This window comes from Oryx dammah, unplaced genomic scaffold, assembly GCF_014754425.2.
Source record: "Oryx dammah isolate SB20612 unplaced genomic scaffold, SCBI_Odam_1.1 HiC_scaffold_2, whole genome shotgun sequence".
Classification (NCBI taxonomy): domain Eukaryota; kingdom Metazoa; phylum Chordata; class Mammalia; order Artiodactyla; family Bovidae; genus Oryx; species Oryx dammah.
The window spans coordinates 143,484,552-143,556,640 of NW_024070186.1; positions in this window are offsets into that span (position 1 = coordinate 143,484,552).

Here is a 72,089-nt window from a genome sequence, read left to right on the forward strand (position 1 = left end):
AGAGGGATATGAGAGAGAGTGAAATATATCAGAAAACAAAAAGACAGTAATTACTACAGAAAGAATAATCATTATTAAAATACTATTGTTAGAGAGTTAATGTTAAAGATTGAAAAGAATAATTTAAAATTACACAATACTGTGTAAACAACAATAAGAAAGAAACAAAGTTCACACTGACATCAACAACACTAGATACAAGAAAATGATAAAACAATATCAAAATCCTGACTGGGAATGATCTTGAAGCTAGAAACTCTTGTATATTAAAATTATGTTGAGGACTGCTGCTTTTGCTCATTAAAGAATAACTGACTCTGAACTTGCCCTCACACTTTACACTAGAAACCTGGGCGGGGGGTGGGGGGTGGGGGATGGGAAATGAGTCAGTTGTTTTGAGACAGTGTTGGAGAGTGATCAGCAAGAGAAAGGAAACAAATGAGCACTATGATTGCTGTGGCCTTCAACCGCAAAGTACTTTCCAGGATGAAGAACAAGGTGGGGAACCCCAAAAAGATCATAGCAGTCTCACTTATTTGAGGGAAAAGTTGGGAGTCAGGCTGACATAACTAGAAGCTGTGGAGCATGGTACCAACGAGAAGAGAAATCTGCAGATGTTAGAGACAAACGATTCTGTAAAAGGAAAGCCCTGAGTTTTTATGAAATGCTAAATTGCACATGCAAGTGGGAATCTCATAAGGCAATGAAGTAACCGCTGCTAAGGCACTGTAAGATGAATAAAGCCCAGTACTCACAAAGAGTGGGGAAACATCCTAGTCCCAAGTGGTGTGAGTGGAAAGACTTAACTACTTACCTCATGCATTCAGCAAGGTCTCCATACGTATTCTCTCTAAATCCAAGGGGCAATGTCACTCTGTCAAATAAAGCATAAAAAGGAGGTTCCAAAACGATCCACTTGATCTGCAAGTAACTGAACTTTACTTCCTTGCTCAGCCATGTCTGAGTCTTTGTGACCCCATGGACTGTAGCCCACCAGACTCCTCTGTCCATAGAATTTTCCAGGTTAGAATATTGGTGTGGGTTGCCATTTCCCCCTTCAGGGGATCGTCCCAGGGAGCAAACCTTTGTCTCTTGCATCTCGTTCATCTGGATGCAGATTCTTTCCCCCTGAGCCATCTGGGTCTAAATGACAAAATAATAACGTTATTTTAAAAGACAACAAAATTTAGACAGTCAAAAATACACAATCAAAATCAAAATACCCAGCATCAAATAAAATGTACCATAAGTGTGAAGAATCAGAAAAATGTGCAACAAAATGAGGAGGAAAATCATTCAGTAGAAACAAATCCAGAAATGACAAGTTAGTGTAATTAGAAAGCAAGAACTCTAAAATCACCATTGTAAGTATGATCGATAATTTAACGGAAAGTAGGAATATAATATAGTGAGAAAATTTAGATATGAAAAAAGAATCAAGTCACAGCTCTTGAATTGAAGAACACTAATTCTCAAGTAAAAATAGCATTGGAAAATTTTAACAGTAGTTTAGACAAAGCAGAAGAAAAATCAGTGAATTTGGAAACCTATTACAGACCTAAACTTTAAAGAATTATGATGAAGGAATAATTATTGTGAAAAATTTCCTGGGTTCATAAATATTAATACATAGGGAAAATGTTTTAACGATAATAGAGTGTTAAAAGGGGCTGGATTGTGAAACCATGGCTAAGAAGTTAGATTGTCTTTGTAGAAACTTGGAATTGACTGAGTGTCAATTTGAGCAAGAGAGTACTGTGATCGGAGGTGAGCTCTACATCTTATGACATCTTTCTTCCTTCAGGAATAGAAGTCACTGCAAAAGACCAGCTGGCTGACTCTTGAGGATGATACTGCTAAGCAAAACATAAACACATCTATTTAAGTAATCCACAGTATTTTGCCCAATTACTATTCAAGTATTCACTTTTCTAAGAAATACTAACTCACAGCCATGTGTCATACTAATAGCAATCTCCCACACACTATAATATACACATTGAGACAAAACTGAGACATTTTCAGAAAACAAATGTTAAGGAGATCTTGAAACCATGAATTTCAAAGCTCGAGATCATTATCTCATGTCATAGTGTGCTGTTCCATGGGTTTGCTTCTATTTTCCACTCAAAGATTGAATAACGAATATGATTATTCCAGTAAGGAGCCTGACAAGACAATCAGAAAAAAGCTCACATTTAGGCATATTAGTTGAACAGAGTGACAGTTACCTACATAAAATAAAAAAGATGTATTTTAAAAAATGAATTTCTTGATTCAGAAGAACCTGGAGGAATCATTTAAATTAGAATTTTCTGTTTGTTGCAACAAAATAATTCTGCTGAATTTGAATACTTAAAATTAGGATGGTGAAAAGTCCCAGTTTGTGAGGGGTAGGGGAGGTAATTCTGTTTTATTTTCTATTATCCTGGGTTAATTACTAATACTACACCTTTCCACTCTCAAAACTGCCCTTGATAGAGCCTGAATTCATTTGCTTAATTAACATATCTTAAAAGACAGTTGGGGGGTTCGTATCACATTAATTCCAATGAAAATATAAGGGGAAAGATGTTTAAAATTTGGTTTTCACACAATAGCTTTCAAAATTTACTTTATTATTTCTCATAATTCACATGAGACATAAATTCCTCATTATAGCTTTAGCTTGCCTGATTGAATGAGGAAATGTGGGATGCTTTAGAATTCCCTGCAGCATCATTTGAAGAAATACAGAACCACTGCTACAATAGTGTATTTAGGACTATCACTCTGCAGCCAGGTAACCTGGGTGTAAACTCTGGCTCTGCCAAGAAAAACCTGAGTCATCCTGGGGAGGTCACTTAAGCTTTATTGAGCTGTAGGCTTATTGTCTGCAGAATAAAGTCAGATGGCTTATGCAAGGATTAAATGAGTGAAATTAGCAGATAATACTTGGCACATTGTCAGAACTAAGTAATTGTTTACTGTTATAAGTTACTCTTCTCTGTAGAAGGTTGAGAAAATATATTTTTTAGAATTATATTTGTTATCAAACTCTCAACCAAGCATAAATTCTCCTAGGAGAAAGAGGTGGATGGAGCTGGGTTCTCATACACGCTGGGAGAAATGTGTGAAAAGTCTAAAACTATCCTTTACCAAATCTCTGTTAATTGATCTCTTACCTCTTCAGGACTAAAGACACAGAAAAATAAAAATGGAAATAATCTGTAAGAATGCAATATCAGGCACTACTGCATGAAGAAAATATTGAAAGATAGAACTGAATGCTGGAAAAATAATCATTTTTTCATTTTTGACAATAAGGCTTTAATTTTGGCTAATAAATGCCTTTTTATTAGCTTTGACAAGACAGACCTTGGTGAAAAAAGTAATGTCTCTGCTTTTTAATATGCTATCTAAGTTGGTCACAGTTTTGCTTCCAAAGAGCAAAGTAGGCAATTAAAAAATCTGTAAGACACCATAGCTAACAGACATCACAATTCCAAACAAACAGTGTCTGAATATATTTTATGCTTCAAACATGTCTACTAATTTTTGCCATTGCAATGTGAGAGTCTGTATGATCATAAGGCTTTAAATTTGTCTAATAAATACCTTTTTTTTTTTCCTTTCTTTTTTTCTTTTAGTATCCATGATATAAAAATTGCAAACAATGAAATTTACCCAGAAATTTACTGGGATGGAGGACAAATTTTTTAGAAAATATTCTATTTCTTTTCACTTTCTCCTGCTTTAAAGCAGAAATTGAAGTCCCAAGCTTCAATAGAAATTCTTCATCCATGCAAAGGATGGGCCAATTTACTAAGTATATACAATGGAGAAAAAAAAAAAAAAAAAAAAGAAGGGTATTATTGAACCATTGCACAAGTCCTAGCTGTTACCTCTTGATTTTTTGGTATGTGAGGAAAAAAAAAATCTACTCACTGAAGCTATTACCAGTTGGATTTTTTGAAATTTTTGGCCTTCAAATGCATTTCTAAATGATGCTAAGGTTTATGAGAGCTACAGCTCTACTCTAGACATCATAGTGAAATCTTGGTCTTTGTATTTAGAATGTTCCTTGATTTTATGGTAACTTCAGAGGGGAGTTTGGTTACTCCAAGTGCTACATAAAGGAAAAATATAAGAACTACAAAGAAGGGCCATCAATTACAACTGACTGGATATTGAACATTCAGTTCAATTCAGTAGCTCAGTCGTGACCAACTCTTTTTGACCCTATGGAATGCAGCATGCCAGGATTTCCTGTCCATCACCAACTCCAGGAGTTTGCTCAAATCCATGACCATCAAGTCAGTGATGATATCAAACCCTCTCATCCTCTATTGTCCGCTTCTCCTGCCTTCAATCTTTCCCAGCCTCAGGGTCTTTTCCAGTGAGTCAGTTCTTCGTACCAGGTGGCCAAAGTATTGGAGTTTCAGCTTTAGCACCAGTCCTTCCAATGAATATTCAGTACTGATCTCCTTTAGGATGGACTGGTTGGATCTCCTTGCAGTCCAAGGGACTCTCAAGAGTCATCACAGTTCAAGAGCATCGTTTCTTTGGCATTCTGCTTTCTTTATGGTGGAAGTTCTGACAAAACATGATCCACTGGGGAAGGGAATGGCAAATCAGTATTCTTGCCTTGAGAACCCCATGAACAGTAGGAAAATACATTATAATGGCATTTAAATGTTAACAATCATTTAAGAATGATCATTTCTCTTCGTGTAATGTAGAGGTTTTATAACATGTACTTTGCCTTAAATGATTTTCATACAAATATACAACATGTTCTCTTGTCAGAATATAAATAACAGAATGCTATCTAAATGCAGCTAACTGTTCATTTTTCAGAATCATTCTTACAGTTGTCTTTGATTCTAGCTTTCTTCATTTCTGAAATGAGTTTCAATAGACCCAAGAAGCACTTTCTCTTCCAAAAGTGCTATGTTTGATAATTCCTCTGTTGGATTTAATTAGCTGAGATGTCTACAAGTGGGTAATTAGTTCATTCAGCAGATACATTCAGAAATGTTTCTCAGAAGGCAGCTTTGTTATATTTTAACCTTGAGATACCAGAGAGAAATACTTTTTTAAACAAATAAATACTTCCGATGTTGGAAATGTTCCACTTTTAAAGACACAGCTCAGATAAAATGCATAATACTATATCAGAATTTATGTTTCCAAAAATTTCTGTATGTTACTGGAATTTTCTAAAAAGTTTTTTTTTCGTGGAAAATACCAAATTTAAGTAAAATTTACTTAGAAATAGTGTATTAATGCATGTATATAAATTTACCTTTAGGAAGACTGCTGAATGAAGGATATTAGACATATTTGGTAAGAGTTAATTTTGCTTGCTGTCCTTATATAATTAATGCTTTTTCCCTTGAGAGTGTTTTAAATAATTACATTCTCTGTGGAATTTGAATCTCAAAGTTTATTGACCAGATTACTGAGATAGGCCCATTTATTCCTATTGACATGTATATTGTTATCACTATATTCATTACCTCCACCATAGTTTGGCCCCAGGTAAACATGGCATGGAGAGAACACATCTCCACCCATCAACAGAAAATTGGATTAAAGATTTATTGACCATGCCCCCCTCCCCATCAGAACAAGATTCACCTTCCCCCTCAAGTCAGTCTCTCCCATAAGGAAGCTTCCATAAGCCTCTTATCCCTCTCTATCAGAGGGCCGAATGACTGAAAACCACAATCACAGTAAACTAATCAATCTGATCACATGGACCACAGCCTTGTCTAACTCAATGAAACTATGATCCATGCCATCTAGGGCCACCCAAGACAGATGGGTCATGATGCAGAGTTCTGACAAAATGTGGTCCACTGGAGAAGGGAACAGCAAACCACATCAGTATTCTTGCCTTGAGAAACCTGTGAACAGTATGAAAAGTCAAAAAGATAGGACACTGAAAGAGGAACACCCGGGTCAGTAGGTGCCCAATAGGCTACTGGAGATTAGTGGAGAAATAACTCCAGAAAGAATGAAGAGATGGAACCAAAGCAAAAACAGCATTCAGTTGCAGATGTAACTGGTGATAGAAGCAAAGTCCAATGCTGTAAGGGCAATAATGCATAGGACCTGAAATGTTAGGTCCATGGGTCAAGGCAAATTGAAAGTGGTCAAACAGGAGATGGCGAGAGTGAACATCAACATTTTAGGAATCAACAAACTAAAATGGACTGGAATGGGTGAATTTAATTCCTGACCATTATATCTACTATTGTTGGGAAGAATCCCTTAGAAGAAATGGAGTAGCCATCATAGTCAACAAAAGAATCCAAAACGCAGTACTTGGATGAAGTCTCAAAAATGACAGAATGATCTCTGTTCATTTCAAAGGCAAACTATTCACTATCATGGTAATCCAAGTCTATGTCCCAACAACTAAGGCTGAAGAAGCTGAGGTTGAATGGTTCTATGAAGACCTAAATACCTTCTAGAACTAGCACCCAAAACAGATGTCCTTTTTATTATAGGGGACTGGAATGCAAAAGTAGGAAGTCAGGAAACACCTGGAGTAACAGGCAAATTTGGCCTTGAAGTACAGAATGAAGCAGGGCAAAGGCTAATAGAGTTTTGCCAAGAGAACACACTGATCATAGCCAACACCCTCTTCCAACAACACAAGTGAAGACTTTACACATGGATCACCAGATGGTCAATAATAAAATCAGATTGAGCATATGCTTTGCAGCCAAAATGGAGATGTTCTATACAGTCAGCAAAAAAAAGACCAGGAGCTGACTACAGCTCAGATCATGAACTCCTTATTGCCAAATTCAGACTTAAATTGAAGAAAGTGGGGAAAACCACAAGACCATTCAGGTATGACTTAAATTAAATCCCTTATGATTATACAGTGGGAGTGAAAAATACATTCAAGGGATTAGATCTGATAGAGTGCATGATGAACTATGGTTCATGACATTGTTCAGGACAGAGAGATCAAGACCATCCACAAGAAAAGATACCAAAAAGGCAAAATGGCTGTCTGAGGAGGCCTTACAACTAAATGTGAAAAGAAGACAAGCAAAAAGGAAAGGAGAAAAGGAAATATATAACCATTTGAATGTGGAGTTTCAAAGAATAGCAAGGAGAGATAAGTAAGAAAGTATTCCTCATTGATCATGGCAAAGAAATAGAGGAAAACAATAGAATGGGAAAGACTAGAGATCTCGTCAAGAAAAGTAGAGATATCAAGGGAACACTTCATGAAAAGATGGGCTCAATAAAGGACAGAAATGTTATGGAGCTAACAAAAGCAGAAAATATTAAGAAGAGGTGGCAAGAATACACAGAACTATACAAAAAAAGATCTTTGGAACCCAGATAATCACAATGGTATGATCACTCACCTAGAGCCAGACATCCTAGAATGTGAAGTCAAGTGGGCCTTAGGAAGCATCACTATGATCAAAGCTAGTGGAGGTGATGGAATTCCAGTTGAGCTGTTTCAAATCTTGAAAGATGATGCTGTGAAAGTGCTGCATTCAATAGGCCAGCAAATTTGGAAAACTCAGCAGTGGCCACAGGACTGGAAAAGGTCAGTTTTCATTCCAATCCCAAAGAAAGGCAATGCCAAAGAATGCTCAAACTACTGCACAATGGCACTCATCTCACACGCTAGTAAAGTAATGCTCAAAACTCTCCAAGCCACTCTTCAACAGTACGTGAACTGTGAACTTTCAGATGTACAAGCTGAATTTAGAAAAGGCAGAGGAACTGGAGATCAAATTGCCAACAGCCGTTGGATTATGGAAAAAGCCAGAGACTTCCAGAAAAACATGTTTCTGCTTTATTGACTATGCCAAAGCCTTTGACTGTATGGATCAAAATAAACTGTGGAAAATTCTGAAAGAGAGGGAATACCAGACCACCTGACCTGCCTCTTGAGAAATCTGTATGCAGGTCAGGAAGCAACAGTTAGAACTAGATAGGGGACAATATACTGGTTCCAAATAGGAAAAGGAGTTTGTCAAGCCTATATATTATCACTCTGCTTATTTAACTGATACACAGAATACATCATGAAAAACACTGTGCTGGAGGAAGCACAAGATGGAATCAAGACTGCCAGGAGAAATGTCAATAACCTCAGATATGTAGATGACACCATGGCAGAAAGTGAAGAACTAAAGAGCCTCTTAATGAAAGTGAAAGAGGAGAGTGAAAAAGTTGGCTTAAAGCTCAATATTCAGAAAACTAAGATCATGGCATTTAGTCCCACCCTTCCATGGCAAATAGATGGAGAAACAGTGGAAACAGTTGAAGACTTTATTTTGGGGGGCTCGTAAATCATTGCAGATGGTGACTGCAGCCATGACATTAAAAATGCTTGCTTCTTGGAAGAAAAGCTATGACCAACCTAGACAGCATATTGAAAAACAGAGTCATTACTTTGCCAACAAATGTCCGTCTAGTCAATGCTATGGTTTTTCCAGTAGTCAAGCATGGATGTGAGAGTTGGACTATAAAGAAAGCTGAGCATCAAAAAATTGATGCTTTTGAACTGTTGTGTTGGAGAAGACTCTTGAGAGTCCCTTGGACTGCAAGGAGATCCTACCAGTCCATCCTGAAGGAAATCAGTCCTGAATATTCATTAGAAGGACTGATGCTAAAGCTGAAACTCAAATACTTTGGACACCTGATGGGAATAACTGACTCTTTTGAAAAGGCTCTGATGCTGGGAAAAATCTAAAGCTAGAGGGAAAGGGGATGACAGAGGATGCGATGGTAGGATGGCATCAATGACTAAATGAACATGAGTTTGAGTAAACTCCGGGAGTTGATGATGGACAGAGAGGCCTGGTATGCTTGCAGTCCATGGGTCACAAAGAGTCGGACATGACTGAGCTCCTGAACTGAACTGAATTGAATTGAGAGAATAACAGTATATGTCTCAAATTAATCAATCCAACTCCATTGTAAATAAGTAGCCATCTATATAATTGAGCTAAATTTCATGTGTTCATAAAAAGATGAATGTGTTTCTATCAATTTAACATTTCCCACAGTGAGGAAAATATTTTGTTTCTGTATTCTAGATAAGTGGATTGCACACAGAAAATTATTTCAATTATTTGTATTTACATAATAGCATTTGAGACATGAGCCATCATTTTCTTAACACTTTATTGATACTCCAAATCATTTAGCTTTTATCATAACAGATGATTTTCTTGTATGTTTATAAGTCTACTACACATGAAGTATTTTTGCAAATATCATTTTGTATACTCAAGTGCATCTACAATTCCCATGTGTTTCCTACTCCATATTGGATATTCAATACAGTTTTATAAGGCACAATTATACATTTATATTTTTTACTAAGTTATAAATAGAATTTTCACAAGCAAAATAGAATATATTTCAATACAGAAGAGAGACTTTCATGATAAAATATTTGTGTTGTGGTTATTTGGATAATAATGAATCTTCTTCTTTTCTGTCTGTCTCTGTCTGTCTCTCTCTCTCTCACACACACACACACACTTAAATAACCAAAACCATTCCTTAGGACTCCATAGGTATATTTTTACCTAGAAATCATTCAGCTGAGAATTTGCACTTACCACTCATAATAACCAGGTTTTGCAACTGCTATTCACTGGAGGTAGACAATCAGACAGCCATTTTCATTCACACAGTTGTTGCCTAACCAAATTTGAAATTAACAATTTTGTTCTTCTAAGTTTTTTTTTTTTTCTCCTAGATTTTTATGCCTTTTCATTTTATTATAATAAGGAAAGGAGTCTATTATAAGCGATGGGGCAACTAAAATATATATCTCAAGAAGTTATCCTGGCTTCCCAAGGGTCTCAGTGGTGAAGAATACCAGGTGGTCTGGTATTTCCATCTCTTTCAGAATTTTCAACAGTTTGTTGTGATCCACACAGTCAAGGCTTTGACATAGTCAATAAAGCAGAAGTAAATGTTTTTCTGGAACTCTCTTGCTTTTTCAATGATCCAACAGATGTTGGCAATTTGATCTTTGGTTCCTCTGCATTTTCTAAATTTAACTTAAACATCTGAAAGTTCATGGTTCACCTACTGTCCGAAGCCTGACTTGGAGAATATTTAGCATTGCTTTACCAGTATGTGAGATGAGTCCAATTGTGTGGTAGTCTTAGCATTCTTTGGGATTGCCTTTCCTTTGGATTGGAATGAAAATTAATATTTTCTAATCCTGTGTCCATTATATAACCATAAACTTAATGACTTAAAGGGCTTCCCAAGTGGCTCAGTGGCAAAGAATACTCCTGCCAATGCAGCAACTGTGGTTTTATCCTGGGTGGGGAGATCCTCTGTAGGAGGAAATGACAACCCACTCCAGCATTCCTACCTTGGAAATCCCATGACCAGAGGAACCTGGAGGGCTACAATCCATGGCATCACAAGTGATTGACTTACAACTGAACGATTGAGCATGCCAGTATAAAATGGCTTAAAACGGCACAAATTTAGTGTCTTACAATTCTATAGAAGTCCAACACAGGTCTCACTCAGCCAAAATCAAGGACAGAGATCTGCTTTCCTTCTAAACACTATGGGAATAGTCTGCTTCTGTGCCTTTTCCATCTCTAAGGCTGTTTGCTTTCCTTGAATCTTGGACATCTTCCTTCATCTTCAGAGGCAGAAACATCATGCTTGTTGTTTACAGCATGGAAAGGTGTTCAGATTTTCAGGATTTATTTGAACATATTATGCACTCCTGGATAATAAAAAATAATGTCTTCACTTTGAGTTCTTTAACATTAATCACATTTGCAAAGTACCTTTGCATGTAAGAGAATGTACTCAAGGTTCCAGGGATTAAGACATGGACAGCTTTAGGACTGTTAGATTGCCTACTACAATATGGTTCTGTACTTTGGTATAGATTTATTCTCATTTACCCTAATTACAAATTTTAGACTCCTGGAAATCATTATTTATATTTAGTTCAGTCTAGAAACCTAATTATTTAATAAAAATTTCCTATTAATTTCCACTAAAATTCTCAATATTTAATTCCATGCCTCTTACTCTCTTTAATATTTCCTTGTCTTTTTTGTCTTGGTATGTTCTGAACATCTTACCTTCTTTTTGTTATTAATTGTATTGTTGTATCTATTCTATTATTTAAACAGTTCAGGGAATTTTTTTTTTTAACTTCAATTCATTTCCAGGTTTAAAATACTATTTTAAAATCTAATTACTATTTTTGTAGCATGAATTTTAATTTGATACTTAAAGTCATTTTTAATTTCTCTAAATAGATGAAGCATTTATTTTGTATTCTTTGATAACATTAATAAGTGACATATTTTGGAATCTGATTTAGCTTCTGTTTCTACTGATTCTGTCTCATAATATCTTGTCTGTATGTGTACACATGCATGTTTGCTCATGCCTGCTCATGTATATGGTATATGTTGTGGGTTTGCTTTCTTTCTTTACTAAAAGCTCATAAACCTGTGGCTTATAGGTATATTTAGCCAGAGTAGTTAAATTTGCTTATCTATGTGCTTGACAATGCTCTCAACATTGAACTACTTTAAAATATATTCTTTGGCTGAGTTTTTGTTTTGTTTACTTTGGTATGGTTTGGTTTATCATTTTGACAATTATAAATTCAGCTGTAAACCCAAATAAGATTTAGTTCTTAATTATATAATGTCAGATGTGACCTTTTTCACATATTTATTTATAAACTTACAGTCTCATACATATATAACAATGATTTATTTTCTTTTTCATTTCTCTGAGTTTGTTAGGCACTGACATCAGAATTATACTAGTTTGATTCTCTTCTTTAAGCTGTAATATTGCAATTATATACTTTTTAAAAACTTTTAACAAAGCTAGTTTAAGGACTGGGAATACTAACACCTTTATCCCTGAAAACTTTAAATTTCTTCAGCTAAAATTAGAACTCAAAATACCAACAATTCAAATGGTAAATCAGATTTAAAAGGCATTATTTCAAATAAAAGTAATGAATAATACTTGGTAGCAACACAAAAACTAATTAAAAATGACATATTAATAAATGTACACCAACTTCACTGTTGAAAATTTTAGAATGAAGTTCAAGCTTTTCAAGCTTCTGATCAACTCAGCTGGTATGCAGAGGACTTTCCTGGTAGCTCAGCTATAAAGAATCTGCCTGCAGTGTAGGATACATGGGTTCGATCCCTAGGTAGGGAAAATCTCCTAGAGGAGGAAATTGCAACCCACTCCAATTTTTTTACCTGGGAAATCTCATGGGCAGAAGAGACTGTTGGCTTATAGTCCTTGGGATCACAAAGAGCAGGACATGACTGAGCACCTAAACAGCAATTACACACCTAGCTGGTATGGCCACTGTAGGGGACCAGGGACCACAAGTCACCATTTGTAAAATTGTGAGGTTAAGAGAATACAATATGTTTAGTAGATAATTTGTCTAACAATGAAAGCAGTGAATCTCTTGAGTTAAATTTTTCCCCAGATTACATAGCAAAATCCAAAAATGGGGAAAAAAAACTATTCAACTTTATTCATATGGTGAGTTAGTAAACAACTAGGGGATTGAATGCTCACTAATGTTAAATATTGCCTTTCTAATTTCTTTCAGGAAATCTTAATCTCCTCAGTGTTATGATCTTAATAGCCTCATTGTTATTCAAAGTAAAAGTAGAAAATTATCTCTATCCATAAATTCTTTAGGTATTTTTATGCTTATGTTTAGTACTGTTCTTCTTTAAAGTTAATGTTATTTAAAATTGACATGGGTTGTTAACTATATCAGGTCTATGACGCTTGAAAATGTACAATTTAAGCTAATTTGATTTGTTTAGATATATTATATATTTTAAATTATGTTTTTTGATTTCACTGTGTGCTACTTTTAATCCATATATATGTATGTAAGTAGAGTGTATTAGTGAGATGGGAGAATGTCTTTTTCAGAAGCCAACAGAAATAATTTCAATTCCTGACCCTCTCACTTACTAAGTTTATGTGTCCTTTGGCAGATCATTTAATATATAAGTGCTTCATCTTTCTCTTTGTAAATCACATTTTGGTTGTTGTTCTTTGTGTTATTACAGATGTCCTACCATGTAATAAAATATGCACTTTCCTGAAAAGTTTTGAGCCCCTCTACATGTAATTATAATTTCAAATTATCCCTGATAAAGTTTCCTTTAGATTCACAATACGTTCATTTTGGAGGTGAATGTAAAGGATGAACTTCCCTCTTACTAATTTATGCCCCAACTTTTTACAGTGTAGATAATAGTGTCATATGGAGACAATCCATAAAATAAAAGTTAGGCTGCAATATAGTATTTGCACTGTTTATATGATTACTGGATATTTCCAGTCTATTCTATCCTTGCTTGAAAAGAGAAATGAAGAAATTAGTTAAGAAAAATAGATATTGTGTTTCACTATGGCTCAATTGCTGAAACATTATCAAAATAAGCAGAAATGAGAATAAGGCTTTTTACAACATTATAAAAATAAAAGGAAATTAGGGTAGGACTCTTTTCTCAGAAGGTATAAAGCCATTCAAGTTTTATTGAGAGCCTCATACATTTACAGCAATTTTATATCTTTAACAGGCAATAAGTAATTTTTAATGGATGATATACAGGGAAAAATTTTTGAAATAAAGTGAAAAAATAATTTTAAATATTTTGGGTTGACCTCAGAAAGTATTTCAATCCCATTTTAACCAAAAATAGATGAATATTTATTATACTTATGTCAGAGTTGTATGAATGTCTAGCACATTAATGAGCAAGGCAAGTTTGATACCTGCCAGTTTTGGCTTCAATTCATCTAAGGTTCCAGTCCTTTTGAAGAAAAGTTCCAGAATATGGATGATGCAAATAATTTTTTATAGTAACAACACCCCCTGATTCTTCATGGGTGTTTTTGCTTGTTTTATTTGATGTTTTACTGTGATTTTATGCACAATTTAATAGCTTTCTTTCCTTTCATTCCTGAATCTAGTAATTGAATGTTTCAGTCTGTTTTACCAAATTTTTGGCAAATTTTATTCACTGGTTATTTTTTCTTTTAAACATTTTTAGCAGTTTTATGACTACAAATTGCATACATAAAATTGATCCATTTAAAGTATGTAATTCAACAGTATTTCTCTGAGATTCTGTTCATTTTACTTCATGGTTTTTTCTCCCCCACTGTTCTTCAGAGCATTCAGTCATTGTCAGTCTACCTTTAAGTCTACTGATCTCTATTTTGCCTGCTCCAAGCTACAGTTGAGCTTTTCTAGTGAATTTTCCATTTTGCACTTGTACTATTCAACTACAGAATTTCTAGTTACTTCCTTTTTTGTAATTTATTTTCATTGATGGTTCCTATTTTGTAAAACATTATCTTTGTACCTCCTGTATTTCTTAAATTGCAAGCTCCTTTAGATCTTTGAATATATTCATTAATATCATAGGTATCACATTAGTTCTAATAGCTACTTTTTCTATTAATTCCAATATTTGAACCACCTCATACAAATTTTTCTCTTATTTGCTATTTTGTTATGTATGTGGGACATACTTTCCTGTTTCTTTGTATGTTTAATATATTTTGTTGTACAGTGTATATTTTGGATAGTATGTCCTGACGACTCTGAAAGTTGAGCTGAGCCGTCCTCTGCCACACAAATTTCAAGGGCTTGTTATTATTGCTGTCTCATTACTTATTTAATTGTTGATCTCCCCTTAGCTTTTCTCTCTGATATCCACTTCTCAGAGGAAATAGCATTACACTTTCATTCAGTATCCTGCCCATCCAGGATAAGGTTTTAGTTGTCTTAAACAAACAAACAAACAAACAAACGTGTGTCTTGCTCTTATTTCCCACTGAATTTGGCTATTAGTCACTTCATCTATTACTCCAGCTGTTAGCTTCCACCATCATTATATGATTGTTCTACTGTTTTTCAGTAGCACCCTGGGGTGTAGATCACTGTTCAATCTAAGTCCAACAAATAAGTCAAGCCCTTTGGCAAAACCCAAATGTCATTGTCTTTGAGGTTTGTTGGAACTTTCTCCTTGACAAAGATCCTGAGCTGTGGAGCAGGAAGAGGTGAGGAATACTTCCCAAAGGTGTAGGACTTGGATGTATGTAGAGAGATTGGGGTGAGAACTCTTTTGCATCTTGTTGCTACCACTGTTTTGTGTGGGTTATTCTGCAACCCAGAGCCAGAAATGATGGAGTCATCTGTCAAGGTTCACTGCCTGATGATTCTATCCAGAATAACCTTCTTCTCTAGGAGCCTGGGCTTGATGTGAGTTACCTTTCATCCTCCACACCCACCAGAGGATCTCTCTCTCAACATATATTTGTAAGGAAAGAGGAGACAGCTCTTGTCACAAAACCATCCACTTGGATCCTCCTTGTGTAACAGGAATTGGAGGTGGGGTCGGGGAAAATGCATTCCAGCTAGTTGATTGTATCCACTCAATAAAAACCTTACACAGCACAAAGCTGTGAAAAATGTGTTTTGCCAGTGTCCATCAGCTGCTGAAACCACATGAAGTAGCTCTTCTCTTAGGAATGTTGAAAAAAAAATGCAAACTGCTATGTAGCTGCAGAGCCTCCTGGGACAGTTCTTCAAGAATGAGTGGTGGAGTTATGTGAACAATCCTTAGCTCAAATGCTATTGCCTCCTACTTGTCTTACTGAGTTTTCATAATTTTGTTGAATAAATTCTTCTTAATTTGTTGCAAATCATCGGTCAAACTCCAAAAACTGGTCTGTTCAAATTTTGCCCAGCTTAATAGGTGTCTTTTAGGAGAGAGTTTTCTCCAAGCTCTTCACACCACAATTGTTAAAACATACATACACACACACACACACACACACACACACACACCCTAATATAAGCATAGATTTTCAAACTTTGCAGTACATTAAAATAACAGGTGGGTTATTAACATGAAAACGACTAACCTCATCTCAGACCTCTGTATCAAAATCTCTAATGGTGACTTCTAGAGAACTATAATTTTAATAAGCTCCTCAGTTGATTCTGATACAAGAGCAAGTCTGAGAGCTATCTAGCTTAATATATTACTGAACAAAGCTATACATGGACAGTTTTATCTCCTATGTAGATGTGAGCATGAGGTAAAATGTGCATTCTCCCTTTTTCCAACTTCTCCCAGCATCCTTTCTAAATCATCTTAAAAACTAAGTATTAAAATACTAACAGATTTAGTTTTTAAACTTATCTTTATTTTATCATAGCTGTGTAATGGCTCAAAAATTCCTTTTTCCCATTCACTGTTTATTTTTTAAATTTATTTTTAATTGGGGAATAATTACTTTACAATATTGGGTTGGTTTCAGCCATACATCAACATAAATCTGCCATCTGTAGACATATGTCCCCTGACTCTTGAATCTCACTCCCACCCATGCCTCTAGGTTGTCACAAATCACCAGGTTCGAGTTCCCTGCATCATACAGCAAATTTCCTCTGACTAGCTGTCTTACATATGGTGATATATATGTTTCAGGGCTACTTTGTCAATTCATTCCACTCTCTCCTTTTTCCAATGTGTCCACAAGTCTGTTCTCCATGTTTGAGTCTAAATTACTGCTTTGCAAATAGGGTGATCAGTACCATATAACCCAGGTCTCCTGTATTGCAGGCAGATGCTTTAACCTCTGAGCCACCAGGGAAGCCCCTCTAGATTCCATATATATACACAAATATATATTTGTTTTTCTTTTTCTGACTTACTTGACTCTGTATAATAGGCTCTAGGTCCATCTACCTCATTAGAACTGACTCAAATGTATTCCTTTTTATGGCTGAGGTTTATCCCATTGTATATGTCTACCACAACTTCTTTATCCATTCATCTATCAGTGGACATCTAGTTTGCTTCTATGTCCTAGCTATTGTAAACAGTGCTGCAATGAAAATTGGGGTATATGTGTCTTTTTCAATTATGGTTTCCTCAGGGTATATGCAAAGTAGTGGGATTGCTGGGTCATATGGTAATTTTATTTCTAGTTTTTTTTTTTTTTTTTTTTAAGGAATTTATGTACTGTTATCCACAGTGGCTGTATTAATTTACATTGCCACCAACAATGCAAGAGGGCTCCTTTTCTTTCCACACCCTCTCCAGCATTTATTTGTAGAATTTTTGATGGTGGTCATTCTGACAGAGGTGAGATGATACTTCATTATACTTTTGATTTTCATTTCTCTAATGAGTGATGTAGAGCATCTTTTCACATTTTTATTAGTCATATGTATATCTTCTTTGGAGAAGTGTCTGTTTAGCTCTTTTGCCCACTTATTGGTTGGGTTCTTTGTTTTTCTGGTATTGAGATTCATGAGCTGCTTATATATTTTGAAGATTAATCCTTTGTCAGTTGATTCATTTGCTATTATTTTTCCCATTCTGAGGGTTATCTTCTCACCTTATTTTTTTTAAATAATTTCCTTTGCTGTGCAAAAGCTTTTAAGTTTAATTAAATCCCACTTATTTGTTTCTGTTTTCATGTCCATTATTCTAGGAGGTGGGCCATTGCTGTGAGAATTGCACTGAGTATCTTGCTGTGATCCTGTATATGCCTATGTTTTCCTCTAAGAGCTTTGTAGTTTCTGGTCTTACCTTTAAGTGTTTAATGCATTTTGAGCTTATTTTTCTAAATGGTGTTAGGAGGTGATCTGGTTTCATTCTTTTACATGTAATTGTCCAGTTTTCCCAGCATCACTTATGGAGAGGGTGTCTTTTCTCCATTGTATAGTCTTGCCACCTATGTCAAAGATAAGGTGCCCATAGATGCATGGTTTTTATAGCTAGGATTTCTATCTTGGTCCATTAATCTATATTTTTGTTTTTCTGCCAGTACCACATTCTCTTGATGACTATCGCTTTGTAGTATTGTTTGAAGTCAGGAAGGTTGATTTCTCTAGTTCAATTTTTCTTTCTTAAGTTTGCTTTGACTATACAGGGTCTTATGTGTTTCCATACAAATTGTGAAATTTTTTGGCTCTAATGGTAAAGAATCTACTTGCAATGCAGAAGTGCTAAGTGGCTTCAGTCATGTCTGACTCTGTGTGACCCTATGAACCATAGTCCACCAGGGTCCTCTGTCCATGGGATTCTCCAGGCAAGAACACTAGAGTGGGTTGCCATGCCCTCCTTCAGGAGACATGGGTTCAATATCTGGGTCAGGAAGAACTTTTGGAGAAGGAAATGGCTACCCAGTCCAGTATTCTTGCCTGGAGAATTCCATGCACAGAGAAGTCTGGCAGGCTACAGTCCATGAGATTGTAAAGAGTTGGAAACAACTGAGCAACTAACACTTTCTTTTTACTTTTCTATGAAAAATCAAATTATAGTTTGATAGGAATTGCATTTAATCTGTAGATTGCTTTTGGTTGTATAGTCATTTTCACAATATTGTTTCTTTAAATCCAAGAATATTGTGTATCACTTCCATCTGTTTGTGTTGTCCTTGATTTCTTTCTTCAGTGACTTATAATTTTATGCATACAGATCTTTTGTCTCATTTAGGTAGGTTTATTCCTAAACGTGTTATCTTTTTTATTGAGATGGTGAATGAGATTGTTTCCTTAATTTTTCTTTCTGATATTTCATTGTTAGTGTATAGGAATGCAAGGATTTTCTGTATATTATTTTTATATCCTGCTGCTTTACTATATTCATTTCCTAAAGGAAATCAACTCTGATGCTGAAACTGAAACCCCAACACTCGGCCACCTGATGTAAAGAGCCAGGTCTTTGGCAATGATCCTGATAGCAGGGAAGATTGGGAGAAAGAGGAGAAGGGGGTAACAGAGGATACGATGGTTTGGAGAGATCATCTACTCAATAGACATGAGCTTGAGCAAACTCTGGGAAATAGTGAAGGACAGGGAAGCCTGGAGTGCTGCATTCCATAGATTTGCAAAAAGGTGGACATGTTGTTGTTGGCAACTGAACAACAACAAGCTCTAATAATTTTCTAGTGGTATCTTTAGGAATTTCTATGTATTAGTATCATGTCATGTATAAACAGTGGGAATTTTACTTTTTTTCTAATCTAGATTCCTTGTATTTATTTTTCTTTTCTGATTGCTATAGGTAAGACTTCCAAAACTATATTTAATAATAGGTCTCTTAGTTCCTAAATAATAAATTTTTATTTTATCATCTAATTTATTGTTTAATGTATGTAATACCTCGATATTTCTTATTCAATTATTTTTTCTTTTGTATACTGATATACACAAACACTGATCCACTAAGCATCAAAAACTCCATTTCTCCCTTACCACAATGCTCCAAATCACCCTGTCTCTGAAGCTTTATAATAACAATAATTTATTCTCAATATGTTTTATTTAGAATGTCAGCGCTTTCTGAAAGCTGGAGCAAGTCATCTATACAGCTTAGAAGTAAATGGGGTAGAGACGTAGAGAATGCAATGAAACATTTTGCTGACGTCTTCAGTGAATTTGGAGGTTTCCACCAGGGGAAGGAAAATTACAGTAATGAGGATGGGTGGTAGTGAATATGGATTATTAATATTATTGTTATTAGTAATATGATGGTACTTATTTTTAAAAGATAAGTGATTGATAATCTACAAGTGGCCTTAGGGGAAAAGAAAACAATGAATGACTTCAACACCAGAAATCTGAATCACAGGAATGAATAATAAGAACGAAAATATAGAGAATCAGCCTATTTGATGAAGAGGTAGTTTCTAATTTTGGTAAGGAAATAAAAAAGAAAGAAAGAAAACTAGAAAAAAGTACTAAGAATAAAGACTATTTTGCTAAATGGATGTGCCTTAAAGTATACAGGAAGGCTTTAAGGAGATGTGTTGTCTTAGGTGAGGGGAATGAAAGATATTCACGGAAATCAAAGAAAGCTGGGTATTTTCAGCCAACAATCTAAAAGGCAATATAAACTAAACCAGAAACAGAAGAGAGATTGCATTATGAGAATTGCCTATCACCCCCATTGATAATAATAAATGTGGTATAATGTTGAGCAAATAATGTCAGAGATCTGGGGGAAACAGAAATACTTTTTTCTAAGTTTTTTTTTTTTTTTTTCCTAGTTTCTATGTCTTAATGTGTGTGGGTATTTAGTAAAATCATAAGAGACGATCATTAAGATTTTAGGTGTTTTACATGATGTACTTACATTTTTTGGTAAATAAGGTAAAAGGAGAAAAATCTGCTGTGAGCAAATGTATATGTATGTATACATATGATGCTTCCCTGATGGCTGAGATAGTAAAGAATCTGCCTTCAGTGCAGGAGTACTGAGTTCAATGCCTGGGTTGGGAAGATCCCCTGGAGAAGGGAATGGGTACCCACTCCAGTATTATTTCTTGAAAAATTTCTTGGATAGAGGAGCCTGGCATGCTACAGTCCCTGGGATCACAAACAGTTGGATATGACTGAGTGACTAAAACTTTCACTTTTATATATACATATGTTTATGTATGTACATACAAAATGATTTGCATCAAAATACTCACCAAATGAAGTTGCTTATACCTACAATGGGCTTCCCTGGTAGCTCAGACGGTAAAGCATCTGCCTACAATGCAGGAGACCCAGGTTCGATCCCTAGGTTGGGAAGATCCCCTGGAAAAGGAAATGGCAACCCATGCCAGTACTCTTGCCTGGAAAATCCCATAGGCTGAGGAGCCTGGTAGGCTACAGTCCATGGAGTCAAAAAGAGTCAGACACGACTGAGCGACTTCACTTCTTCACTTCTTATACCTACAGTAGCTTATATAAATTTATCAACATAAATAATTAGATTCATTAAACTCTACTCTTTTCTAATTGAAGTTGCTATAGTGGCAATTTTGTGGGCAAGGTAAGTTAAAAAAAAAACTCACACAAATAATTAATGATTTATGTACGTACAAATACAATGTTGTTGAAGTAAAACACTTTTGCAGATAAGCACATATGGATGGATGGACATTACAGACAAAACCGTATCTGCAGATTACAGCATTATCAATTTGTAAGTTGTTAAATAGCATATAAAAATGACTAATTGAGATAGTGAATGTTAGTTAGCAATATACTGACTATTCTTTTACTGTCCTTGAGAATGGGACAAAAATCTACATGATGGATTTAGAACAGTGTTCTTTACTGAATGAATACTTCTGGTTATAAAACGATGTTCTCTTGTAGACCTCAGTATATATTTAATTCGCTATGATGTAATAAAAATATGATAAACAGAACACTGAAAATAATCACAATGCAGAGAATGTAAATCTCAAAAATAATTTAACTTTTATTTCAATATCAAGTAAGTGTAAAACACAGTGAAAAGTGCTCTGGATCTAGAAGTTCTCTTGATTATTCTTGAGAAAATAAAATGGTTATTAACATTTTTATAAACGGTTTATATTTTTAGTTATATTTTTGCACAATTGGGTGTCTCTATAATTATAATAAATTATTTAACTTATAATAATAAATTATAAATAAAAGTCATACGTGCAGACAGACACAGAGGAATCATAAAGTCTATTACATTAAATTCAAGTAAATACATATTTTAAAATTATTAAATATCTTGAGAATAGTATGTTTATTTTTTTCTAATTTATGACCAACTTTAACTTTGCAATACTAATTAATTCCTTTGGGAAAGTAATATACATAACCTTTTCTCACTTTATTTTTACAGAAATTTTAAACAATGGATTAAAATCTAAGGATAATAAACGAGCATGTAGTAAAACTGATAAGACACTAATTAACCTGAATTCCAATTGTTTGTTTATGTTTGTTTGTCTCCTATTAGTCTGGCAGAACCTTAAAGGATGGGTTCATAGTTACTCATCTTTGCATTCTTAATATATAGTGCAGTGTTGGAATTGAAGAAAAATTCTAAAAGTATTTGTGAAATGAGTAAACTAGTAATAAGACATAGTTTTAAAATGGAAACGTGATTTGATATTTTCAAAATAAAAATGTCTTGATAGAAGTTATATTATTTACTCATTGTATAGTGTCCATCTAATAGCTTTATAAGAATCTAAAGTGTTTTAGCTTTATTCAGACCATCTGGCTACCAGTGCAAATGGACAAAGACGTGTATCACATTTCTTAAAGGATGTCCTGTGTTTTAAAAAGAAGCATAGGCAGTTGGTCACAGTCTGTAGCTTTGCACATTGCATAAAGTCACAACCTCAATTCCATCCATAAATTAAATTCACTTTCAAATTGTAACAGAATATATTCACAAATTCCCAAAATTATTATACAAAAATTACTATTTTGTGTTTGTGGTGGAGTGGTATAAAAAGGAACATTATTTTGCTTACCCCAGTATCATACTCCTCATAGTATCTCTAATTTTAAAACTAATATTTAAAGCAAAAATAGGCATATTTTCTAATAGTTTGTATAACTTTTGAAATATATTGTGCCCATATGCTTGTTCCTAAGTTTTCATGAAAATATTAATATCCCATTTTATTCACTAAGAGAATAACTAGGAATGCATTTCATTAAAAGTTCTTCATTTTCATGCCCTTTAGCAGAATCTTGAAGATGCTAATTTTCCTACAGCAACTCTAAATACTCAATATTTTTAAAATGGCTAAAATTATGTCTTTTTCATGGAAGTGATAGATTGAATTTATTGACCTTCAGAGAATCTTAAGTATTTATACTTGGTATTTGTGTAATACAAAATTTAAAATGTACATGTTATAAAATGGTGCTCAGTGATAGGTATTCTTTCATCTGAGTCACAAAAATAACTATCAACCAATTATAGAAACAAAGTAGCTTATATTACTGAAAATAAAAACCAACAAAAGCTGAAAAAAAATTAAGGCATTAAGTTAAAAAGGAGAATACTAATTAGACCTTTGGCTTTTGCAAACTTTGATTTCCAGTATCATATATAGAGTAATATTCCTGGATTTATTTTGCCATTTTACCTTGAAGTATATAATCTATATGTTTCAAAAAAATTACCATCAAGATATAGGTAGAGAAGTTGAAAAGTTGGCTTCTGGTCCAAACCAATGTTTCTGAAAGTACAATTTACCCCTGGAAAAAAATAGATTTTAACTGTTTAGTGCACTTACACAAGAGATTTTTTTCTTTGAATACATTAGAAAAAATAGTGGAGATTTGTGACAATTTGCACATACACATATATGTACCACATAGCCTAGACACATACAGAAAAATTTTTTAAAATATATCCTGTTTCCATTTTTGATATCTAGTGTTTAATAATTTGTGCAATATCTACAATATTTTGTATCAAATAAGACAATATTGATGTAGGTACTGACAGGCATTTCATCTTGTACACAGGCAACATAAACTTATGGTATTGATAAATATAGCACAGTGCTATAAATGTATTTTCTCTTCCTTAAGATTTTCTCAGTATTTTTTTTTTCTTTACTATAAGAATAGAGTATATAATACATATATAGAATATGTGTTAATTGACTTTTATGTTATTGGTAAGGTTTCTGGCTGACAGTAGACTATTAGCAGTTAAATTTAGGGGGAGGTCAAAAATTATACATGGATTTCTGACCCCTAAGCTGTGATTGTGCTTAGGCACTCAGTTATGTCTGACTCTTTAGAACCCAATGGGCTGTAGTGCTTCAGGCTCCTCTGTCCAGGGGGTTTTCTAGGTAAGAAAGGACTGGGTGCCATGCCCTCCTCCAAGGGATCTCCCCAAACCAGGGATTGAACCGAGGCTTTCTACATTGCAGGTGGATTCTTTACCATTTGAGCTACCAGGAAAGCCCTAACCCCCCCGTTATTCATGGGCCAAATATATTTCTGAATCAAAAGCATTAAGATCACTTGAGAACTTCTTTGAAATACCAATATTCAGGCTTCACCCCAAAACTAGTATATCAGAAACACTTGGGGTGGGACTCAGCAATCTGTTTAATGTTCAGGGTGTTTCTGGTGTTCTCTAAAGCTTGGAGAATCATCTCCAACCACTTCCTGAAAAAAGTAAAAGAAAAGAAGGCTGACTCAGCAGTAACTGTAATGGCAAAAGTTACAGAGTTAATAAAGAGGAAAAAATTAACTTGGTCCATTTCCTCCATGTAGTGTGTGTGTGTGTGTGTGTGTGTGAAGAACTTTAGCAAGATCATTAATGTTGAGGTTTTCCAAAGAATGCAAGTACTTAACTGACTTAATATGACTTTCCTGGTGGCTCAGACGGGAAAGCGTCTGCCTGTAATGAGGGAGACGCTGGGTTCAATCCCTGGGTCTGGAAATCCCTGGGTCTAGAGAAGGAAATGGCACCCCACTCCAGTATTCTTGCCTGGAAAACCCCATGAATGGAGGAGCCCGGTAGGCTACAGTCCATGGAGCTCCAAAGAGTTGGATAAAACTGAGCTGCTTCACTTTCACTTTCAACTGAAGTTCAACCAATGTGGGAGACAGAGCATTGCAGGGTAATGAAGTAGAAAAGAGAAGTAAGAGATGCCAGTTGTTGTTCAGTCACCAAGTTGTGTCCAACTCTTTGCGACCCCATGAACTCCAGCATGCAAGTCTTCCCTGTCCTTCACTATCTCCCAGAGTTTGGTCAAATTCATGTCCATTGAATTGGTGATGCTGTCTAACCATCTCATCTTGTGACACCCTCTTCTCTTTTTGCGTGAAATCTTTCCCAGCAGCAGGGTCTTTTACAACAAATGGACACTTTGGCCAAAGTATTGGAGCTACAGGTTCAGTAACAGTCCTTGCAATAAATGTTTAAGGTTGATTCCTTCAAAACTGACTGGTTTGATATCTTTGCAGTTCAAGACACTCTCAAAAGTCTTTTCCAGCACCACAATTCGAAAGCATCAATTCTTCAAAGCCCAGCCTTCTTTATTGACCTTTTTTATAGAATAGTGTTGGCATTATTACTTAGATAAAGCCTGTTACATATTTATCCTTTTAATCAAATTCTCATTATATTTTTGTACATTTAACAAGAAATTAATGAAAGTTTCATATCATTTTGAAAGATGTCCTTGATACTTAAGTGGGTTCAGTTCAGTCACTCAGTCATCTCCAACTCTTTGCGACGCCATGAACCGCAACATGACAGGCCTTCTTGTCCATCACCAACTCCTAGATTTTACCCAAACTCATGTCCATTGAGTCAGTGATTCCATCCGACCATCTCATCTTCTGTCGTCCCTTCCTGCCCTCAATCCACAACTCAATCCTCCTACTCTTACCACTTAAGGGGGTAAGAAGTAGAATTAACCAAAGAAGACAAGCCTATATTCCTATATTGTTGTTCTTAAATATTTTTATGGTATTCCACTAAGTGTATGCATATGATCTTATTAAATTTTTAAACAATCCTACTTTGGCCACCTCATGCGAAGAGTTGACTCATTGGAAAAGACTCTGATGCTGGGAGGGATTGGGGGCAGGAGGAGAAGGGGACAACAGAGGATGAGATGGCTGGATGGCATCACTAACTCGATGGACATGAGTCTGAGTGAGCTCCAGGATTTAGTGATGGACAGGGAGGCCTGGCATGCTGCGATTCATGGGATTGCAAAAAGTCGGACACGACTGAGCGACTGAACTGAACTGATGACAGATATATGAATAGTATGTCCATTATACTGATAAAGAATCTGAGACAGATATTAAATGACTTCTTCATAATCACTTTGCTAGTATGTAATCGAGCATAGCGGATGTTGGGAAAGATTGAAGGCAGGAGGAGAAGGGGATGATAGAGGATAAGATGGTTGGATGATATCACCAACTTGATGGACAGGACTTTGAGGAGGCTCTGGGACTTGGTGATGGACAGGGAAGCCTGGGGTACTGCAGTCCATGTAGTTGCAAAGAGTCAGATACAACTGAATGGTTGTATATATACAACCAAGGAAGTATATAATCAAGCTGAAGTTCAGACATGTAGTTCTGTGATCCCAACTTCCACTCTGCAGCACACTTCCACCAAGGATACTATTCATGATTCCATTGCACACAGACATATGTGTCTGAGCAAAAGCATGACTGACATCCATAGAACAGTTAACTTTGCCCATATGTTAATTCAGATTATCTCTGCTAAGGTGATTCTTTGAGCTTTTGTGTAGTACAAAACTTAGCATTCTATGCTCATCCTAAGGATCTATTTGAATACCTCCTCATCCATATAACCACTTGGCCCCAATTTTATTGTTCTTTTCTTTTCTAGACTCTAACCACCTACCCACTTCATAAGCTACAAACTACTATTCACTATAGAACATTATCTCTGGTTCTTTCTAGGCAAATTTTTGGTCAGATAGACTTCTTCTGCCCATTGAAAGGTTTTTCCTTCATCAAAGCCTTCCTTCCAGGCAATACCTGAGTGTGGTTGTAGTATTGTAGTTGTCCACTTTCTGGTAGTGCAAGCATATTATATATCATATATACAAGTCTGTGTAAATCAGGGCTGATGTTTTACTTTCTCAGCATTTGGTCATAAAGGACTCCCAAGAATCCATAAATGTGAGTTGAGAGAGAGAAGATGGTACAGCAAAAATATGATTAATGAGAATCTAAGCATCTTGGTTATGGAACATATTTATTCCTTCAGGAGTCATTTGAGCTTGAACTATTTTATACCACTACCATGTATTTGTATTTGTACCACTACCACTACTGGGTCCTGAGTGATGGATCAGGAAACTGTTACTTCATGATAAAGAGATCAGGTCACATGGTAACTTGATGGGCTGTACTCAGTTTTTACTAAGACCCAGTGGGAAACTAGATGCTTTTTTCTAAAAATGAAATACTTATCTACAAATGATGGAATTGACTTGTCCCCCAAACCTGAATGTTATACTGTATTTTACCATATGGGTCTGACAGAGACTCCATGAAGTGTTACTAGCTGCTATAGACACCTCATCTATCATTGTACCTTTTCATAGAACCCGACTGAAGAGTGACTTTCATAGCAGAACAATCTGTAATGGGATATTACTTGTTCTAGACATCATTCACAACTGGTTATCTTTTAAGTTTGTCAATAAATGATATAGACTAGCATGTCAGGTTAACTATACATTTTCTCTCAAAATCAAATTGGTCTACTTATTTGTTTTTATTAGGAAAGGCCAGATGTAGTAACAAGTTCTTTATCTCAGAAAAATTATTTTGATATGCTTTCTATTTTTGTTTCTTTTTTCTTTTTTTTAATTTTTATTTTTACTTTATTTTACTTTACAGTACTGTATTGGTTTTGCCATACATTGATATGAACCCACCACGGGTGTACATGAGATCCCAAACATGAACCCCCCTCCCACCTCCTACCCCATATCATCTCTCTGGATCATCCCCATGCACCAGCCCCAAGCATCCTGTATCTTGCATCAAACATAGACTGGTGACTTGTTTCTTACATGATAGTATACATGTTTCAATGCCATTATCCCAAATCATCCCACCCTCCCCCTCTCTTTCAGAGTACAAAAGTCCGCTCTACTCATTTGTGTCTCTTTTGCTGTCTCGCATACAGGGTCATCATTACCATCTTTCTAAATTCTATATATATGTGTTAGTATACAGAATTGGTGTTTTTCTTTGTGGCTAACTTCACTCTGTATAATCGGCTCCAGTTTCATCCATCTCATTAGAACTGATTCAAATGTATTCTTTTTAATGACTGAGTAATACTCCATTGTGTATATGTACCACAGCTTTCTTATCTATTCATCTGCTGATGGACATCTAGGTTGTTTCCATGTCCTGGCTGTTATAAACAGTGCTGCGATGAACATTGAGGTACACGTGTCTCTTTCTATTCTGATTTCCTCGGCGTGTATGCCCAGCAGTGGGATTGCTGCATCATAAGGCAGCTCTATTTGCAACTTTTTAAGGAATCTCCACACTGTTCTCCATAGTGGCTGTACTAGTTTGCATTCCCACCAACAGTGTAAGAGGGTTCCCTTTTCTTCACACCCTCTCCAGCATTTATTGCTTGTAGACTTTTGGATCACAGCCATTCTGACTGGTGTGAAATGGTACCTCATTGTAGTCTTCATTTGCATTTCTCGAAAAATGAGTGATGTTGAGCATCTTTTCATGTGTTTGTCAGCCATCTGTATGTCTTCTTTGGAGAAATGTCTGTGTAGTTCTTTGGCCCATTTTTTGATTGGGTCGTTTATTTCTCTGGACTTGAGCTGCATAATTTCCTTGTATATTTTTGAGATTAGTTGTTTGTCAGTTACTTCATTTGCTATTATTTTCTCCCATTCTGAAGGCTGTCTTTTCACCTTGCTTATATTTTCCTTTGTTGTGCAGAAGCTTTTAATTTTAATTAGATCCCATTTGTTTATTTTTGCTTTTATTTCCAGAATTCTGGGAGGTGGATCATAGAGGATCCTGCTGTGATTTATGTCAGAGAGTGTTTTGCCTATGTTCTCCTCTAAGAGTTTTATAGTTTCTGGACTTACGTTTAGATCTTTAATCCATTTTGAGTTTATTTTTGTGTGTGGTGTTAGAAAGTGATCTAGTTTCATTCTTTTACAAGTGGTTGACCAGTTTTCCCAGCACCACTTGTTAAAGAGATTGTCTTTACTCCATTGTATATTCTTGCCTCCTTTGTCAAAGATAAAGTGTCCATATGGGTGTGGATTTATCTCTGGGCTGTCTATTTTGTTCCATTGATCTATATTTCTGTCTTTGTGCCAGTACTATACTGTCTTGATGACTGTGGCTTTGTAGTAGAGCCTGAATTCAGGCAAGTTGATTCCTCCGGTTCCATTCTTCTTTCTCAAGATTGATTTGGCTATTCGAGGTTTTTTGTATTTCCATACAAATCTTGAAATTATTTGTTCTAGTTCTGTGAAAAATACCGCTGGTAGCTTGATAGAGATTGCATTGAATCTGTAGATTGCTTTGGGTAGTATACTCATTTTCACTATATTGATTCTTCCAATCCATGAACTTGGTATATTTCTCCATCTATTAGTGTCCTCTTAGGTTTCTTTCATCAGTGTTTTATAGTTTTCTATATATAGGTCTTTAGTTTCTTTAGGTAGATATATTCCTAAGTATTTTATTATTTTTGTTGCAATGGTGAATGGAATTGTTTCCTTAATTTCTTTTTCTACTTTCTCATGATTAGTGTATAGGAATGCAAGGGATTTCTGTGTGTTGATTTTATATCCTGCAACTTTACTATATTCATTGATTAGCTCTAGTAATTTTCTGGTGGAGTCTTTAGGGTTTTCTATGTAGAAGATCATGTCATCTGCAAACAGAGAGTTTTACTTCTTCTTTTCCAATTTGGATTCCTTTTATTTCTTTTTCTGCTCTGATTGCTGTGGCCAAAATTTCCAAAACTATGTTGAATAGTAGCAGTGAAAGTGGGCACCCTTGTCTTGTTCCTGACTTTAGGGGAAATGCTTTCAGTTTTTCACCATTGAGGATAATGTTTGCTGTGGGTTTGTCATAGATAGCTTTTATTATGTTGAGGTATGCTCCTTCTATTCCTGCTTTCTGGAGAGTTTTTATCATAAATGGATGTTTAATTTTGTCAAAGGCCTTCTCTGCATCTATTGAGATAATCATACAGCTTTTATTTTTCAATATGTTAATGTGGTGAATTACATTGATTGATTTGTGGATATTGAAGAATCCTTGCATCCCTGGGATAAAGCCCACTTGGTCATGGTGTATGATCTTTTTAATGTGTTGTTGGATTCTGATTTCTAGAATTTTGTTGGGAATTTTTGCATCTATGTTCATCAGTGATATTGGCCTGTAGTTTTCTTTTTCTTTTTTTTTTTTTCTATTTTTGAACAGCTAAATTTTTTATTAAAAATCACCAGCTACTGAAATCATGCATGAATTATTTTTTTACTGTTGAAAATTTTCATTTTTTCATATTTTTTTAATCATGAAAGTATGATAATACATTTATAGGAGAATTGAAAACTACTTTAAAAAGTTATATATAGTTCCACTATATATTGCAATTTATAAGGAGTTCAATTGAGGTTTTTAGTTTGAGTTTCAATATGAAACTCTCAAAAATTAATAGCATGAGCAGACATAAAATTAGAAGGGTATAGTATATTTGAAAAGTACTATGAACCAATTCAACATAATTAAGATTTATACAATTTTCACACCACACCACAGTAGCATATGAGTTCTATTCAAATTCTCATAAACTATAAACCAGGAGACACTGGAACATAGCCAGGGAAATAAAATAAATGCAAAATTTCATGTTCTAAAGGTATTAAAATCATGTGTGATTTATTTTTGATCCTCTGGAATGCATGTGTCTCAAAAGATGGCATTGATATGATGGACAAGTATGGTTTTCTGGATGATCAATGTTGTATAGCTTATGTGGAGAACAGATGTGACAGTAGGGAGGAGAGTGGATATTTCTCTGAAGTAGAAGAGTTAAATTATGCTGCTGCTATTGACACCTGAAGCAAAGTGCTTCTGATGGCCTTTATTAATAGACACAGTGACAACACACTCTCTTGATTAATTAAAAATATATTAGATATTACATGGTGTGTTATATGCTGCATTGGAGATACTATATTTAGACTTCAATGTGTGCTCTAAAGATAATATATTTAATATAGTATATAAAGATACTATATTTAAATTATATCATCACAAGTTAGTTTAGTTAGACATTTCACTTTTATTCTCTAATATCTATTTCTTTTATGCACAGTCCAGATAGGTGAGTTAGTGCAGATGAGGTAGGAACCATCATTGTTTCATCCCAAAGTCCTTGATGGATACTAGTACATGCAATTCATTCAAGAATGAGATAATGTCTTTGCCTTAATATTTTAGTAGGTAGGAGGTATTTCCAGGGACGTCTACTTGGCTTTTGCTAATACAACTATTATTTCTCCAGAGATCAGGTGATTACTATCAGCAGATAGATAGAAAACCTGCATGAAATCTTTTTCAGGGCTTATGATAAACTACAGTGCAAGTATTTAGGTTTAAGGGCAAGTTGATAACATCATCTGTAGATAAACATTTCATTTTTTAGGAAAAGCTAGTGAACGATGGTGGTGTCTTCAGAGTACAGAAATTTATTTCAGTTAAGAGCCAGTATCTAGTATGTTAAAACTCATTGAGTTTATGCTCTTAAATTAGTGTTTACCTAATATATGAGTCCACACAGTCAAAAGCTTTGGCATAGTCAATAAAGCAGAAATAGATGTCTTTCTGGAACTCTCTGGCTTTTTTGATGATCCAGCGGATGTTGGCAATTTGATCTCTGGTTCCTCTGCCTTTTCTAAAACCAGCTTGACCATCAGGAAGTTCATAGTTCATGTATTGCTGAAGCCTGGCTTAGAGAATTTTGAGCATTACTTTCCTAGCACGTGAGATGAGTGCAATTGTGCAGTAGTTTGAGCATTCTTTGACATTGCTTTTCTTTGGGATTGGAATGAAAACTGACCTTTTCCAGTCCTGTGGACACTGCTGAGTTTTCCAAATTTTCTGGCATATTGAGTGCAGCACTTTCACAGCATTATCTTTCAGGATTTGAAAAGGCTCCACTGGAATTCCATCACCTCCTTTGTTTGTAGTGATGCTTTCTAAGGCCCACTTGCCTTCACATTCCAGGATGTCTGGCTCTAGATAAGTGATCACACCATCATGATTATTTGGCTTGTGAAGATCTTTCTTGTGTGATGGTTTTTTGTAAGATTATTTTTCCTGTGGTCATGTATGGATGTGAAAGTTGGACTGTGAAGAAGGCTGAGCGCTGAAGAATTGATGCTTTTCAACTGTGGTGTTGGAGAAGACTCTTGAGAGTCCCTTGGACTGCAAGGAGTCCAACCAGTCCATTCTGAAGGAGATCAGCCCTGGGATTTCTTGGGAAGGAAAGATGCTAAAGCTGAAACTCCAGTATTTTGGCCACCTCATGAGAAGAGTTGACTCACTGGAAAAACTCTGATGCTGGGAGGGATTGGGGGCAGGAAGAGAAGGGGATGACAGAGGATGAGATGGCTGGATGGCATCACTGACTCGATGGATGTGAGTCTGAGTGAAGTCTGGGAGATGGTGATGGACAGGGAGGCCTGGCATGTTGCGATACATGGGGTTGCAAAGAGTCAGACATGACTGAGCAACTGAACTGAACAGAATATATGAGTGAATATAAATGCACATATACACATATATAATCTAAGAAAAGAGGTACTTAAAATGTAATAAACATTTTGAAATGCAAATCCCATTAAATAGTTTATGGAAAATTTCCTTAGGATTTTTAATTATTTTTTATGTGATGTTCATGTTTCTTTAAAGTAAAGTAAAGTGAAGTTGCTCAGTCATATCCAACTCTTTGCCACCCCATGGACTGTAGTGTACCAGGCTCTCTGTCCATAGGATTTTCCAGACAAGAGTACTGGAGTGGGTTGCCATTTCCTTCTCAAGGGGATTTTTCTGACCCAGAGATTAAAACCTGGGGCTTCCTCATTGCAGGCAGACACTTTACCAACTGAGCCACCAGGGAAACTGAACAATATTATCCATGTTATTTTTCATAATCTTAAACAATAAGAATGTTTGGCATCAACATCCTAAACTAATAGTTACTAGTATAAATTAGTTATGTTATGTATTCCTGCCCTAATGCAATGATCCGTATTAATTATATCCATAATTTATTCCAGAAACTAAGAAGAGGTGGCAAGAATACACAGAAGAATTGTATAAAAAATATCTTTATGACCAAGATAATCATGATGGTGTGGTCACTCACCTAGAGCCAGACATCCTGGAATGTGAAGTCAAGTAGGCCTTAGAAAGTGTCACTACAAACAAAGCTAGTGGAGGTGATGGATTTCCAGTTGAGCTATTTAAAAATCCTGAAAGATGATGCTGTGAAAGTGCTGCACTCAATATTCCAGAAAATTTGGAAAACTCACCAGTGGCTACAGGACTGGAAAAGGTCAGTTTTCATTCCAATCCCAAAGAAAGGCAATGCCAAAGAATACTCAAACTACCCCACAATTGCACTCATTTCACACACTAGTAAAAAATGCTCAAAGTTCTCCAAGTCAGGCTTCAGCAATACACCAACTGTGAACTTAGAGATGTTCAAGCTGGCTTTAGAAAAGGCAGAGGAACCAGAGATCAAATTGCAACATCTGCTGGATTATGGAAAAAGCCAGAGAGTTCTAGAAAAACATGTATTTCTGCTTTATTGACTATGTCAAAGCCTTTGACTTGTGGATCAGAATAAACTGTGGAAAATTCTGAAACAGATGGGCATACCAGACCACCTGACCTGCCTCTTGAGAAACCTATATGCAGGTCAGGAAGAAACAGTTAGAACTGGACATGGAACGACAGACTGGTTTCAGGAATAGGAAATAGGAAAAGGAGTATTTCAAGGCTGTAAATTGTCACCCTGCTTATTTAAGTTATATGCAGAGGATGTCATCAGAAACGCTGTGCTGGAAGAAGCACAAACTGGAATCAACATTGCCGGGAGAAATATCAATAACCTCAGATATGCAGATGACACCACCCTTATGGTAGAAAGTGAAGAGGAACTAAAGAGCCTTTTGATGCAAGTGAAAGAGGAGAGTAAAATAGTTTGCTTAAAGCTCAACATTGAGAAAACGAAGATCATGGCATCTGGTTCCATCACATTATGGGAAACAGATGGGGAAACAATGGAAACAGTGTCAGACTTTTTTGGGGGGGCTCCAACATCACTGCAGATGGTGACTGAAGACATGAAATTAAAAGATGCTTACTCCTTGGAAGGAAAGTTATGACCAACCTAGATAGCATGTTAAAAAGCAGAGACATTACTTTGCCAACAAAGGTCCGTCTAGTCAAGGCTATGGTTTTTCCTGTGGTCATGTATGGATGTGAGAGTTGGACTGTGAAGAAAGCTGAGTGCCAAAGAATTGATGCTTTTGAACTGTGGTGTTGGAGAAGACTCTTGAGAGCCCCTTGGACTGCAAGGAGATCCAACCAATCCATTCTGAAGGAGATCAGCCCTGGTTATTCATTGGAAGGACTGATGCTGAGGCTGAAACTCCAATACTTTGGCCACCTCATGCGAAGAGGTAACTCATTGCAAAAGCCATGATGCTGTGAGGGATTGGGGGCAGAAAGAGAAGGGGACGACAGAGGATGAGATGGCTGGTTGGCATCACCGACTCGATGGACGTGAGTTTGGTTAATCCCCGGGAGTTGGTGATGGACAGGGAAGCCTGGTGTGCTGCGATTCATGGGGTCACTAAAGTCGGACACGACTGAGTGACTGAACTGAACTGAACTGAACTGAAAAGGCAAAGAAAGGGAAAAGCCTGTGAAAATGGAAAAAAAGAAAGCCCAACTGGAGTGAGAACTTAGGTGAAACAAACATACCCTGTTCTTTACCAGCCCAGTTTGCCTAGGGAAAACTCAAGATGGGGAGCAGACAAGCTTATAAAAGGAGGAAGCCAAGATGGATTAAAGCCTTTCCTTTTGGGTCAGCCGGCCCTCGTGCTTCAAGAGTGTACTATCGTTTGCTCGCCAAAGTAAAACTAAGCTGTAACAGAGCTGTAACACTGGTCCACCATTTCAAAGCTTTGCTGTGGTGAGTCAGAACTGAGGAAATTACACACTCCTGGACATGTTAAATGCTATATTCATTTCTATGTGATCTCACCTTGGGGGGAAAAAAATCCAAAGAAATAGAGTGGCTTTTCCTATTAGGGTTGGCTTTTTATACTTTCAACCAGTTAAAACTAGGGAGCTTGAGTCTGTATTGCATCTGCTGTTAAATATCTATCATGTGTTGAAATGGAGTATCCCCTGCCATATCAGTAAACAAGGATGTCACAACCGTCAGTGATTCCATGTGAATTTCTGAGCCCAGGGGTATCCAGAACAATGCCTGCTATCTGACAGCCATAGTCACTCCCCACTGTTCTTAGGAGCTGGGAGTGGAAATGAAAACACAGACAGCAGCCATCCTCCACTTCCTACAACAAACCAAGGGATGTGAAAAATCAAATTGAAGTATGCTGGCCCCAGATGGATGAGATTCATATGAAAGAAATGATTTCAGTAAGCCCAGACTCTTGTATCTTGTCATACATGGAAAAACAATAAATTCTTTAATTTGAGGTATCTAGTTTTCCTTACTTAGCCTGAATCTTTTGATTGTTGCAAACTTCTATATAACCTCACTCCTCACCCAACTCCTCAGAACAATTTTCTCAATGTTACTTGAGATGTTGTCACCCAGGCTTGAAATCCTAAAAATTCCCACCAAATAAAACATAACTCTCAAATTCTAGGTTGTGATTATTTTTTAGTTGAGGAAATCTGTAAAAATAAAAAAATAAATAAACAAATTTTAAAAATCACTCTGTTCCTAGTACAGTGCCTTTCTCTCATTTAATATCAAAATTATATTCAGCTGATGGTTAACAAATAACTCAATTTTACACACTTAGAGCTGAGTCTGTGTAATACTATGTACAAACATAATACTGTATAGTATGTGCAAACAGAGACTCTTTGGTATTATTTTATGAGAGGGAATAAACATATTGAATTAATGGAATCTAGTTTTTCTTTCAAATCTGAATTCTTAAAGAGTTTAGTAATTGAGTTCATCTTCTACCCTCTGCTTCACTCAAAGTAAATTCTAAATATCACTCTTTTTTTGTCTTATGCTTCCATATTGTAGCATCTAGTACTTTCAATATTTTCACTGATGCAGGGATAAATAGATTTGGAAAGAGAAAGTCTTGCTAACACAATGATATTTTAGTTGAACAATGTTATAAATGTAACATCATGTTAGGATTAAAAGAAAACCATCAATCTTGTAGAAATAGTGGGTAGCATAAAGAATGTGATAAAATAATTCTAAAGGTCAAAATATGTAAGGTGACATTCAAAATTCATATGCTAAGAATATCACTTAAAAATTCAGTCTCTTGGCAACTCTTGTGTGTGAAATGCTATAAAAGTCATAGAGCATTTTATTTGAAATTGTGTATAATGAATGGTTACAATTTGCTTTGATTTTGGTGATTTAACCTTTGTTGCCCCCTCTCCTTATCATATAGTCACTCTTTAGCTCTCAGTCCTTCACTCTAACTATATTATTACCTCTTTGAAGACAGACACTTTCTGTGTATTAAAATATAACTGCATCTTCTGTGTTCTCATTTCAGCTTAGTCCTTTTTTAGTATTTGAGATTTCAGCACCATCTTCCCTTTCAACATTGTTTTTCCTTTGGTTTTTGTAGTAGATTCTTGCTGGTTGTACTTTTCATTTTCACTATAACTTCCAAATTCATCTCCTGCCAACAGAATTCCTGTTTTATGACCTTTTAAAAATCTAGATCTTATCTCTTATCAGATGTTCTTCACTTTCTTGAGATATATGCTGTTCCCTACCCACCACTATATTCACCTCAGTTATCTTGTTGGCAGTAAAGTTACTATTTTAACCCTTTAGATTTAGGTGATGAGATTTTGTTTCCCTGAAATATTCCTTTACTTTCATGAGTATAATTAAAGCAAGGGCCTTTATCTTGACTACAATTCCCAGGACACAGAAATTACTCTGACACATTTAATCATTCAGTCTCTACAATAGAATAATCTAGAGCTTTAGATTCAAAAGTCTGATATTTAAACCCAAACTCTCATTCATATATGTTCTTAAATTTTCAACAGTTTAATTACTCTTTGGCATACTTCTTCTCTTCATTTGAAAAAATGTTAATAGCAATTATACTATAAGGTATATATGATAATTAGAAGATATGCTATATGAATATGCAGAGAATAATTTATATAATTCTACATGGCCTATTCCATCTAAATACCTATAGAGATGGTTACAGTTTTATTATTATTGATGTTTATTCCACTATATCCATTTTTTTCACTATCTCCATTTTTTATTAATATTTAGTTTAATAAGTAGATTCCCTGAGACAATATAGTTTTATACCTTAATCTTGAGTTAGACTGTTCCATCAGCATGAAGATAAATGCAAGTATGAAATTTTGTGAAGAAATTCACATGCCAATCAAGATTAGTCCACTCTATGGCTCTATAATGAATAATGTGACCTCTACTTGCTGCTGCTGATTCTGCTAAGTCGCTTCAGTCCTGTCCGACTCTATGCGACCCCACAGATGGCAGTCCACCAGGTTCCTCCATCCCTGGGATTCTCCAGGCAAGAATACTGGAGTGGGTTTCCATTTCCTTCCCCAATGCATGCATGTTAAAGCGCTTCAATCATATCTGACTGTGCGACCCCATGTACAGCAGCCCTCCAGGCTCCTCTGTTCACGGGATTCCCCAGGCAAGAATACTGGAGTGGGTTACCATTTCCTTCTCCTCAACATCAGTTAGATGTTGATTTTGTCATATAGTTTGTAGTTTACTTGATTACACACATCTGAAATCTGAAACCAAAAATACACAGCAAAGTTTTCCATTAACTAATTATGCTTTCCTAACCAGCATTAATTCCCATATTTGCTAAGGCTTCCGAATCAGATGTTATACTGACAACTTAGTCTATATTACAAAGTAATGAAAATCATCACTGGAGTACATGAGTAAAAAAAATTATGTTTTTCTCATTTTTTGAAATTTTGTATATTTTCTAATTCACATGAAGCATAGTTAGACTGTTAATATATAGGTACTTTACCATTCCTGCCTTCCAAGTTATCCAGAGACTATTTGAATATTTTCCTTTTGCAATGACACCAAACATGTTAAACCACAAAAAACCTTGTACAGGAGTTAACAAAAAATCAATGTATACCTTCTATTATCAATGTTCAATGAAGATTCCTTTGTTAAATAAGGGAAAAATAGGATACTCAGGAGTATATTAAGTCTTACTGGGCTCTAAATAGGAAACAAAAAAAACCTAGGAAAGTTTTGGTGGGAACAAAGAACAACAACAACAACAATTAAAAAAAAAAAAAAACTATTGTATTGGGATTTAGAAAGAAAGTAGGATCTGGTTAGTATAAACTGAATAAAAGAATCTTACTATTTACAAGTCTCCTGACCTTCAGCACAACCGTGACTAATTCTGTTGGATTAATAGCCATTTGCAGTAGTTTTACTTTTTGGTTAATCATCCACTCATAATCTTTCAGTGATTTTCCAAGAAAAACAACAACAACACTCTTAAAAATTTAACTTATATTTATGATTTCATCAGTAGTCATCAAATTACATGTAAAACCTTTATCTAGGTTTTAAAACCATTTGAGAGAAAACTTAGCAATTTGAACCATATTCTAAATGACTAAAAAAGTGATGAAAAAGTTTCCAAACCCTTGTGTATACATGCCAACATCCACTCTGTAAGATATTTAAGATAGCATTCAGTAAACTAATTTCAAAGACTTAGGGATCTTTAAGGACTTAGTCTTAACCACCCTTCTTAGCAATTGACACTGAGTGCTTTTGTAAGACTAATTGATTTCAATGTGGCTATAAGTAAATTATTCTCTGTGCTTTTCCTCTATCAAGAAACATCAAATCTGCTGTAATGATACACTGGAATAAAGTCACTGTGACCTCCTGCTACTTGCTGGTGGACTCTGTTGCACAATCATTGATCCAGAAGGACCTTGGCCAAGCTAATCTGACACTAGGGTCCAGTGAAGAGCCAGAGATTGCTGCACAAACTATATCAGGTTTGAAATAAAATATTCATCCCTGAAAAGTCCTCAAATTATGTTTAGATTCATGGTAATCACCAAGAGTACAGAGTTACTCTCAAAACTTATTTCAGGCAAGCTGATTTTCTTAGAAAGTCTCCAAAGCCAAACAGCAAAGATAGAAAAACACTGGAGAAGCTAGTTAAATCAAAATGAAGAAACCTATGCTGAACTCTTTATCCATAGTCTAATATTCAATAACACTTGCTGCCTACATATACAAATATATGCTTAATCTTTTGATAAATAAAAAAATTGAAATGCTAGTCATTTGTACCATGTCTTATGAATGACCTCATCTTGGTTGGTTATAAATTTCTTGCAGGTATATTCTGTAATACATTGTTGTTGTTGTTTCTCCCCTCTAGTAGCAATGGGATTTTTGTGGGGATTATTCTTTTAAATATTATTAATTCAAGTTTATATAAGATAACTAGGAGAGCACAAAATGAGTGATTCAGGAATAGTTAAGTAGGCTTAATGCATTATTTTCATAATTAGTAGTGTTCATTTCACAATCAAGAGTTTTCAAGGAGCTTTACTTTGAATAAAATAGTTTAATGATCGTTGAGTTTTATTTTGTTTTATTTTTCTACTTTCAAAGCTGGAGGAGTTATATACTTGCTTATCTGCATAAAACAGTCATCCTCTCTATAAGAAGCAAGGTGATAAGGTAAAAATGTTATTTGCTCAGTTGTGTCCAATTCTTTGTGACCCTGTGGACTGTAGCCTGCCAGGCTCCTCTGTCCATTGAATTCTCCAGGCAAGAATACTGAAGTGAGGACCCAATGGATCTTCCTGGCCCAAGGACTGAACCCAAGTTTCCTGCTTTGCAGGCGGATTCTATACTGTCTGAGCCACTGTGATTCAAGAAATCTAGTATTTCACTTCCCAATATATTCTAAAAAGGATGATAAATATTGATGAGAGTTGGATATTATCTATGCTATAATGCACGTTTAAATATGTAAATATGATGGAAATACATAGAGAACTTAAATTACATGCTTATGGATGTATATGCATTCCTATAATAAAATAATACAATACATTAGATTAATATACACTAATAGAGAGATTAGGTAGGTTATATGTGACACATTTAAATACTGTATCAATTTGATAGATGTTTTGAGAAAATAAAATTATATGAAAAACAGTAACTTCAAAATGTTTTAACACAGAAATAAAGTTTCTAAATGATCCTATATATCAGATTAAGTAAACTTATACAATAAAACAAAACCTTATCTTCTAGTCAAACTTCATTTGGTGAACAACTTCAGCCTTTATTTAGCTGATTTGAAATGATGTTTTGTGTGATTTTTGTTTTGAACATGAAAGAGCACCACAACCATGCAAAACTATAAAGATAGTATCAGATAAAATTCCTGTCTGCTTAGTGGTTATAGCTGACAAGACAGAAAACAAAATGTTTTGTTGTGTCTCTGTTCAAAACAAGGGTTAAAATATACACTTAAACTTCAGTATTATACTATTATCTTAATAGCAGGGCATTTATTCTGGTTTAATGTGAGGTAGTAAGTTCTGTAACTGTGATAGTTTGTGTTTTATCTGCCTTTAAAGGTGTTTAAATTTCTTAGAATCTGATATATTAGACTTTTAATATGTCAAAGTATTTCTATCTGAATAAATTAATTTATAATTAATAAGAAGTTTATTAATATTAATATATTAAAATAAAATATTTTTTAGTGATATAAGTGGTGTTTTAATGGAAATATTGGTTTATTGGTGGTTAAAGAAAGTTAAATTTAACAGTTACAAGGTAAGTAAATTAAAAACATTTCCAAATTTTTGTTTACTTCTTATGAGCCACATGAAAGACATCAACATTTTAAAGGTATATAGTGTTCTAGTATTGTAAAAGGACATCGGACTTAAATCTATAGTTGCAAAATACTGTATTGCAACAAAAAAAGTTTTCTCATTAATAAAAGGAATGATTGTTTCTAATTGATGATAAGGATAATGCTACCAATATAAGAATCATATTCCTATTTTCTAATTGATTCAACTTACTTCTTCAAAATTTGGAATGACTATGGTGATTAATATAAATGCAATTATTATAATAATTACACAAAATGTTAAAATGTATCACAATAGAATAATTTCATGTTTATTGTAGCCCACATTGCAGCAGAATACATTTTTTAGTGATATTGATGAGTTGTTTTGTTGAATTAACTGATAGAAAGTACAGTGGCTTTTTTGTTTTGTTTTGTTGTTTTCTTTTTTTTTTACTTTATTTTACTTTACCAATACAGTATACTAACACATATATATGGAATTTAGAAAGATGGTAATGATAACCCTGTATGCAAGACAGCAAAAGAGACACAGACGTATAGAACAGCACAGTGGCTTTTAATGGAATGTTCTCAATAATCTGTTCTTTATCATTAATCTTCAGTTTTGATTTGCCCTTAAAACTTAGTATCTACAAAGAGACAAGTGACTTCTGCCAAATTCTGAAGTAAATAGGAAGATATTAAATCATATTAAATCATAATCTCACTAAGATGGTACAAAATCAGAAGACACACTTTTTGGTTTTGTTTTATGTCAATAATCATGCCTTCAACCTTAAACCATCACCTCACATTGCTACATTTACATTTCTCATCAACAGAAAGAAGGATGTACTTATATATGTCACTTGAACTCCTGGGTGTTATGAAATTTAGATTTCAAGAAATTTTGAAATAACCATGAAGCTGTAAAATGTTACAGGGGTAGAGTATTGTATATTTGCATATCTTGCGTGTCCAACCAGTCCTTCCTCAAGGAAATCAGTTCTTAATAGTCTTTAGAAGGACTGATGCTGAAGCTGAAACTCCAATATTTTGGCCACCTGATGTGAAGAGCTGATTCATTTGGAAAGACCCTGATGCTGGGAAAGATTGAAGGCAGGAGGAGAAGGGGATGACAGAGGATGAGATAGTTGGATGGCATCACCAACTCAATGGACATGAGTCTGAGTAAACTCTGCGAGTTGGCAATGGACAGGGAGGCCTGGCGTGCTGCAGTCCATGGGGTCGCAAAGAGTCTCACACGACTGAACAACTGAACTGAACTGAACAAAAGATAAACACTTAAACTTTGAATAATGAAACTATCACTCAAGAAGATATAAGAAAAAATCCATTTTTTGCTTAACTCTACAAATATTTTTCTATAAAAGCCATTCCTACAGAATATGTTGCCTTATGTCACATACTATTGAATTAATTTGTGGACTTATAGTTTAAAATGTGTCTTCAATATTTCCCAAAGAATAATAACAGTAATAACTGCCTTGGTCATCACTATGAATATACATAAAATTTATTTTTTAATTCAATCTAATCTTTATCAAATGTTCCCTGTATACTAGAAAAATGGATTATGCCTTTTTACAATTTCAGTTTAAAATAATGTTCTTTACTTAAAATATTTTAAAATTTACATATTTAATAGAATTTAAATTTAAACACTTAAATACTAAAATAATATTTATTACCTACCAAACAGGGGAAATAAATCTTAGAAAAGTAAGTGTTTTAGTCTCTCAGTCATGTCTGACTCTTGCAACCCAATGGACTGTATGCCAGTCTTCTCTGTCCATGGGATTTTCCAGGCAAGAATACTGGAGTAGGTTGCCATTTCCTTCATCAGAATAATAAGTAAAAGAGTGTTTTGTATATTTGCTTTCTTTTGATATGTCCCATAAAACTCAGTAAATGCAAAGAATAATGAATATTCATTGAATAGACAATTCCAAAATAATACCTTCAGATGATATATAAAACTGTCTTGATGTATTTTATATATAAAACAGCCTGTGCTTTATAATTTTGTCTCATATATTAATGCATTACAGTCAGTTTATATAAGACACTGATTATGCTTTCATTTTATTTCTTTTGTCTCGCTGCCAATTCTTTAGAGAAAATATGGACTGGCCATCTTTTGAGGTGTGTAATCTTAGGAGTAACCTCAGGAACAGCTCCAGCATTTGTCAACTTTTCTTCTGTTTGCCACTGGAAAGAGTCTCACATGACCTTGTGTCTCAGAGGACATTCAAAACAAGCTCGAGTGCCTTATGAAAAATTGGCACTTGATTCTGAGATTGTTTTCCAAATTTCTAACCCTTGTTAGAGAAGAAAGAAGGTTAGGCAAACAGATATTCAGTTAAGCAAAAAGAGTAGGTAACAGACATACCCATGAATTAAAATGGATGTCTACAAAAGAGCAAAGTAAACATTTTTGTCTCTACTTTATTCAATTTAAACACAGTATTCTAGTCAAATATTAACACCATAGTCAAAATTACACAGATTTCTTTTCTGCCATGGTATAAACTAATACATGATAGGATGATAAAAAAAAATAAAGCATTAAAAATCATAATTGCAAAGAGTCATCTGCTTTCAACTTAAGTGACAACAGGAAAATTGATGAAAATGTCTAATAACCTGCCAATTTTTATTTCTTCATCACTTATGTAATGTTTTAAAATTTGGCTAAAAATGCTATGTTTAGATTCCTTTCTCCAGTTTATCCAAACACACACAAAAAACATAATGTTTTCATGAAACCTCCTTAAAACTATCTCCTCTTCTGGAATCAAACAATGTTATTTCCAAGTGTATGTTTGAGATAGCTATACAATTACTCCATTCTTGAAAATATTCCATTTTAAGATAAATTTTGGAGGTGACAAGCATCATATCACTCTGAAATTTAACAATGAAATATGGCTTATTAAAGCTATGAAATTTCTTTAAACATAGAAAATATTTTATCTTTGATACAGACATTTAAATTACACTTTTTACAACATTTGAGAAAAAAAATTGGTGATTAGTGTATGTTAGAAATTATTTTTAAAATGTTGCTGCTATCAATCCAGTGATTTTTTTTGTTTGACTTTATAAATGCTTCTTTGTTATCCATCAAACTGGGCTATAAATTACCCTTGTGTGTGTGTATATAAAACTGTAAAAGTGCATATAACTGTGATTAAGTAATCAACAAATGCTCTGATTTGGTTTGACTTAGTAAATTACTTTTATCAAAATATGAATTGGAAAATATTTAAATAATTTTGAAAGAAAATATCAGAGGCTACAAATAAAAACAGAAACCAACATTTATCAACTTAAAATTTACTAAATCACTTCTAATGAAATTATAATATATATGAAACTTCAAAAAGTCTAAAAAATAAAGTATTAAAAAAAATGCTTTCTTTCCTGATGGAATTCTGTCTAGACAAAAAATCATTATCTTGGGATTGCTGCTCATCATTTTCATATATTAATTTAACCCTGATTGCCTATTTACATATCTATAAACAACATAGTGACACTCTATAGACAACATAGTGACACTCTATGTTGTTTATAGATATGTAAATCTTACATTCTTTTCAATAATATCCCTTATGAACACTGTATCATTGCTTATAAGATGTATAAATTTAATCTCTTGCTCTTGGACATTTAAGTTGCTTTTAATTCTTGGCTATGACAAGCATTGACCCTATTAATATTCATGGGCAGGTCTCCATGGGCACATATGAATGTTTTCTTTTTTCCATTATATCTCAATTTTTGAAATGAGATTTTTTTCCAGAATAGCAAATACCTTATATTGCTGAAAATGGCAATGCCAGGCAATTCTCAAAAGGAATTTTATAAATTTTATATTTTTAAATTTTGTGAATTTTAAAATGTTTAATAAATTTTATGAATTTCAAAAGTCCACGGGATTTTTTAGACAAGAATACTGGAGTGGGTTGTTGTTTCCTTCTGCAGGGTATCTTCCCTACCCAGGGATCAAACCCATGTCTCTTGTGTCTCCTGCATTGCAGGTGGATTCTTTACCCACTGGTGTTTAATTAAGCACATTTTGGAAAAACTAAACTCATAGAGGTTAAATTAAACACAATTACAATGTAGAAGTTAATTTTATGCATTGACACTCTAGAAGCTAATGTATCCAGTTGATTTATTAATTACAGAAATTGCCACAAGTTATTTTTTAAATAAAATTCCTTAAAGGATAGAAAATAATATTTTTTACTAGAAAAATATATTTGCATAATTATTGTAAAATATCAATTTTGTATGAAAAACAAGAGCCAGAAATATTTCACAATCTCATTTGAATTAGACATGTAAATGTATTGGTTCTGTATGACTAAGGCAATGGACACCACAGTGAAAATATTTATCTTAATATATCAACAATATAAATAGCAATTTTCAGTATGACAATATGTACATTATCAGCAGATAGATCTTACCTCCTATTATTATTCTTAGGTAAAATAATACATTTGAAAATAGTTGCAGTTATTAATAATGGTTATAATTAAGTATCAGTGGCCTACACATTTTTAAAGTCTAAATAATATCTAGTCTTACATTAAATTTAGGTTAATATACGTATAACTCATTAAGTAGATTATTTGTGTGAAGACACAGACTTTAAATCCTCAATTTGAGTTTTGACAGTTACAGAAACCTATGTTACGATCACTCAAATCAAGATTCTCAACAATTATTTAGCCATAAAAAGCTACCTCATGACTCTTTCCAGTCAATTTTCAACTTGAAATAAACTCTTTCTTTAGATTTGACTTGGTTGTCTTTGTTATTTATGCAAATGATATCAAGTAATATGTACTTTTATCTGAGCTTTTTTTACTCATGATGCATTTGAGAGTCACCTGTATTGTTGCATGTATTAGTTGCTCAGTAGCTCAGCTGTGTTCCACTCCTTGTGAACCCATGGATGGTAGCTCACCAGGCTCCTCTGTTCATGGGACTTTCTAGGCAAGAATATTGGAGTAGGTTGCCATTTCCTCCACCAGAGCATCTTGCCGACCCAGTGATGGGACCCATGTCTCTTGTGTATCCTGCATTGGCAGGCAGATACTTTACCATTGAACCACCTAGGAAGCCCCTGCATTTATTAGTACTTTGATTTATGTTTACTGATGAGTATACTTCACTGCATCAATATACCAAAATTTGTTTACTCTTCTGTTAAGGGACATTTGGGTTGTCAGCAGTGTTAAGTCTCTACATATTAAGTATATGTGAAAATCTGGGACATGTAAATTATATTTGTGATAAAACTTACAGCACTATTTTAACATATCTGGCCTAGCCCATGCCATAGGCCCTTTCTCATAACCCAAATGAAAACTTTTAATAACCTGACTGTTCCCTGGTAACTCAGCTAGTAAAGAACCCTCCTACAACACAGGAGACTTTGGTCTGATTCCTAGATCAGGAAGATTCCCTGGAAAAGGGATAGGCTACTCACTCCATAGGCTATGGTTTTTCCAGTAGTCATGTATGGATGTGAGGGTTGAACTATAAAGAAAGCTGAGCACTGAAGAATTGATGCTTTTGAACTATGGTGTTGGAGAAGACTCTTGAGAGTCCCTTGGACTGCAAGGAGATCCAACCAGTTCATCCTAAAGGAGATCAGTCCTGGGTGTTCATTGGAAGGACTGATGCTGAGGCTGAAACTCCAATACTTTGGCCACCTGATATGAAGCACTGACTCATTTGAAAAGACCCTAATGCTGGGAGGGATTGGGGGCAGGAGGAGAAGGGGACGACAGAGGATGAGATGGTTGGATGGCATCACTTACTCAATGGACATGAGTTTGGGTAAACTCCGGCAGTTTGTGATGGACAGGGAGGCCTGGTGTGCTGCAGTTTATGGGGTTGCAAAGAGTCAGACACGACTGAATGATTGAACTGAACTAAACTCACTCCAGTATTCCTGGGCTTCCTTGGTGGCTCAGCTGATAAAGAATCCGCCTGCAATGGGGGAAACCTGGGTTCAGTTCCTGGGGTGGGAAGAGCCCCTGGAGAAGGAAACAGTTACCTACTCCAGTATTCTGGCCTGGAGAGTTCTATAGACTATATAGTTCATGGTATCACAAAGAGTTGGAAATGACTCAGCAACTTTCACTTTCACTACTGTCCATGGCATTGCAAAGAATCAGACAAGACTGAATGAGGAAGCACAGCACAGCACAGCATCATTTGTTTGTTTGATCGGTTGGTTTACAATGTTATTTTCCAATTACTGACCTAGGAATGATTGCACAATAATTCCATCCGATTATCATAGAGGTTTCAAAATGCTCCAAGCTTTATTGATTTTTCAGTCCCAGGTCAGTATGCTATTGGCTTATTGACTCAAGGCAGTTTAGATGTAGGTCTAACAATACATAGAGGTAAGGTAATTAACTCAGTTAATTGTCTACATTGATTAAATACACAGAATAATTGTTCTCCTCTTCAAATAATCTGCATTTTTAAACAGACAAAGGATATAGTTAAAACTAAGATTGCCTCAAGGATCAGGCAATATTTTTCTTCCTGTCTGAGGGAGAAGTCATCTGAAAGGAAATGACTGGAAATAAATGTGCTTGCTTTTGCCTGAGTTGCCGTTAAAGCACTGCTGGCATTTCAACATTCACAACATATTAGGATTTTTTTAATACCTCATCTTCAACACACAACCATATTCATGTATAAATAAGCCTTTTTCATTGCTGCCAGCTGCTGGCTGAGCAGCATTATTTGTTATTAGTGAAGCTGCTGAATCCACATCCTATTGTACTTTCCATAATTTTCTTTGATATGGAAGTTATTGATGGAATTAAATAACTGGTTGCCAAGCAGCAATTCTTAAGAATGTTGAATCAGTCTTATTAAATGGTGTCTCCTTCAAAGAGAACTAATATAAATCAAAGAGATTCTTGAAATTCTGCAAGACAGATTTGTGGATCAATTAGATTAACTGGTCATTGATAAATCTAAATACCAAATCAACACTAGTAATTGTCTTCTTGACAGAAATCATTGAAAACTAGGGTCCGAATTTGATTGAATGAAGGGAAGCTGACACAGTTAAGTAAGTGGTGTTATTTGTTTGTACAGATGTGCAGAAGGAGGCTGAAAGAAAGGGGTTTGGGTTCAGGGATTCCCTCCATGTGGCTTCAAAGCAGACTTGCTGCTTCCAAAAAAACTCCCCCCAATTTTTTTACCTCTGTACTTATTCTTAAAATCCTATAACAGCACAGTGAATTCAGCCCTTAGCAGAGCAATCATTGCTGTCCCTCATTACTTCTCACTCTGATACCAGTCAATGGGTCCTGCTAAGCCATTGGTCGGTGCCTCAGTGGGCTCTGCCCACTGGCAACCAACTGTCAATGAGTGACCTTAGTGGCCCTGCTCAGCCATTGCACAGTGCAGCAGTGGGCCCCACCCACAAGTAACCAACTGTTAAGGAGTGATAGTGAGGAAAAGCAGACAATAGTGGAGTGGTGGCTTTGAGGCAGAGAGTGAGAGGTGTGAGGCTGATGCTGGCCTTCTCCCTGAGGCCCTTCAGCTCACTTGGCATTGGGCTAGTGGGTGAACTGGGGGCCCAAGGACAGGTTGTGGACTGTGACCTGCAGGGATCCAGAACCCTCCCTAAGGTATCCACTAGCCTTGGCCTAGACCTTGAGGCAGAAGTGAAACTCTCCTGCCTTCCTGTCTCTATGACCTAATGGCAGTGGCAGTTTGTCTGGGTCACAGTCTGTGGGAGTTGGTTTCCTCCTACTTTTGAGCAGCTTGAAGAGCCTGAGAGCTAGTTGGTTTGGGTGTCTGGCTCCCTCAGAGATGACAGCTGGGTAGTCTTGGGACCTATCCTGGAGGGAGCTGCCAGCTGAGTTATGCCTTCCCTTAACCAAGACCAGTACCTTGGAGGGTGAAAGTTGTGCCTTGGGACCTTGCCCTTTCTTATCAGGACAGAGAATAGTATTCATTTGGTAGAGATTTACAGGAACATTGTTACTTGACCATGATCTGACTTAGTAAAGGATCTGACATCAAGAAATTTCCAACAATTAACCACACCCCTCAATCACTATTTGTTTTTTTTTTTAAACATGTTTATTATTTATTTATTTTTACTTTACAATATTGTATTGGTTTTGCCATACACCAACATGAATCCACCACGGGTGTACATGTGTTCCCAATCCTGAACCCCCCTCCGGCTTTGTGAAAGCTTTCAGTAACACTGGGGCTCTTAGAGCATGATCCATCCATCTCCTTGCATGGTCCTGTAATAAACTTTTCTCTGTTCCAAACTCTGATGTTTTAGTATTGTTTGGCCTCACTGTATATTGGGCATGCAAACCTTTACGTTTTGGTAACAATTCCTCTACTTCTCTAGGCATTTGTAGACTACTACCATTGATAAACAGTGTTTGCCCATTGCTAGGTGTCATTAATAATGTCAAATCAAGGTAGATAAAAAAAAAACCCTGTAGCTTAATATTCTATTTATGCTTCTAGATTTTTAACCAAGTTGTGCTAAATGACTGGAGAAGGAAACGGCAACCCACTCCAGTATTCCTGCCTGGGAAATCCTAAGGACAGAGGAACCTGGAGGGCTACAGTGCCTGGGGTCGCAAGAGTCAGACACAACTTAACAACTAAACAACAACATACTAAATGATGAAACAACTCAATAAATAATTCTTAAGTCAAATTTTGCATTTCTCAGAAAATGAGAAGCTCACTTAATATTACTTTGTTCTTTCATAGTACTGGCATAAATTCATTCTATTAATAGATGATAGATTTTATAATATAATTCAATTTAATAATGATATATTATTATTTGTTATTTTGAAGATGAATGTTTTTGCATGCATTTAGGCAGAGTTTTTTATTTTAATTTGATTTTGACTCACCAGTCTTGTTCCCTTTCCCTTTAACAGTCAAATAATCTAATGTGTTTAATATAATTCATTCATATATTTATTTCTTTATATTCAAATATGCATGTATTTTTTAACTTTAATGAATGACATTATGCCACAGTTATAATTTTGCATTTTACTTCTTTTACTCAATATATATGTGTATATGTGTGCGTGTGTGTGTCTGTGTATCCTGCTATTCACTGCTGTGATTATGCCATAATGTGCATTCACCATATTCTACATATTTAATTTCAGAAAGATGGAAACATGAATTGTATCTGATACTTTGCTATCATAATCTATGATTAACAATTATATATTTTATATATTTTCTCCTGATGAAAACAAAAATGTCTCTGGGTGCAGTACATGAAAAGATGCTCAACATCAAGACTCAGTGGCTTATTTCATTTATTTTATTTGACTAGAAAGGCATTGCTACCTGCAGTCTACACGGTGGTGGTGATTTAGCCACTAAGTCGAGTCTGACCCTTTTGCAATTGCCTGGAGTGTAGCCCACCAGGCTCCTCTGCCCATGGGACTTTTCAGGCAAGAATACTGAAGTGGGTTGCCATTTCCTCCTCCAAAAGATCTTGCCAACTCAGGGATCAAATCCGTGTCTCCTGCATTGCAGGCAGAGTGAATCACCAGGGAAGCCCCACAGTCTACGTTCTGGAATTTAAATACATGACGCTACACTGGTGCCACACCATAGCTGAAATAAGCATTTTTGTGAGAAATAAACTTTGTTTTTGAGGTTTGTTATTATAGCATAAAATTATGAAAGCTGAATTCATTTATGTTTTGTTCCACATAATTGCTTTTCTTTGCCTATATTTGCCTTACACAAATATAAATATATAGCATATCAGTTTATATATATATATATATATATATAGAGAGAGAGAGAGAGAGAGTATACAAAATTAGATTATTCACAATCCTATAAAGTGGATTTATAATTTTTCATGTTCTGTCCACATTTTAATTTACTTATTAAATTAATAGCTTTTGAATTTAATTTTTTTAGGTTTCAAGAATAATTTCAAAGATAGTACAGAAAATGTCCCTACACTTACAGCTAGTTTCCCTTGTTATGAATACATTATTATGGTTCATTTGTTATAATTAATGAACCATATTGATATGTTCCCTGGTGGCTCAGTGGTAAAAGAACTCACCTGCAAGGTAGGAACCATGGGTTTGATCCCTGGGTTAGGAAGAGCCCCTGGAGAAAGGAAATGGCAACCCACTCCAGTATTTTTGCTTGGGAAATCCTGTGGACAGAGAAACCTAGTGAACTACTGTCCATGGGGTTGGAAAAGAGTCGGACATGACTTAGCAACTGAACAACAAAAACTGATATATTATTCCTAGTCAAAGCCTATTCCTTACTCAGATAGCCTCGTTTTTTAACCAAATGCCATCTTCCAGTTCCAGATTCCTATCCAGGATGCCATATTGCATTCAATAGCCAAATCTCCTTAGGCTTTTGGGATATGATGATTTTTCAGTTTCCATGTTAAAGATAAATTTGAGAAGTTCAATGAATATAAGTCAGATATTTTGTAGACTATTTTTTGTTGGTATTTATCTAATGCCTTTCTTATGTTTCAAATGTAAAGTGGTATTTGAGACCAAAATCAGAGGTACACTATCTTCAGCATGTCATATCAAGGTTGTGTATTATCAATATAACTGATAACTGTTGATATTAATAATGTTAATATTAATCACTTGGCTGAGGTAGTTTTTCAGACATTTCCACTGCAATGTTATTCTTTTATTACCCCATTTCCAGATTATAGTCTTTGGAAAGAAATAACTACAAACAGCCCACACATAAGAAGTTGGAATTCATGCTATACTTCCTTGAAAGCATAGTAGCTATATAAATGATTTGGAATTTTGTAAAGGAAAAAATGTAAGTGCATTTTTTATGCACTTAATTATTTATATCAGCACTGATGTACAGGTAACATTTTATTTTGGTTTATAATCCAATCTACTTTGGTTTTTTGCTCAAATTATTCCATCTTTAGCTACTGGGTGCTCCTTAAGTTGGCTCCTATGGAACTGTCTTTTTGACATATCCCCAGAAGACTCTTAAGAGTCCCTTGTACAGCAAGGAGATCATACCAGACAATCCTAAAGGAAATCAACCCTGAATATTCATTGGAAGGACTGGTGCTGAAGCTGATGCTCCAATTCTTGGCCACCTGAGGCGAAGAGCCAATTCATTGGAAAAGATCCTGATGCTGGGAAAGATTGAGTGCAACAAGAGAAGGGGGCAACAGAGGATGAGATAGTTGGATGACATCACTGACTCAATAGACATGAGTCTGAGCAAACTCTGAGAGATAGTGAAGGACAAGGAAGCCTAGTGTGCTGCAGTCCATGGCATCACAAAGACTCAGATAGGACTTAGTGACTGAACAACAACATCATTGTGCATTTCTCCCTTTCATCCTTTCCTCTTTGCTCCATCCTTTCTTACCATCCTTCATCAGTTCCTCCTTCCCTTCTTTCTTTCCTTCCATCTTTTCCTTTCTTCCTTCCTTCCTTTCTTTGAGTATTTCCTTGATTCCTAACAATGTAAGATGCTCTGATCTTATGCTGTACATTTCTTGCTCTGGTCCTACAATTAGCCTTTCTCCAAGGAACACTGGTTCCATTTATTGTATAATGGGACATCTAAGATGGCAGAGTAGAAGGACGTGAGCTCATCTTCTGTGAAAACTCCAAAATTACAACTCTCTGCTGAGCAACTGTCAACAGGAGAATGTTAGATCCCACCAAAAAAATATACCCCATGTCCAAGGGAAAAGGAGAAGCCCCAGCAAGATGATAGGAGGGGTGAAATTGTATTTAGAATTGTTACATAGTTAGAATAGGAAACAGGAGTTCAGAATGGTGGTGGCTAAAAGACAAGGAAGGAAAAAGACTATGAAAATAGAACAAAGGAAGGTCCAAGGACCAGAGTGAGGACCTCAGGTAGAGAAAACAGCACTCCTGGCTAGCCCAATTTACATAGGGCGGGCTCAGGGGGAGGAAAAAACATATAAAAAGGGGAGCCAAAGGGCCGGAAGTCTCTCTCTCCCATGCTTACTCATTCTCTCTCTCTCTTCTCTTCGTGTCCTTTGGATCAGCATGCCCTCATGTCTCGAGGATGTATTTTCCTGTATTTTCTAAATAACTCTGATCTCTCCAAGAAGTATAACACAGACTGTCTGAGAGTTGTGATGTGCCAAGGGCTTTAACGTCCTTTGCTGCAAAGTTTTGTTGAGATGAGACAGAACTGAGGAGATTGCACTCCTCTGACAATATCAAACCCCACTACCACCAGAGAAGATCGGAGGGCTCAAACAAAACATTGTGTGCACCAGGAAACTCCACAGAGACTGACCCAGACCTACCTTTGCGTGTTTGAGTGTTTCCTATGGAGGTATGGGTCAGCAGTGGCCTGACACAGGGGCAGGGACTCTGGGTGCAGCAGACCTGGGTGTGGCATAAGCCCTCTTGGAAGAGGTCACCATTAACCCCACATACAGCCACCAGAACTTACACAGGAATGCGAAAACAGAATCTTGGAGGGCACAAGTAGAAATATGGTTCTTGCACCAGGAACCAGAAGAAAGGAGCAGTGACTCCAAAGAGACAGACCCAGACTTGCCTGTGAGTGTCCAGGAGTCTCCAGTGTAGGCATGGGTTGTGGTGGCTTGCTGAGGTCAGGAGCACTGAGTATAGCAGTGCATGTTTAGGACGTTTTGAAAGAAGTCTCTATCTCCAAGATAGATTGGCCTCAGGTCATAAAACAGAGAGGGAACACTAATCCCACCATCAACAGAAAATTGGATTAAAGATTTACTGAGCACGGCCCCGCCCATCAGAACAAGATCCATTACCCCTCACTCAGTCTATCACATCAGGAAGCTTCCATTAGCCTCTTATCCTTACCTATCAGAGGGCATATAGAAAGAAAATCAAAGACACAGAAAACTTATCAAACTAATAACATGGACCACAGCCTTCTCTAATTCAAGGAAACCATGAGTCCTGTCTTGTTCAGTTCAGTTCAGTCGCTCAAACGTGTCTGACTCTTTGCGACCCCATGAATTGCAGCACGACAGGACTCCTTGTCCATCACCAACTCCGGAGTTCACCCAAATTCACATCCATCGAGTCAGTGATGCCATCCAGCCATCTCATCGTCTGTTGTCCCCTTCTTCTCTTGCCCCCAATCCCTCCCACCATCAGAATCTTTTCCGGTGAGTCAACTCTTCACACGAGGTGGCCAAAGTACTGGAGTTTCAGCTTTAGCAGCTTTCCTTCCAAAGAACATCCAGGACTGATCTCCTTCAGAATGGATTGATTGGATCTCCTTGCAGTCCAAGGGACTCTCAAGAGTCTTCTTCAGCACCACAGTTCAAAACCAATTCTTCAGTGCTCAACTTTCTTCACAGTCCAACTCTCACATCTATACATGACTACTGGGAAAACCATAGCCTTGACTAGATGGACCTTTGTTGGCCAGGTAATATCTCTGCTTTTCAATATGCTATCTAGGTTGGTCATAACTTTCCTTCCAAGGGGCAAGTGTCTTTTAATTTCATGGCTGCAATCACCATCTGAAGTGATTTTGGAGCCCCCCCAAAATAAAGTATGACACTGTTTCCACTGTTTCCACATCTATTTGCATGAAGTGATGGGACCAGATGCCATGCTCTTCGTTTTCTGAATGTTGAGCTTTAAGCCAACTTTTTAACTCTTCACTTTCACTTTCATCAAGAGGCCTTTTAGTTCCTCTTCACTTTCTGCCATAAGGGTGGTGTCATCTGCATATCTGAGGTTATTGATATTTCTCCCGGCAATCTTGATTCCAGCTTGTGCTTCTTCCAGCCCAGCATTTCTCATGATGTACTCTGCATGTATGTTAAATAAGCAGGGTGACAATATACAACCTTGATGTACTCCTTTTCCTATTTGGAACCAGTCTGTTGTTCCATGCCTGGTTCTAACTGTTGCTTCCTGACATGCATATTCGTTTCTCAAGAGGCATGTCAGGTACTCTGTTATTCCCATGTCTTCCAGAACTTTCCACAATTTATTGTGATCCACGAAGTCAAAAGCTTTGGTATAGTCAATAAAGCAGAAATAGATGTTTTTCTGGAACTCTTTTGCTTTTTCGATGATCCAGCAGATGTCGGCAATTTGATCTCTGATTCCTCTGCCTTTTCTAAAACTAGCTTGAACATCTGGAAGTTCATGATTCACATATTGCTGAAGCCTGGCTTGAAGAATTTTAAGCATCACTTTACTAGCATGTGAGATGAGTGCAATTGTGTGGTAGTTTGAGCAATCTTTGGCATTGCCTTTCTTTGGGATTGGAATGAAAACTGACCTTTTCCAGTCCTGTGGCCACTGTTGACTTTTCCAAATTTGCTGGTTATTGAGTGAAAAACTTTCACAGCATCATCTTTCAGGATTTGAAATAGCTCAACTGGAATTCCATCACCTCCACTAGCTTTGTTCGTAGTGATGCTTCTTAAGGCCCACTTGACTTCCTATTGTAGGATATCTGGCTCTAGGTGAGTGATCACACCATCGTGATTATCTTGGTCGTGAGGACCTTTTTTGTACAGTTCTGTGCATTCTTGCCACCTCTTCTTAATATCTTCTGCTTCTGTTAGGTCCATACCATTTCTGTCCTTTTTTGAGCCCATTTTTGCATGAAGTGTTCCCTTGGTATCTCTAATTTTCTTGAAAAAATCTCTAGTCTTTCCCATTCTGTTGTTTTCCTCTATTTCTTTGCATTGATCACTGAAGAAGGCTTTCTTATCTTTCCTTGCTATTCTTTGGGACTCTTCATTCAGATGCTTATATCTTTCCTTTTCTCCTTTGCTTTTCACTTCTCTTCTTTTCACAACCATTTGTAAGGCCTCCCCAGACAGCCCTTTTCCTTTTTTGTATTTCTTTTCCATGAAGATGGTCTTGATCCCTGTCTCCTTTACAATGTCATGAACCTCATTCCATAGTTCATCAGGCACTCTATCAGATCTAGTCCCTTAAATTGATTTCCCACTTCCACTGTATAATCATAAGGAATTTGATTTAGGTAATACCTGAATGGTCTAGTGGTTTTCCCTACTTTCTTCAATTTAAGTCTGAATTTGACAATAAGTTCATGATCTGAGCCACAGTCAGCTCCTGGTCTTGTTTTTGCTCACTGTATAGAGTTTCTCCATCTTTGGCTTCAAAGAATATAATCAATTTGATTTCGGTATTGACCATCTGGTGATGTCCATGTGTAGAGTCTTTTCTTGTGTTGTTGGAAGAAGGTTTTTGCTATGACCAGTGCATTCTACTGACAAAATTCTATTAGCCTTTTCCCTGTTTCATTCTGTATTCCAAGGCCAAATTTGCCTGTCACCCAAGACAGACCAGTTATGATGGAGAATTCTGGCTAAACTTGGTTCACTGGAGAAGGGAATGGCAAACCACTTCAGTTTTCTTGGCTTAAAAACTCCATGAACAGTATTTAAAGGCAAAAAGATAGGACACTGAATGATGAACTCCCCAGGTTGATAGGTGACCAGTATGGTACTGGAGATCAGTGGAAAAATACCTCCAGAAAGAATGAAGTGATGGAGCCAAAGCAAAAGCAACACCCAGTTGTAGATGTGACTGGTGATGGAAGTAAAATCCAATACTGTAAATAGCAATATTGCATAGGAACCTGGAATGTTAGGTCCATGAATCAAGGCAAATTCGAAGTGGTCAAACAGGAGAAGACAACAGTGAATATCAACATTTGAGGCATCAGTGAATGAAAATGGACTGGATTGGGCAAATTTAACTCACATTACTATTATATCTATTACTGTGGGCAAGAATCCCTTATAAGAAATGGAGTAGCCCTAATACTTAACAAGAAAGTTCAAAGAACAGTTCTTGGGTGCAATCTCAAAAATGACAGAATGATCTCTGTTCATTTCCAAGGCAAATCATTCAGTATCACAGTAATACAAATCTATGTGCTAGCAAATAATGCTGAAGAGCTTGAAGTTGAACCATTCTATGAAGACCTACAAGGCCTTCTAGAACTAGCACTCAACAAATGTGTCCTTTTCATTATAGGGGACTGGAATACAAAAGTAATAAATAAAGAGATACCTGGAGTAACAAGCAAATTTGGCCTTGGAGTACAGAATGAAACAGGGAAAAGGCTAACTGAGTTTTGCCCAGAGAATGCACTGGTCGTAGCAAACACTCTCTTCTAACAATACAGGAGAAGACTCTACACATGGAAATCACCAGATAGTCAATACCAAAATCAGATTGACAATGTTCTTTGCAGCCAAGGATGTAAAAGCTCTGTATAGTCTGCCAAAACAAGACTGGGAGCTGACTGTGCTCAGATCATGCACTGCTTATTGCCCAATTCAGACTTAAACTGAAGAAAGTAGGGAAAACCACTAGATCATTCAGATATCACCTAAATTGAATCTTTGATGATTATACAGTGAAAGTGTGAAATAGATTCAAGGGATTAGATCTGACAGAATGCCTGAAGAACTATGGATGATATTGTACAGGATGCGGTGATCAAGACTATCCCCCCAAAAAAAGAAATGCAAAAAGGCAAAATGGCTGTCTGAGGAGGACTTAGGAATAGCTGAGAAAATAAAAGAAGCTAAAGGCAAAAGAGAAAAGGAAAGATATACCCATTTGAATGTAGATTTCCAAAGAGTAGCAAAGAGATAAGAAAGTCTTTCTCAGTGATCAGTGCAAAGAAATAGAGGAAAACAATTCAATGGGAAAGACTAGAGAGGTCTTCAAGTGTATTAGAAATATCAAAGGAATATAGGTAGGAATATTTCATGCAAAAATGGGCACAGTAAAGGACAGAAATGGTATGGACTTAAAACAAGTAGAAGATACTAAGAAGAGGTGGCAAGAATACACAGAAGAAATATACAAAAAAGATCTTCATGAAAAAAAAAAAAAAAAGATCTTCATGACCCAGATAACCATGATGGTGTGATCACTCACCTAGAGACAGATATCCTGGAATTCAAAGTCAAGTGGGCCTTTGAAATCATCACTACGAACAAAGCTAGTGGAGGTGATGGAATTCCAGTTGAGCTATTTCAAATCCAAAGATATGATACAGTGAAAGTGCTGCACTCAATATGCCAACAAATTAGGAACACTCAGCAGTGGCCACAAGACTGGAAAAGGTCAGTTTTCATTCCAATCCCAAAGAAAGGCAATGTCAAAGAATGCTCAAAGTACAGCACACTTACACTCATCTCACAGGCTAGCAAAGTAATGTTCAAAATCCTTCAAGTCAGGCTTCAATAGTATGTGAACAGTGAATTTCCAGATGTTCAAGCTGGATTTAGAAAAGGCAGAGCAAGCAGAGATGAAATTGCTAACATCTGTTAGATACTCAAAAAAGCAAGCAAGAGAAAAAGAAAATATCTACTTCTGCTTTATTGACTACACCAAAGCCTTTGACTGTGTGGATCACAAAAACTATGGGACGTTCTTAAACAGATGGGAATACCAGACCACCTTACCTGTCTGCTGAGAAATCTATATCCAGGTCAAGAAGCAAGAGTTAGAACTAGGTATGAAACTACAGACTGGTTCCAAATCGAGAAAGGAGTACATCAAGGTTATATATTTCACTCTGCTTATTTAACTTATATGCAGAGTTCATCATGTGAAATGCCATGCTGGATGAAGCACAACTGAAAGCAAGATTGCTTGGAGAAATATCAATAACCTCAGATATGCAGAGAAACCACCCTTACGGCAGAAAGTGAAGAAGAACTAAAGAGACTCTTGATGAAAGTTAAAGAGGAGATTGAAAATGTTGGCTTAAAACTTAACTTGCAGAAAGTTAAGATCATGGCATCCAGTCCCATCACTTCATGGCAAATGGATGGGAAAACAATGGAAATAGTGAGAGAGTTTATTTTGAGGGGCTCCAAAATAACTGCAGATTGTGACTGCAGCCATGAAATTAAAAGACTCTTGCACCTTTGAAGAAATGCTACAACCAACCTAGATAGCATATTAAAAAGCAGAGTCATTACTTTGCTTTAGATGAAGGTCCATCTAGTCAAAGCTATGGTTTTTCCAGTAGTCATGTATGGATATGAGAGTTGGACTACAAAGAAAGCCGAATGCCAAAGACTTGATGTTTTTGAACTGTGGAGTTGGAGAAACCTCTTGAGATTCCTTTGGACTGAAAGGAGATCTGACCAGTCTATCCTAAAGGCAATCAGTCCTGAATATTCATTGAAAGGACTGACGCTGAAGCTGAAGATTCAATACTTTGGCTACTTGATGATAAGAACTGACTTCTTGGAAAAGTCCCTGATGCTGGGAAAGATTGAAGGTGGGATGAGAAGGGGACTACAGAAGATGAGATGGTTGGATGGCATCATCGACTCGATGGACATAAGTTTGAGTAAGCTCTGGGAGTAGGTGATGGACAGGGAAGCCTGGCCTGCTACAATCAACAGGGTCACCAGTCGGACCTGACAGAGTGACTGAACTGAGAAGTGCCACCTTCCCCCCAAAAAAGAAACAGACATAGTTTCCAGATATTGCATCTAATCAGTTCAATTCAGTCTCAGTTGTCTCTCAGTTCAAAAGCCTCGGTTCAAAAGCATCAGTTCTGCTATAGTAAGAACATGAAGGCATACACATAACCTGTATGTATACACATATCTATACATAGTTTGGTTGGTTGGATACATATTTTGGATGGATGGATGGCATCACTGACTCTATGGACATGAGTCTGAGCAAGCTCCGGGAGTTGGTGATGGACTGGGAAGCCTAGCATACTGCAGTCCATTTGGTCACAAAGAGTTAGACAGGAGTGAGTGACTCAACTGAACTGATACATATTTTATATGCAACCAAGGAAATGGCAACCCACTCCAGTACTCTTGTCTGGAAAATCCCATGGAGAGAGGAGCCTGGTAGGCTACAGTCTATGGGGTTGCAAAGAGTCGGACACAACTGAGCGACTTCACTCATTCACTCATACCTATATTAAGCTACTCAGAGCTTCATAGTAATGTTTGTGATTTTAATCCATTATCACTTGGATGACTTTAGCCTCTTGCCCTTACTCTATAATATCGTTCATTTTTTACTTTAATTTTATAACTCCACTTATTACCCATTTTTTTTCAGGTCAGCATGATTTCCCTGACCCCTTTCAGTGAGATTCTTTCAAACATTTGTGATACAGTTAGGATGTTTTTTCATATTCTGCATTTTATTCTGGAATTCCCCAGACAGCTTAAATGATGTATATTAAATTTTCCTGCGCTAAAGTTCACTCTTTATGCCATAAAGTTTAATGAGTTTTGACAAAGGCATGGTGCCATGTATCCACAGTTATAGTATCATACAGAAAAGTTTCACCATAGTAAAAAAATCTCCTGTGCTTCATCTACTCATCAAACTTACCCTGTTCCACTGAACCCTTGAAAACTAATGATGTGTTTAACATCTGTATATTTTGGCTTTTTCAGAATATCATAAAATTGGAATTGTACAATATGTAACTCTTTCAGACTGTGATACTTCACTTAGCAACATGCATTTAAGATTAAATCATGTCTCTTGTGGCTTGATAGCTTATTTATATTAATAAATAAAGCTATTCAGTCTTATGGATACACATAGTTTGTTTATCCACTTACCAACTGAAGGTATCATGGTTGCTTCCAGATTTTGATGATTATGAATAAAGCTGCTATAAATACTTGTATACATACTTATATGTGATATCTTTTTTTAAAATTAGTTTTCTAAATATCTGGAAATGAGTGAGTATAGTAAAACTATTTTCCTCTTTGTAAGAAGTTCCCCAACTCTTTTCTAGAGTTGTGGTAGATTAAATAATGGTCATCAAAGATTCATAAGAAGTATAAATATTTTTCTTGTATCATTAAACTACAATATTGCAAGCAAGTGAATGACAACTTATAAATTTAAGGAATTTTGCACAGTTTTAATTATGAATACAATAGAATATATATTTGTGGATTTTACAACTGTTTTTAGAGCAGTTTTAGGTTCACCACAAAATAAATAAGAGCAGAGATTTTTAATTTATCTGCTACCCCCACTTATGCATGTGTGTGTGTGTTAGTCACTCAGTCATGTCTGACTCTCTGTTAACCCATGGATTGCAGCTCACCAGGCTTCTCTGTCCATGGAATTCTCCAGGCAAGAATATTGGAGTGGGTTGCCATTTCCTTCTCCAATGTGAATTTTAGTAGTAGTAGTTTAGTCACTAAGTTGTGTCTGCCTCTTGCAACCCCACAGACTGTAGCACATCAGGCTCCTCTGTCCATGGGATTCTCCAGGCAAGAACACTGGAGTGGGTTGTCATTTCCTTCTCCCCAACTTGTGCATAGCCTCCCTTATTATCAACACCTCCCACCAAAATAGTATACTTGTTATCAAGGATGAACCCACAATGAGACATTATAATCACTCAAATACATAATTTGTTATAGGATTCTCACTTGATTTTATACATTCTATGGGTTTGAACAAATGCATAAAGACATGTTGCCTAACAACACAGGAGATGTAAGAGACACTGGTTAGATCCCTTGGATTACAAGATCCCCTGGAGGAGGGCATGACAATCTACTCCAGTATTCTTTCCTGGTGAATCCCATAGACAGAGGAGCCTGGTGGATTAGAGTGCATAAGGTCACAAAGAGTGGGACACAACTGAAGCAATTTAGCATGCACACAAAGACATGCACCTGATATGATAACATTAAAAGCATTTTCACTCCCCCAAGAATCTTTGGCTCTCAACCTATTCATTCCTTGTCCTATAAACACTGATCTTTTTATTGTTGCAGCAGTCTTGCCTCTCCAGAATGTTAGTTGGAATTATATAGTATGTAGCTATCTAGAATAGACTTTTTTTCACTTCAGTCAATTTAGTCAATCAGTTATGTCTAACTATCTGCTGCCTCATGGACTGAAGCACCCCAGGCTTCCCTGTCCATCACCAACCCCTGGAGCTTCTTCATACTCATGTCCATCTAGTCAGTCATACCATCCAATCATCTCATCCTCTGTTGTCCCCTACTCCTCCTGCATTCAATCTTTCCCAGCATCAGGGTCTTTTTCACATCAGGTACTTTGGGACTTCAGCTTCAGCATCAGTCCTTCCAATGAATATTCAGAACTGATTTCCTTTAGGATGGATTGGTTGGATCTCCTTGGAGTCCAAGGGATTCTCAAGAGTCTCTTAACACCACAGATCAAAAGCACCAATTCTCTGGCTCTCAGCTTTCATTATAGTCCAATTCTCACATCCATACATGACTACAGGAAAAACCATAGCTTTGACTAGATGAACTTATGTTGGCAAAGTAATATCTCTGCTTTTTAATATGCTGTCTAGCTTGGTCATAGCTTTTCTTCCAAGGTGCAAGTACCTTTTACTTTCATGGCTGCAGTCACCATCTGCAGTGATTTTGGAGATCAAGGAAATAAAGTCTGTCACTGTTTCCACTGTTTCTCCATCAATTTGCCATGAAGTGATGGGACTGGATGACATGATCTTTGTTTTTTGAATCTTGAATTTTAAGCCAACTTTTTCACTCTCTACTTTCACTTTCATTAAGAGGCTTTTTAGCTCCTCTTCACTTTCTGCCATAAGGGTGGTGTCATCCGCATATCTGAGGTTAATGATATTTCTCCCAGCAATTTTGATTCCAGCTTGTGCTTCATCCAGCAGAGCATTTTGCATGATGTACACTGCATGTAAGTTAAATAAGCAGGATGATAATATACAGCCTTGACATACTCCTCTCCCACTTTTGAACTAGTCTGTTGTTCCGTGTCCAATTCTAACTGTTGCTTCTTGATCTGTGTACAGATTTCTCAGGAGGCAGGTAAGGTAGTCAGGTGTTCCCATCTCTTTAAGAATTTTTGGTAGTTTGTTGTGATCCACACAGTCAAAGGCTTTGGTGTAGTCAATAAAGCAGAACCAGCAGTTTTCCTGGAATTCTCTTTCTTTGCCTATGATCAAACGGATGTTGGCACCTTATCTCTTGTTCTCCATCTTTTCCACTTAATAATTTGCATTTAACTTTCCTTCATGTCTTTTTTTATGGCTTTATTGCCCATTTCTTTTCAGCAGTGAATAATATTCCATTGTCTGTGAGTACCACAGTTTTTTGATCCATTCAGTACTAGAGGGCATCTTCCAAGTTTGGGCAATTATGAATAAAGCTGTTGAAAACCTGTGTGAATATTTTCCCCCCATAGGCATCCGTTTTCAAGTCCTTTGGTAAATACCAAAGAATGAGATTGCCCTTGATGTGTTAGAAGTATATTTAATTTTGGAAGAAATCACCAAACTGTCTTTCAAACTGGCTGCACTTTTTCACATTACCACCCAGCAAAGAATGACAATTTCTGTTCTATAGCCTCACTAGCATTTGGTCATATCAATGTCCCAGGTTTTGGACATTCTAATAGATGTGCAATGGGTTGTTTTATTTTGATATTGAGTTGCATCAGCTGTTTGTATATTTTGGAGATTAATCCTTTGTCAGTTGCTTTGTTTGCAAATATTTTCCTCCATTCTTCTGAGGGATGTCTTTTCTGTTTTGTTTATGGTTGCATTTGCTGTGTAAATGCTTTTGAGCTTATTTAGGTCCTGTTAATTTAATTTTGTTTTTATTTTCGTTACTCCATGTGGTGGATAAAAAGATCTCGCTGGAATTTATGTTGGAGAGTCTTCTGATTGTGTTTTACTCTAAGAGTTTTATAGTATTTGGCCTGGCATTTAGGTCTTTAGGAGAAGGAAATGGCAACCCACTCCAGTACTCTTGCCTGGAAAATCCCATGGACAGAGGAGCCTGATGGGCTGCAGTCCTTGGGGTCGCAAAGAGTTGGACACGACTGAGCAACTTCACTTCACTTAGGTCTTTAATCCATTTCGAATTTATTTTTGTGTATGGTGTTAGGGAACTGTTGTAATTTTATTCTTTACACGTAGCTGTGTGGTTTTCACAGTACCACACATTGAAGAGACTGTCTTTTCTCCACTGTATATTCTTGACCCTTTAATTTAGAAAATGAAACACTAAATTATACATTAAATCAAACAGTAAAACAACCTTATTCCAGATTATGTAAAGTATAAAAAGAAATGCTGTGGCAACATTGTAAAAAAATTGGCAAAATGCATAAATTATTTTGTTTTTAAATTAGGAAGTATTTTAAATGTTATGATTAAAAATTAAATTATTTATTACATATTAATATTAGTCTTTTATGATTATATTACAACTAAAAATAGAATATTGTATTTTAAATTTACATAAGACAAATAAAACATTACCATCAAAGTTCATCTCAGGATGGATTAAGTATCTATTAGCAACATAAACATTGATGCAACTCACCTAAGATTCCTCAGAGATTAGGCAAAAACATGGACTTCACTGGTGACTCACTGTTAAATAATTCACCCACCAATGCAGAAGATGTTCAATTCCTGGACTAGGAAGATCCCTTAGAGAAGGTGTGAGAAATCCATGGACAGAGAATCCTGGCAGGTTACAGTCCAAGGGATTGCAAAAGCATCAGACATGAATTAGTAACTAAACAGCAATAACAACAAGCAACAATATATGCAAAATAAAATATTTTCAGAAAAAGTTTAAGTGATTTCACAATGGTGATTATGCCTTTTTATGCAATACCTAATATATGTCCTTCCAACTAGAAATAAACTAGAATATTTGTATAAAAGAATGTAAAAGCTACAAAGAGAAACTGCCATCTGACTAATTTGTTTCCATGATATTTCCATTGAGCAGTGGGTAAACTTATAAATGTACAATGTTCTGGGTTACACATAGTAACTAATGTTATAAATAATCATTAATAACTAAAAGCACAAGAATATGCTTAGAGACGTCAATTTTCCAACTAAATCTTTAAAGTTTGAATCTTAATTGCTCTGGCTACTAAAGATTTTGGCAGTGCCACCTTGAATTAAATTTGTATTTTACCCATTTCTTTATAAGAAGAGATAATAATTTCATAGTAACAAGTAAGTATTGGAAAAAAACAGATGAAATCAACTTTGATTTATGTTTATAGAAAGAAATACATGCATCATATACATTTTTAAGGTGATATTCAAAGCAAATTACTTGAAGTAATTTGTATAAACACCTGTTGATCTTGAAAGATAAAGTTATCACCTATCTTTTTAAACAGCATTAAAGTATAAGTTCTGAAATGCTGGTGTTTATTGGTCAGTTGTACAGTATTCACAATTACATATATTTGTTGACACTATATCCACTCACTATCAATACAGTTAAGTTCAGTCGCTCAGTCGTGTGGACTCTTTGCGACCCCATGTACCGAGCAAGCCAGCCCTCTCTGTCCATCCCCAACTACCAGAGTTCACTCAAATTCATGTCCATTGAGTTGGTGATGCCATCCAAGTATCTCATCTTCTGTCATCCCCTTCTCCTCCTGTCTTCAATCTTTCTCAGCCTCAGGGTCTTTTCAAATTAGTCAGCTCTTCATATGAGGCGGCCAGGGCATTGGAGTTTCGACTTCAGCATCAGTCCTTCCATAGAATACCCAGGACTGATGTCCTTTAGAATGGACTGGTTGGATCGCCTTTCAGTCCAAGGGACTCTCAAGAGTCTTCTCCAACACGACAGTTCAAAAGCATCAATACTTCAGCACTCAGCTTCCTTTATAGTCCAACCCTCACATCCATACATGATTACTGGAAAAACCATAGCCTTGATTAAATGGACATTTGTTGGCAAAGTAATATCTCTGCTTTTTAATATGCTGTCTAGGTTGGTCATAACTTTTCTCCCAAGGAGGAAGTGTCTTTTAATTTCATGGCTGCAGTCACAATTTGCAGTGATTTTGGAGCCCCACAAAAAATAAAGTCTGTCACTGTTTCCACTGTTTCCCCATCTATTTGCCATGAAGTGATGGGACTGGATGCCATGATCTTTGTTTTCTAAATGTTGAGCTTTGGTGGCTCAGGTGGTAAAGCGTCTGTCTACAATGCGGGAGACCCAGGTTTGAGCCCTGGATTGGGAAGATCACCTGGAGAAGGAAATGGCAATCCACTCCAATACTATTGTCTGGAAAATCCCATGGACAGAGGAGCCTGGTAAGCTACAGTCTATGGGGTCGCAAAGAGTCAGACACGACTGAACGACTTCACTCACTCACTAACCCAACTTTTTCCCTCTCCTCTTTTACTTTCATCAAGAAGCTCTTTAGTTCTTCTTCACTTTCTGCCATAAGGGTGGTGTCATCTTCATATCCAAGGTTATTGATATTTCTCCCAGAAATCTTGATTCCAGCTTGGGCTTCATCCAGCCCAGTGTTTCTCGTGATATAATCTGCATGTAAGTTAAGTAAGCAGGGTGACAATATACAGCCTTGACATACTCCTTTTCCTATTTGAAACCAGTCTGTTTTTCCATGTCCAGTTCTAACTGTTGCTTCCTGACATGCATACAGATTTCTCAAGAAGCATATCAACTGGTCTGGTATTCCCATCTCTTTCAGAATTTTCCAGTTTGTTGTGATCCACACAGTCAAAGGCTTTGGCATAGTCAATAAAGCAGAAATGCATGTTTTTCTAGAACTGTCTTGCTTTTTCCATGATCCAGTGGATGTTGGCAATTTGATCTCTGGTTCCTCTGCCTTTTATAAAACCAGCTTGAACATTTGGAAGTTCATTGTTCAAGTTTGGCATGAAGAATTCTGAACATTGCTTTACTAGCATGTGAGATGAATGCAATTGTGCAGTAATATAGCATTCTTTGGCAATGCTTTTCTTAGGAATTGGAATTAAAACTGATATTTTCCAGTCCTGTGGCCACTGCTGAGTTTTCCAAATTTGCTGACATGTTGAGTGCAACACTTTCATGGCATCATCTTTTAGGATTTGAAATAGCTCAACTGGAATTCTATCACCTCCACTAGCTTTGTTTGTAGTGATGCTTCCTAAGCCCACTTGATTTCACATTCCAAGATGTTTGTCTCCAGGTGAGTGGTCGCACCATCTCATGAAGATCTTTTTGTATATTTCTGTGTATTCTTGCTACCTCTTCTTAATATCTTCTGCTTCTGTTAAGTCCATACAAGTTCTTTCATTTATTGAGCATATCTTTTCATGAAATGTTCCCTTGATATCTCTAATTTTCTTGAAGCGATCTCTAGACTTTCCCATTCTATTGCTGTCCTCTAACTCTTTGCATTGGTCACTGAGGAATGTTTTCTTATCTTTCCTTGCTATTCGTTGGAACTCTGCATTCAAATGGGTATATCTTTCCTTTTCTCCTTTGCTTTTCACTTCTCTTATTTTCACAATTATTCATAAGGCCTCCCCAGACAGTCATTTTGCTTTTTTGCATTTCTTTTCTTGGGATTGATCTTGTTCCCTGTCTCCTATACAATGTCATGAACCCCTGTCCATAGTTCATCAGGCATTCTGTCTATCAGATCTAGTCCCTTAAACCCATTTCTCACTTCTATTGTATAATCATAAGGGATTTGATTTAGGTCGTACCTGAATTGTAGGGAGGCCTGGCATGCTGCAATTCATGGTGTCGCAAAGAGTCGGACACGACTGAGTGACTGAACTGAACTGAACTGAATGGTCTAGTGATTTTCCCTACTTTCTTCAATTTAAGTCTGAATTTGGCAATAAGGAGTTCATTATCTGAGCCACAGTCAGCTCCCAGTCTTGTTTTTGCTGACTGAATAGAGCTTCTCCATCTTTGACTGCAAATAATATAATCAATCTGATTTCAGTTTTGACCATATGGTGACATACATGTGTAGAGTCTTCTGTTGTGTTGTTGGAAAAGGGTGTTTTCTATGACCAGTGTGTTCTCTTGGCAAAACTCTTACCCTTTGCCCTGCTTCATTCTGTGCTCCAAGGCCAAATTTGCCTGTTACTCCAGGTGTTTCTTGACTTTCTACTTTTTGCATTCCAGCCCCCTACGATGAAAAGGACATCTTTTTTTTGGGTGTCAGTTCCAAAAGTTCTTGTACATCTTCATAGAACCCCTCATATTCACCTTCTTCTGCACTACTGGTCAGGGTATAGCCTTGGATTGCCATGATATTGAATGGTTTGCCTTGGAAACTAACAGAGTTCATTCTGTCTTTTTTGAGTTTGCATACAAGTACTGCATTTCAGATTCTTTTGTTGACTATGATGGCTACTCCATTGCTTCTAAGGAATTCTTGCCCACAGTATAGATATAATGGTCATCTGAGTTAAATTCACCCGTTCCAGTCCATTTTAGTTTGCTGATTCCTAGAACATTAACATTCACTCTTGCCATCTCCTGTTTGACCACTTCCAATTGGCCTTTATTCATGGACATAGCGTTCAGGTTTGTATGCAATATTACTCTTTACAGCGTCGGACCATAGAATTACTTTAATTTGAACCTATGATTTCAACTAAATATCTTTACTGTTACTCCCCAAATTGACTACATTTGAAAGCTTATTTTTATTAGTATCTTTAAAATTTAAATTAACCAAAATGAAAATAAAATTAATTGCACAAATGGGCCTTTATTTTATTATAATAATATGTAGAGCTGTAAGACATTATATGTTCATTACATTGCTAACTTAGGAAAAGTAAAATGTAGAAAAGTTAGTTTTTTAATAGGAAAATATCACAATTAATTTTTCTTATAATTTTGTTTGTCTATCCAAATTACAGGTTCACTGCAAAGAAGTTATTATAATGTGAATAGAAAAATAGAGATATCTGAAATTCTCAGAAGATGGCTCAAGAAAGCATAAAGAACTAGAATTTAAAAAATTGAAGACAAAAGAGAATTCTGAGGTAAAATGACAAAATATATACTGTGGCATAGGCCTGATTAGTTCATAATACTGTTTCTTATAAAGAATGATATATAATTACCTATGAATAAGAATATTATTAGGATAGTTTAATCTTGATTTAACATTCAGTTTTTACAGTTTTACAAATCATAATTTCCATATAATTTTAATAAATGTGTGATACACATGTTTATATAACCATAATTTTTGAGTCAAATGATATGGATGAGGGACAGCTATGAACAATATCTGGGTCAGATTGTCTCAAAGTGTTTAGGTTCAAATTGCATTTTATTTTACATTAATTCTTTATTTATCTAGGTAACTTACTAATAATTACATTAATATTAAAATATTAACAGCTGGGTAATAATTGTTTTTATAAAACTTAATATTTTATAGGTTAGTATGATACTTAGAAAATGCTAAAAAAATACAGTAGCCAAATATTTAGTTAAAAATATTATGAACTTAAGAAATACATGAAACCATTGATCATTATGAGATACAATAACAAATTAAGCTCTATGTTAATTTAGTTGTGGGCTTCCTTGGTGGCTAAGTGGTAAAGAATCTGCCTGCCAATGCGGGAAATACAGGATCAATCCTTAGGTCAGGAAGATCCCCTGGAGAAGGAAATGGAAACCCATTCCAATATTCTTGCCTGTGAAATTCCATAGACAGAGGAGCTTGGAGGGCTAGAGTTTGTGGGGTTGCAGAAGAGTCAGACATGACTTAGTGACTAAACAACAACAACAAAATTAATATATTTACATTTTCATTGTAATTTTCTTATTTCTTTTCTGTTACTCTGTTCTTTTCCCTACTTTCTTCAATTTAAGTATGAATACGGCAATAAGGAGCTCATGATCAGAGCCATAGTCAGAGCCTGATCTTGTTTTTTTCTGACTGTATAGAGCTTCTCCATCTTTGGCTGCAAAGAATATAATCAATCTGATTTCAGTGTTGACCATCTGGTGATGTCCATGTGTAGAGTCTTCTCTTGTGTTGTTGGGAAAGGGGGTTTGCTATAACCAGTGTGTTCTCTTGGCAAAAGTCTGTTAGCTTTTGCTCTACTTCATTCTGTATTCCAAGGCCAAATTTGCCTGTTACTCCAAGTTTTTCTTGACTTCCTGCTTTTGCATTCCAGTCCCCTATAATGAAAAGGACATCTTTTTTGGGTGTTAGATCTAAAAGGTCTTGTAGGTCTTCATAGAATCATTCAACTTCAGCTTCTTCAGGGTTACTGGTTAGGGCCGAGACTTGGATTACTATGATATTGAATGGTTTGCCATGAAAATGAACAGAGATCATTCTGTTGTTTTTGAGATTGCATCCAAGTACTGCATTTCAGACTCTTTTGTTGACCATGATGGCTACTCTACTTCTTCTAAGGGATTCCTGCCCACAGTACTAGATATAATGGTCTTCTGAGTTAAATTCACCCATTCCAGTCCATTTTAGTTCGCTGATTCCTAGAATGTTGACATCCACTCTTGCCATCTCCTGTTTGACCATTTCCAATTTGCCTTGATTCATGGACCTAACATTCCAAGTACGTATGCAATATTGCTCTTTACAGCATTGGACTTTGTTTCTATCACCAGTCACATCCACAACTGGGTATTGTGTTTTCTTTGGCTCCATCCCTTCATTCTTTCTGGAGTTATTTCTCCACTGATCTCCAGTAGCATATTGGACACCTACTGACCTGAGGAGTTCCTCTTTCAGTATCCTATCATTTTGCCTTTTCATACTGTTCATGATGGTGACTGCAACCATGAAATTAAAAGACGCTTACTCTTTGGAAGAAAAGTTATGACCAACCTAGATAGCATATTCAAAAGCAGAGACATTACTTTGCCAACAAAGGTCTGTCTAGTCAAAGCTATGGTTCTTCCAGTGGTCATGTATGGATGTGAGAGTTGGACTGTGAAGAAAGCTGAGCACTGAAGAATTGATGCTTTTGAACTGTGGTGTTGGAGAAGACTCCTGAGAGTCCCCTGGACTGCAAGGAGATCCAACCAGTCCATTCTAAAGAGATCAGTCCTGGGTGTTCTTTGGAAGGAATGATGCTAAAGCTGAAAGTCCAATACTTTGGCCACCTCATGCGAAGAGTTGACTCATTGGAAAAGACTCTGATGCTGGGAGGGATTGGGGGCAGGAGGAAAAGGGGATGACAGAGGATGAGATGGCTGGATGGCATCACCGACTCGATGGATCTGAGTTTGAGTTAACTCCGGGAGTTGGTAATGGACAAGGAGGCCTGGCATGCTGTGATTCATGGGGTCGCAAAGAGTCAGACACGACTGAGCAAATGAACTGAACTGAACTGAACTTTGTTGTTTAGGAAAAAATCACTTTGTCTAAATACTGGAGATTAATTTGTTTTTTAAATTTAAAATATGCTTTCTCACATGGATCACTTATTTTAAATTTTTATTGAGCTATTATTCAAACATCATAAAATTCATTCATTAAGTGTATGATTCAATGTTATTTTTAGTATCCTCACAGGACAATGCAACTATTACCACTAGTACATTTTAGAACACATTTCAAATTGTCATTTGCCTGGTTGGAAAAGATGTTGAGATTCTTGTTTTCTGTTTACTGGGGATTATTTTTATTTCTCCTTTATACAAGTGTATATTCATAATCTTTATCCATTATTTTAGTTATATGTTTTCATTTGTCTTTTTTTTGCTTAGTTTTAATAATTCATTATATATTTTGGATACAAGTCCCTTATCACATTTGTGATTTGCAAATATTTTCTTGCACTCAGTGGTTTTCTTCTCACTTTACTGATGTTAGTATACGCAATACAAAAGTTTTCTGTTTTGATGAAGTCAAATATATCTTTTTTGGTAACATGTACATTTGCTGGGAGGACTAAGAAACCATTGTCTATGTATTCTAAGATTTTGTAGATTTAGATCTTAAATTTAGGTTTGTGATGCATCTTCAATTAATTTCTATGTAAGGTGTTGTGGCTCAGATGGTAAAGAGTTCTCCTGCAATGCAGGAGACCTGGGTTCAATCCCTGGGGATAAGATTCCTTGGAGGAGGGCATGGCAACTCACCCCAGTATTCTTGCCTGGAGAACCCCATGGTGGGCTACAGTCCATGGTATTGCATAGAGAGTTGGATATGACTGAGGGACTAACACACACAAGGTGTGGGGCATGGGAATCATCCATTTGCAATTGGGTATTCAGTTTTCTGTGTCACATTTGTCAAAAACAATTTAAACTGGGCGTATTTGCAAACCATCACAGGAGCAGTGTTTTACTTTTGTATTTTCAATTCTATTCTACTGATCTCTCTCTCTCTGTCTCTCTGTCTCTCTCTCCTATGCCCATGCCACACTAACTTGGTCTTGGCATTTTCTTTGTAAGTAGCTTTTTTACTTGTGTATGTGTGCATGTGTGTGTTCAGATATATCTGCATCTTTGTGACCCCATAGACTGTAGCCTGCTAGGCTCCTCTGTCCATGGAATTCTCCAGGCAAGAATACTGGAGTGATTTGCCATTTCCTCCTCCAAGGTATCTGTCCAACCCAGGAATAGAACATGCATTTCTTCT